The sequence below is a fragment of the Chrysoperla carnea genome, chromosome 1, assembly GCF_905475395.1.
Source record: "Chrysoperla carnea chromosome 1, inChrCarn1.1, whole genome shotgun sequence".
NCBI lineage: Eukaryota > Metazoa > Arthropoda > Insecta > Neuroptera > Chrysopidae > Chrysoperla > Chrysoperla carnea.
In genome coordinates this window covers 51537559-51596828 of record NC_058337.1, presented here as the reverse complement: position 1 = coordinate 51596828, position 59270 = coordinate 51537559, and the positions used below count along the sequence as shown (strand labels likewise).

General features: G+C 26.8%; 4 protein-coding genes across 10 annotated transcripts; 2 read left to right on the top strand and 2 right to left on the bottom strand.

Annotated features, from left to right (window-relative positions):
* Window positions 1-522: 522 nt before the first annotated feature.
* LOC123305747 (frataxin homolog, mitochondrial) lies at window positions 523-1193 on the top strand. The gene is made up of 2 exons (XM_044887553.1): window positions 523-876; window positions 937-1193. The coding sequence occupies exons 1-2, from the start codon at window positions 523-525 to the stop codon at window positions 1171-1173; spliced, it is 591 nt and encodes a 196-aa protein (XP_044743488.1). The 3' UTR covers window positions 1174-1193.
* Window positions 1194-2546: 1353 nt separating this feature from the next.
* LOC123305737 (mitochondrial fission process protein 1-like) lies at window positions 2547-3701 on the top strand. Its single transcript, XM_044887540.1, has 2 exons — window positions 2547-2816; window positions 3357-3701. The coding sequence occupies exons 1-2, from the start codon at window positions 2583-2585 to the stop codon at window positions 3699-3701; spliced, it is 579 nt and encodes a 192-aa protein (XP_044743475.1). The 5' UTR covers window positions 2547-2582.
* A 307-nt stretch (window positions 3702-4008) lies between these two features.
* On the bottom strand, window positions 4009-17936 carry LOC123305726 (putative thiamine transporter SLC35F3). The gene is made up of 12 exons (XM_044887530.1): window positions 17681-17936; window positions 15454-15587; window positions 15262-15381; window positions 15157-15198; window positions 13983-14199; window positions 13735-13913; window positions 13538-13666; window positions 10908-11097; window positions 10738-10827; window positions 10526-10655; window positions 9135-9164; window positions 4009-4914 (listed from the first exon to the last, which is right to left on the bottom strand). Exons 1-12 carry the CDS (start codon window positions 17934-17936, stop codon window positions 4797-4799), a joined length of 1635 nt encoding a protein of 544 aa, XP_044743465.1. The 3' UTR covers window positions 4009-4796.
* Window positions 17937-24657: 6721 nt separating this feature from the next.
* Window positions 24658-56771, bottom strand: LOC123305751 (diacylglycerol kinase theta). Of its 7 annotated transcripts, none has more exons than XM_044887560.1 (11): window positions 56523-56771; window positions 45936-46118; window positions 45639-45859; window positions 43475-43646; window positions 39949-40179; window positions 39527-39751; window positions 36797-37984; window positions 35349-35657; window positions 31429-31877; window positions 31243-31350; window positions 24658-24883 (listed from the first exon to the last, which is right to left on the bottom strand). In XM_044887560.1, the coding sequence occupies exons 1-11, from the start codon at window positions 56662-56664 to the stop codon at window positions 24671-24673; spliced, it is 3441 nt and encodes a 1146-aa protein (XP_044743495.1). In that variant the 5' UTR covers window positions 56665-56771; the 3' UTR covers window positions 24658-24670. The 7 variants fall into 7 exon arrangements, with proteins under 7 accessions (XP_044743495.1, XP_044743500.1, XP_044743496.1 ...); XM_044887565.1 differs by lacking the exon at window positions 39949-40179 and having other exon boundaries at window positions 35487-35657; window positions 39527-39624; window positions 39721-39751; XM_044887561.1 differs by having other exon boundaries at window positions 43490-43646.
* Between the last annotated feature and the right edge of the window lie 2499 nt (window positions 56772-59270).

The following is a 59270-nucleotide window of genomic DNA, read 5'->3' as shown; positions in this document are numbered from 1 at the left end:
CACGAATAAATAATAAATGTTAATATATTTAAAATTGCTTTTTATTTGGGCGTCAATAAAAAACCATTGATATCTAAAATTAACCTAAGTTGGTAAGTTGGACGGATAAGTCATCCCTAAAACTAGATCTTAAAGAAATTTATACAATTTAGATTACACCGAATCAGTTGTAATCGACATCATGTGGCATGCGATATCGTTTCCTGAAAAGCAATGTACGCGGGTCAAATTGGCTTAGTTCATTGATTTCCGGGAAAGGATTTTTGGGTGAAGATTGGAAATAGGATTACTTGATAGCATTCAGTAATTAGTGCTATGTACTCGCCATGAAGCTTATAAGGTACTCGCTATAACTATCATACTCTGACTAAATCCTTGAATTATTTTGAATGCAGCCAATAATAGAGAAATCACAGACTTGTATAATAAAATGATTATAGCTCTATTATAAGTGCATATATTATTAAAAGGTTGGTAACATAACCTTAATAAAATTTGTTTATGTCAAAAAGTTAAGTTAGTATGTGGGTAAATAAATTATATAAACACTTACCTCTTACAATATTATATAAAAATGATTATTACCTTTTTAAAAATAAATTAAATTTGAATATAATTAACACAAATAGAACTATTAAATATTTAACGAGTAATAGTAGAACAACAACAATTACATATTCAAATAATAATAATAATAGAAGCCAAATATTAATTAACAACAATAGAAATGAGTCAACATTAACAAATATTAATAATGAAATATCAGCAACATTATTTGAGCAAGTATGTAGTGAAACATTGGATTCATTAAATGATTTCTTTGAAGATTTAGTCGATTCAACACCTCATTTAAAAACAGCCGATATTATGTATTCGGTAAAGTATTGTATTTGTTAATAACAAATAAATAAACTAATGAAAATTTTATTTACTTAGGATGGCGTATTAACAGTAAATTTAGGTGAATTATATGGTACATATGTAATAAATAGACAAACGCCAAATAAACAAATATGGTTAAGTTCGCCAATATCTGGACCAAAACGTTATGACTTAGTTCAAAATACGAATGGCAATTGTTGGATATATAAACATGATGGTGTAACATTACATGAACTATTAAAAAATGAACTAACTCAAATATGTAAAAAAGATGTTAAACTACATTTATAGTTATTATTTCTAATTTAGTATTGTTGGATCTAATTTTATAATTGTTGTGTATATCATTTTAATAAATTTACTTAAAACTTATTAGCTCTATTTTGATTTATAGTTTTTAAACAAAATTTAGTTGTAATTTGCAAAGATATATTTCTGACTTAAATTACAGTTCAGTATAAAATATGAAGTTACTTACCTGAACAATAATAAAGAATTAAGAAAGTCACTATTAAGACGTTTAAAACAATTACCTACAAATTAGAGCTAATTGGTACAAATTAATTTCCAATATGTTAAACCATGGCCAGTCGGGTATCTATATCAAATTAAGGAATCAAGTGTTTAGTACGGATTTATTGTTTGACAAGATTTTTCTTAGCCTAAATTGTACCGTTAAAAGTGTATGATATTGAAAAAGATTTTATAATTTGCTTTTCACTTGAATGGCATTATGGCAATACAATATTATGGTAAGAATTACAGGATTTTTTGAAACAGAAATTTGCAATTTTGGTGGAAGCGATGGGAAACATGCAGTAAAGTGGAAACATTGTATTGGTGAGTTTATATAAGTTTTTTTGTCTTAAACTAAAAAAAAAAAAAAATAATTTAAAAACAATGCAAAATATACGAGGATGGCAAATTTACTTTTTTGCATGATTATTATTATCTTTTATTACCTACATTTTCTAAATCTGAGGAGAAAAATTCTTTTTTTGGAGCTCATATCTCGAATAATATTCACGTGAAGCTAATAAGCGGTATGAATCTTTTTTTTTCTTTAAAAAATTTATTAGAATAATTTATGTACGTATGAATTGCGTATTCGTAACTGTTGGCATTTATGCGTATTCGTAAGTGTTGTCCTCACGGTTGGCGTTTAGGGGGTACCATGATCTTATAAAAATGCGAAGATGGCTTATTGAAAAACATCACTTTTCGAGTCAAATTTCAAGAGGACACGTATATACGATATATTTAGTTAATTTCAAGGTAATTTCAAAAAAATATTTATTGGTTTATAAAAGTTTATTCATTTGGTTTTGAGGCAACTATAAAATTTTGTTGTATGTGATAATGGTCTCTAGGGACGATCTCCGTTAATATTACCATCCATCCTAATGGTTTTGGTTGTTATAGATAATAAATAAACAAATGATGTACAAAAAAAATAAAATAGGTTGTCTGCAGTCTGTAGTGTAATGTTTAAAATCAAATCATTTGGAATAATGTAGATATAATATGTTAATGAATCAAATTAATATATATTAAATTAAAATATAATATAAAATAATTATATGATATAACGGTGTATATTATGTTCAAAAATAACTATATTTACTATTATTAAAATTCAAAAATTTGGAAGTGGGTGCATATTGATAAATTTTTTGTGTAACATATAAATTTAAATTACAATGGGTAAAAAAGAAGAGTCAAAAGAAGATGAAAACAAAGATAAAGATAAGAAAGATGACAAAGATAAAAAAGAACCAAATGATATATTTCGTTATCCGTTAGTGCGGTTTCTTGGTGGATATCTACCAGAAGTTACTAATGATTTAGCATCAATATCACCGTTAGTATATGGACAATCATGCTGGTTATATAAAATACGCCCAACTTACATACTATTTGATACATTAAATAAGGTAATGGAATAAAAATAATGTTTGATCCAAGAAAAACTACTATAACCGAAAATTTTAATATAAAAGTTGTATGTAATTTGCCTCCGTTTTTCACCCCTTAGGAGTTGAATTTTGGAAAATCCATTCTTATCAGATGCAGACGTCATACAAAGAACACACCCTCCAAGTTTTAGGCCTATTCGATCAACGATTTAGGCTGTGCGTTGATCCGTCAGTCAGTCATTCATTACAAAGCATTTTATATGTATAGATAAAAAAATCAAAACTAGCGTATATATTAAAATTATTAATAAAAAAAAATTGTGTTTATGCTAGCGTACAATTTTTATTTGATATATTTTCCTTCAATATTGAGGCAGATATGATCAAAAAATAAATTATCTGGCCGCTATTTTCCAAGGTATTAGACGCACTGTAGCAATTTTAAGGGACTTTTATTATGCTCAATAGGATGGTGAGCACATAACTCATACCAAAATCTTCGGTTTTGTTAATTTTTTGGGTCAATCATATTTAAAATTTATTTTTCTTGCATTAAAGGGTGTAAAAGCATATCAAGATGATAAAGGTAATGGAATTGGCCCGGGTCTATTAGCAGCTGGTGATCGTTATTTATGGCATATCTTTGCATCGATTCTACTACCATCAATATCGTTAAACTATTTACGACGTGGTTTATCTAGATTATTAGGTACGATAAATTTAACAAAAGACATGAAGACATCATTAATAACTATCGCTGTACTTGGTGCAATACCGTTAATTATACAACCATTAGATGAAGTTGCTGATCATATACTTGAAAACTCATATCGAAAAATTTATATGGGTAAAGATAATAAAGAAGAATCAAAGAAAGAAGAAAAGCAAGATAATGCAGCTTAATTATTTTAGTAAACTATTTTAAGTAGTGTACTGTATTATCTATCATTAATTATTATCATTAACCATTAAATTAATTGATTTGTTGATTAATTGATTACATGTACATACTTATATTGTGAATTATTATTATTATATATCATGAACATAAAACATATGAACATGAAACATTATTAAACATTAACAACATTTAACATAATTATTTAAACATTAACATATTATATATCAAATTTTTATTTATTTAAATTTATATTTTATTTACTAATTAATTCAAATAAAGTTAATTTTATTTAATTCAATTATGGTTGAGTTTTTCAATGGAAGCTTAAGCCTTGGCTTGGCTTATCTTTTAGCTGACACTGCACTTTGCCTTTCAATTGATTTTGAACGGTGGCTTAAAAGGCTAGGTTAATCTAAGTCATTTTAATAATTTTTTATTAAAAAAAATGTCGTGAAGTTTTGTGCGGAAAAAACAAATAGCCACCATTTATACTGTTCTTTGGAGTATTTTTTGATTGGTGCTATAACCCTACGATGAGGGGGGGATCTATTAAAAATCATCCTTTTTTGACAAAAGTTTTGTTAAGAGGTAAAAATGTGGTGGGTAGAAATGTAGTGATTGAGAAAATCGCCGTCAGCTTTTTAAATGAACATTTTTAATATGTTTGCTATTTCATTTCTATGGTATTAATATTATAAAAATACCTCGTGTCACAGAGGAAAAGATTAATAATTGAAGTTTGACCATTTCGATTACACAAATAACATTCGGTTCATGGATCAATGTTATCCTAATCGAGTCGGTTAATTGTTTTCCTAATCAATAATATGATAACTAAAGCCGCAAAAAATCACACTTAATCTAACAATGGCTAAGAAGTTAATCCTCAATTAGACACCTATTTATGCTAGCGCATTTCTTGAGCATCAATTGAAAAATTGATTTTTGAGCTTAGGCTTCGGCTTAACTTAACTCGAGCTTGAGCTTCAATTGAAAAACTCAACCTAAATGTACGAAATGATTTGTTCAATATTATTGCTATTACAGGTGTTTGAATTACTACAAATATTATTTGTTGCATTATTGATTGAATGTTGTCATCTTACACGACCTGATGGTGATCGTAAATGTGATCGTATATAACCAGTTCGATAATCGATAACATCTCTACGTCCTTGTGCACCTTGCATACCTGCACGATGGCGTCTACTCCATCTACAATTATTAATAATAAATAATTAAATTATTTATTTATTAATTTAATTTCATAACATTTATTAGGATTATTGTTTGTATCATGCATTCAATGTTCCAACAAGCAATACTTTAACATGCATTCTGTGTATGTTGTATTTGTATGTAAAGCGACTGACTGACATTGACAAGTGACGAAATTTTGCATACCAAATAGGTCTTAAGGTAGAATGAAAATATTGTTATTCAATACAGTTTAAAATGATCATTGACTAAGAAAAGCACGACAAACAATAACGCAATGAACTACTTAAATAATGTCACTATTTGTAATATGTATATACAGGGTGTTCCAAAATTGATAGCAGAAAATTATACCTGTAAATTAAGCATATCAACACAAATGGAAAAGCTTTTTACCAAATTTCTATCCGATGCGTACTTTTTAATAACTGACCAAAACAATCATGTATCAATAAAATTGTCCAATACAGAGTCACTTAGATGTAGAAGGTATCATCGTATGCATTACTATACATACTGGGTTGACATTACAGTATATTTATATTAGTACATACTCAGCATGTACAGGTGCAGATGTGTATCACATAACGTCTTACATAACTTTGATAGAGCAGCCTGCTATATTGTGCTATGCTAAGACATTATATGATATTCATTTGCATGCCTCCTACATCTTAATGCCCCTGTAATAGGACAATTTTATTAATATTTGATTAATTGTTTCGGGTCAGTTATATCAGAAAGTACCCATCGGATCGAAATTTGGTAAAAAGTTTTTCCATTAGTTTTGATAAGCTTAATTTATTGGTATAATTTTCTACTATAAATTATAAAACACCCTGTATATCATTGAGATGTGAGAAATGATGTCTGGCCGTTGCTGTTGCTTAAGAATACGATATATAATTCGTGTTTAAGTTAAGACAGAAAGAATTTGTCCTCTTTTCACTTAATGCATGCGCTAACGTTATAATAGCCAATGCAATCAATGTTGGTGATATAACGTGTTATGGAGGGTAATGATAACTAAATTTATATATTTGAGTTGTTTTTCGGAGCTACATACTATCAACACACATAGCTAAAATTATCAGGGAATTAATATAAAGAAAATAAAATTGCATCTCGATAAGTTTAGTAGTTTTTACGTGATGTGTATAAAGAAAAGACTATAATTTATTTAATAACGATACGGGAGTGTTGATTACTTTAAAGATTGTGTAAGTTATAAATATTGAATGTAGAAAAATAATTTCAGTATGGATTGAGTTCATTATCAGAAATTCGCCCGTTTGCTCGTTAACACGATAATCCAAAAATAAAAAGATATAGCGAGCTGAAATTTTCTTTTCCCACAATATTAATAACTTTTAAACCGTTCAGTATATGCAGGGTAATTAAATACACATTAGTTGTAATTCTTCTTGTTAGTAAACACTATTCTAAGTAACTAATTAGTTTGCTATAGTTTGCTATACACGATCACACGGCACACAAAACAATATCAATTAATAATTTTATTATGTCACTTATTATGTACAAATTGCATTGAATACTTTTTATAACATCTACTTCAAACTTAAGTGTATTGCAATTTTGCAAGAGGTGAATCTGGTGGTACTCACCATCTACTGTTGTTATTCTAGACTTTTGTCTAAAAAATTACTTTTTACCAGAACTATGTACAAAGAAAATGTCGCTGAATGAAATATTTTTTAAGAAAAGACTAAGATAACATTGTAAGACAGGTATTTGATGCAATCAACAAGAAAGAGAATGGCTATGCTCTAAATGCACATGGAGAAGGATAAGAACCTCTATATGGAAGGAAGTTTTAAAATCGAATCACTTGAAAGCTGTAACTATGTATCTACTAAATACTTAATAGTTCAAACAAATGAAAAATCCGACTTTGGTGGAATTTTATAATTATCATATTTCGTTTTAAACCAGAAAGTAAAAACATTTTGTTCTAATATTTTTGAGAAATCTCACTACATTTCTAATGCCTTCTATAAGTAAAATCATTGCTATTTGTCTAGAATATTTTTGATTCGAAGCTGTCGAATCGAAGTCACTGAATAGAGACGTTGTAAGGAGTTAAACGAAAATTCGCACAGAAAGTGAAATCAACGATTAAATCGTCCCACGCGAAATCAAACTATTGACAGCTAATCTATCTGGCTTCTGTTTCGTCGACGCAAGCGCAGTAATATCAGATAGCGGCCCAATAAATCTGGTACAGACATCGTTAAAACTAGGTATTTGTCGCTAAAAACTGGTACCCTGTAGATGATTTAGTATGTACCATCTTTTTTTTCAACTACCAGCTATAGGGACATTGGGATTCTGAAAAATGGTATATATTAGATTTTAACGCTAAGATGTCAGCGCCGTTTAATGTGCTGTGCTATATTTGCTCCCGAGTCTTTTATAATTACGATAATGTTTTGTTTTTGATTTACATTTTGAACTTTTAAATTTGTCTACTTCTTGACTTTTAATTTCATAGTTATATTCACTTTTAAATAGACACACACACAACTGATATTCCTATATTAATACATACTATAAAATTTGCACCTAATTAACGCCCTCGTGGGTAAACAGTGATGTTTACAAAAAAATGTTTCAAACAAAAGTTTTTTATAGATATTTTTATAAGGAACATTTTTTACATTTAAACTTTTGTTCTATCTCTAACGGTTTACAAGATGGGTCCTACGGACCCAAGACCCAATTGACCTATGATGCTCATTTACGAACTTGACCTCACTTTTTACGTCCTGAGTACGCTGTAAAATTTCAGCTCGATATATTTTTTCGTTTTTGAGTTATCGTGTCCACAGACGGACGGACGGACAACCGGAAATGGATTAATTAGGTGATTCTATGAACACCTATACCAAAATTTTTTTCGTAGCATCAATATTTTTAAGCGTTACAAACTTGGGACCAAACTTAATATACTATGTATATTTCATATATACATGGTATAAGAATTATTTTAATGTTTTATATAATTCTTTCACAAAATTTGTGTTAATAAAAATTGTTGCAATAACCTTCTTTATATGCTTATGACATATGCGTATAGTTTCAAGATTGTAAACAAACATTTCCGTTAGATTTATGTATCTATGGGCGTTCTAACAATAGTTCTTTTTTCAATCGCTAGATAGATTCTTCTTAGCATTAAAATTCAATAGCAACAAATTGGTACGTCTGACATCACTGCGCAAGCGCAAAATGCCGGTTGACGCTACATGCCACCTCAATGGAATAGTATCTACATTTTAATTACATATAAATTTTTTCGATTTAAGAACTTTGATTTGGCATACAATATGGTGCGAACAGGAACATCGCGGTCTTAAAAAGAAAGAAAGTGTCATACAGAACACTAGTACAAAAAATATAAAAGTGTAATAATAGAAAAAATTATGAATACTAAAAGACAAATAGATATATAGATAGACAGATCATAGATGTTATAAAAAGAACTAGATCATTAATTACATAGATAGATAAATAAGTATGAAAGTAACTCACCATAATTAGTTTTTTCATGCATAAACATGAACATGAATTGATTGAGTAAATATACATTACATTACAAATACGAGTACAAGTACAAGTACAACATAACATGTAAATAAATAAATAAATAAATACATACAAATAATAAAATAAAATACATACAAATATATTATAATACAAAACGAATAATTAATTAATTAATTAATATATAGTTAATTAAAATTAATTGTTGTTACAAGATGTTGATTCTGATGTAGTTTTTAATAATAATGGTTCATATTGATTTAAATCATTCACATTGTATTGATGATTATTTGTATTCTGATGATGATGATGATGATGATGATGATGTTGATGATGTGATGATTTCAATTTATTATCATTATTTGTATCATATTTTGTATTATAAACATTTGTTCTATAATAATAATAACAGAGGTTATAATAAGTAAGTACAGGTGGTAGTTACATACATTATTAGGTACATATTCAATTGGTTATTTAAGAGCGGTACGATTTACGAATCATCATATCATATCATATTATCATATCACATATCACATATTAGTATCAAAAGTACCACAATCACATCACATCACATTTAATAAAACAAAAAAAAGAAATTCATAAAATAAATATACAACAAATTTATTAAGTATTTATAAATTGATTCTTACCTTGCGCTGTGACTCAACATTATTATATTTCTAAAACAATAATAATACAATCATGAGTTGTTTAAATACTTTCTATAGTCTAGTGCCCATTTCAAATAAAAACGTGTTAATTAGAAATAAAGTGAATTCAAATAATGGGCCAAAATTTTTTTATTTTCGAGCGATGTTCAGAAAAATTTATCAAATTTCCAAATAATTATAAATAATAGTCTAGTATAGTTAGGTTTTGAGACAAATGAATTTTTAACAGGTAGCGACTTGATGGAATTGTTAGTTTGGTTGGTATCGTTTTTTGCGATTTAAAACGTTCAGCAGAAAACTAGATAAAAAAAAATTGAAAAACTTTTATACGGGACTTTTTAACGGGACAGCGAAAAACTGTTTTTTTTTCTCGTGCGACAAAAATTCAATTTTCATGAAACATTGTGAAAGTGTATCTTTTTTATTACAGAATAAGCATGGATTTTTTATGTAACCGAAATATAATTTTTTATTAGAGATTTTTCAAATTTTCCATTTAATTCTGAAAAAATTTAATTAAATTTAACAAGCTAATTATTTACACTTTTAATTCATTTTATAATTTAAAATTAGAAAAGTCTCGAAGGAAAATTATAAGATACACAAAAATAATTAAAAAAACCGCTATGTTATAATTTGTTAATATATTTTTATTAAATTCGTAGTGTGCGTAATCATGGTAGGGACAATAAAATCGATGCCAGCGCTTGCAGTGGAAAATTTTGGCGTTAAAGGGGGCTGTTATGACTAATTTGCAATTCTTTACATGTAAATTTTATAGTAAATATCAAATTAAAATTTTTGAAAAATAACAATTAATCTTGTTACATTAAAAATTGTGAAAATAAGAGACCATAACTTATTTCAAGTTAGACAATAATATTAGATTTTCAATGTAAGCCATAAATGCAATCTATATAATTATATTAATAAAGTAGTTTGTCGTTACCTTGGAAACGCTTTCAATAAAACTCATGCACGGTGCGAATGGTTACAAGAAGCGAAATAATTTTGGAATTTTTTTTTGTTTAACGAATTTCTTAAAAATTGTTTTGCTAACAATTTATTTAAGCTTATTAATTGTTTTAAATAATTTAAAAACGAAAATAATTAAGATTATTCAATTCTTTATCTTTAAAAGTATAGAATTGTTGTATTTTTTATTTTAAATTTAACGTTTTTTCAAGAGGCCAAGCAGAATCGATTGAATTTATGCCTATATTTTAATTTGCTTTATCACTAATTAACACGTTTTAAGATGGGAACTAGTCTACAACTGTACTACAGAGTATAGAAGAGATCAATAAATAGGAACTGATTCAAATACTACTAACTAAATTAATATAAATAATATATAAATAATTAATTACCGTAATAAACGTGTTATATAGTCTGGCCAATTATCTGGAAACATAACTAAAAAGAAACCAACTGCTATTAATATTATACCAGATAATTTCATACCAGCAAAATGTGCACCATATAATACAACATCTAAAGCTATAATTAATAAATATAATATAATATAATTAATATAATTACAATTAATTTAATGAATATTATTAATAATTAATATACATACCAGCTGATAACGGTACAGCAGTAATTAAACCAAGTGTTATAAATAAATCATATGTTAATGCAACACTAAAATTACCTAATAAATTCGCAACTGAAAATAAATCAAATTAATTAATTAATTAATGATAAGTATAATTAATGTAATAGTATGTTTATATATTGATTACTTACCTAATGATAAAATACTTGCTAATAGTAAAATGGCCCATGGTAATTGATTCCAATATATAATCTCAATTCCAGTAAAATATAATGTAAGACATAGAGGCCATAGTAATAATAAATTTAATAAACCAATGATTGAAAAAAATAAAGCTACTTGTTCATATGTAGCATCACCAATCACTTTTTTAAATAAAACCTGTTGGTAGGTAGTAAATTTTAATTAATAATTTTATAATTTATTATTATAAATAGAATTAATAATAATATGTATTTATTGACGACAGAAAAAGAATTATATCAGAAATATTTCTACTGCAAAATTTTTCTACTTAAATAGAACTTTTAAACACTTCTACTTCACGTTAAAATATTTCTATTTCAATCCATTTCTACTTTCTAAGAATTTTACTTTAATTACAATATACTCCTTAATAATATTACTTAACAAAAAAATTTGCTTAATTAATATATTTTTCTACTTCAAAATAATTTTATCCTCAAAGATTTATTCTTTTAAATATTTTTGTTTAAATAATATCACTGTCGGAAAAAAAATCGAAAATGTTAACATATTTTGGACAGAAACAGATATTAATTTTTCTTCATTATATAAGGCTTCTCTTAATTTTTCCAGTCCAGTTTCAAAGATTAAAAATTATAGGACACCGGGCATAATTTTCTTAAATAATAGAATTTAATATTCGTATCTGGTCAAAATTTTTAAGAGCCTTCGATTTTTTTATGACATATTAGTAGTAATATTTTTTAAAATATGTAGGTATTAATCTATAAAAGAAAATATATATATACAAGTATAAATCTTTGAGAGTAGATTTATTACAGAAGAAGGCAATATGAAACCCAAATTTTGTATTATTTAGGAATATAATTTAAGAATAATTATTAAATAGTAAAAATATATTGGAATAGAAATATGCGAACGTAAAACTATTAAAAGTAGTTTTATTTAAGTAGGAAAAACTGTACATGTAGTAAAATGAAAATGAAAATAAATTATAGAATCCTTTTTATGCCTATTTATATAGTCTAAAAAATATCTTGGAATTAGCAACTGGATTAATATTAAAGAATTTTTGATTTATTTATTTAATTTAATTTATTTATTAATTCATATTATCTTTATTATTGTTATATTTTACTTTCTTTAATTTTTGATATTGTTTTTAATTTATAAATAATAAACTAAATTTTAGTATATTAAATAATAAATAAATAATTAATTTATGTGGATTATTTTATTTTTATAAATAGCGGTATTTTTGATTTGAATAATTATACCTCGAATAGTGAACAAAAATAGAACAAAAATCATTTTATTATTTACTTATTTTACTTTTTTAAATTTGTTGGTTACTTTTGTTTCTAACTACAATTAACTAATAATATTTCATATAAAAAATAATGAATAATTATAAATTTATTTTAATGTTTATTACTATTTTCTTATTGGTATGTTATTTATATTTTATTATCACGTAGGTGTATATAGTATTCTCGAAGTCTCGATAATCGGATGTTTCGATTACTGTATTTATTCCGATTACGGAGATTGTATGAAAAAATTCAAATAATTATATATTAAATAAATCATTGCAAAAACGTGATTGGATTGTATATATTTAAGGGAGACTGTATTCTCAACGTTAAACACCTGATTTTATAATCATAACAATGAATCATATTAAATGTTTACATAAATAAACAATATCAATTTTGAGTGATTGGAAGAAAGTGTAGGATAACTTTTTTGATTATCGAAACTCTAAGTACTGTATTGTTGTTTTAGTTTCCAATTTTTTATTTTGCAGTTTTATTTAATTTTTTTTTATTTTAATTTTATTTATAATATATTTTTTCAAAATTGTTTTATCATTATAATATTAATATATATTTTTGTATTTTTTAAAATTTAATTAATTTTGTATCTTATTTTTTATTTGTGTTTCTTATATTATGATTATAATTTAATTTTTAAATTTTAGTTAAATTGGTTAAATTTTATTTTTAAAATTTTGTAATTTAGTAATCTTATTAATACAATTTAATTTTTATTAATATTTATATTTTATTCAATTATTATTTATATTATATTTTTCAATTTTACATATTTTTTATTGTATTGACACATGTTTTAATTTTTTAATTAACTTTTTTAAAGGCAAAAACTTGATTACTTATTAAATGACAAAGTCTTTTAACTTTAAATAGGGTTAGTTAAGCAATAATTAAAGAAAAGTTAGAAAAAATTTCCTAGCTTTTGACAATGCTGTAATCGTAAAATCAGCGGAAGGTATACCGCACATAGGCCATACAAATAAGACGAAGTTATTTATAAGCCTTTAATAATTACTATGATCGTCTTTTCTTGGTCACAATGTAAGAACCTGTCTTAAACTAGTTAATTAAAAATCATTTCTCACGAAAACCAAGCACAAAATGACTTCATATTTTGTCCAGGCTTTCCTCATATGATAATTGACTATAAGTTTTGGAAAGTTTGGAAAGAAAATCACAGGGTATATGCCCTATACCTCCATATGACCTCATATACAGCACTGTCTTTGAATTGTTTTTGAACCACCCTAATTTTTATATAATTATGTAAATAAATATACTTTATATACTGCTGAACCCGCAGCAGCACCAGCAGCTAAAACAACTCCACTTAATGTAGGACTACCAGTGATACCATCCATGTATGCTAATAATGCAATACCAGTATCAATTAATATAACAGCAACAATCTATAAAATTTATAATAATTAATTATAGTGTTATAATTTCAATTAAATACTAATTATTAATGGCTTACTCGAACTCCAACAAATTGTTCATGTAATATAACCCACGATAATAAATAAACATCTGCCACATTTGTAGCAAATAGTGCCATAACATCCGTTGCATATAAAATTCGTAAAGATAATATGTACATGTAATTAGTACCGAACCATAATATACAAAATAATATACAACGTATTATAAAACTACCTATAAATAAATCAATTAATTAATTAATTAATATTATTAATTTATTTTTAATTATTATATCAATGTTACCAAACGTAAAGCCACGTTCTCGAAAGTTACGTATACTATCAGTAAATAAATTATGATTATTGTTATTGTTATTTGTTGATTGGTTGTTAATTGCAGTTGATTTCTTTTGACAATGTGTTGTAGCAATTAAATGATATAAATAATATAATGGAAAAAATAATATTGTCCAATTTGTACAAAACCATGTTGTAAATAATGGTGCATTATAAGTAAATATCTAAAATAAAATAAAATATTTATTTATTTAAGTGTGAATACTCAGAAAAATGATCAACTTGAATCAAGTAATATGTACAAGTCAAGTAAAAGATTAGAATAAAGAGAACATTTTTTGTGAGTTTAATAAAATGTTTCTGTTGATTTTGATATTTTTGAATAAGAATACACAAGAAAATGCCTATCCAATTTCAATTAATAAATTTTTTACCTTCACATTTATATTAATTTTATTTTTATCTTATTCTGGTATTTATTTTAATTTTAAAGGTGACGTACTCAAGTAAATGGACAAAAATCCGTTCAAGTAACATTCACTTTAAGAAGAGAAACTTGCTCAGCTGTAAAAATGAACAATGTCAGTTTTCCACAGGTAAACAAAGTGAAATACCTGAATTCACTTAGAAAGAAGACTAACTTGGCGCAAACACATCTGGTCTAACAGAAAACAATTAAGTATATAATCCTCAAAAATTTACTGGCTGTTAATAAAAGTTATCATTTAAGAATAAAGTGCTAGTGTATATAGAAATTTTAAAAACTGTGTGGACTTATGGGATCCAACTATGGGGAACTGCTAGCAACAGTAATATCGAAATTCTTCAACGGTTTCAATCAAAAACGTTACGAGCAATTAGTGAATCTCCCTGCTGTACGCAATGACGATATTCACCGTAGTCTCGAAGTGCCCACAGTACGTGAAGAAATTGCACGGTTTAGTGAAACTTACTTGACTCGCTGAAAAGGCACTCAAACGTTGAAGTAATCAGTCTCTTAGACAAGTAAATAGACTAAATAGTTAAAGTGTACTAAATTTAATTTTGATTTACGTAAATAGTTTTAATTATAGAAAACAAAAATTCTAAATATTATGTACGAATATTTAAAATTATATTTTGTGCAACAATGCTACATGTTATTTATGTTATTCAATTAATTAGATTTAATTAATACTTACATATGTTTGATGTATTATTGATGTTGAAATTGATTTATCATTTATTATCGATATATTATTATTGTTATACGTATTAAATGTATTTGTTGTAATATTAAAATCATTATTAATTGTTGTTGTTGTTGTAATTGTTGGTTTTGTTGGTAAATATAAATATTTAATACAATGTGTAGCACCAACCCATGATGCTGTTACACATATTGTTACACATACACCAAAATATATCTAAATTAAATTAAATATTATTAATTTTAAAATTAATTAATTAATATTAATTGTAATTTGTTATTTACTTACTTTACGTGCTGATTTTGAACAACATGAATTTGTACAACTTTTTATTTTATTATTAACTGTATTGCTTGCACCATTTGCATTAATTTGTTGTGAATCGTTATGTTGTTCATGTTGATTTAATTGACTGCTAAGTACTGTAATATTAATTTATTAACAATATACAGTTTTGTACAATATTAACAATAACAATTCCACAATTTTTACAATATTGGTAATAATAGTTTGATAATACCATGTCGTATTCATTTTTAAAGCAAAATATAGAAAGTGATAAAATCTACAATTTTCATTTTTGTGTGCTCTATCAAAGATATGTGTAAAAAAAGCTTCCATTGAATTTAGTTTAGTGATATTATTTAGCTGAATAATTTATATAAATGCATAAAAGCTACTTATTTTCAAATTATAAATATTATTGCTTTGAAAGTTCTAAACATACAAAATGTTTTAAATATTTTTTTTAAATAATGAAAAAATTATGAACGTCAGATGCTCACAATTAAATATTTAATTTTAAATGCCCTAAGACTGCAAAATTCGTCCTTCTGCCTATTACGCTACCAAAATCTGGTATTTGATCGAGTACAGCGTTGCCAGATCGAGTCAGCATTGTCAAGTTAACCGTAGGTCCATCTATGTTTTATAACCTGAACTATATCTAATTATGATTTATAAATTATTATATGTTTTAGTTTTATTATAAAATGAAATTATAAATCTACTTTAAGATAACGTTATCATGGTATGATTTATGAATTATTTCTAAGAAATTATGTTAAGATGGTAAAACACATGTGGTATCACAATGGGCTCTATAGCCTAAGTGTGCCCTTCTTGGATAGCCCATATACAAGGTGTTCTGTTATTGACTACAGAAATCCAGCTTACCAAAATAAGCCAATCAAGAGTAACAAAAAAACTCTTTTCCAAATTTGGATCTGCGGCCTAATTTAGGAGATACGGGTATGACAAAAATTGATATATTTGTTCATTCACTGACTATCGATAACCAGTAGCCAATGATAATCAATAGACTTTAGTAGATTTAATAATATTGAACTATGGAAGGGAATTTAAAAAAGTATAAAATGATTCAATTGGATTTGGTCAAATTATCCCACTTTTTATATTTTTATTATATTATGAGTAAATATTATATTATTGTACGTAAGCAAACAAACCACGCCCATTCATATACCAGGAGTATATGAATGGCCGTTTTTTCTCAATAAAAATATAAAAAGTGGGATAATTTGATCAAATTCAATTAAATCATTTTATACTTAAAAAAAAAATTGTTTATGGATTTAATCCATTCCATAGTTCAAAATTATTAAATGAAATCTACTAAAGTCTACTGATTATCACTGGCTACTGGTTATCGAATGATAATCAGTGAATGAACAAATTAATCAATTTTTGCTATACAAATTACACCAAATTCGGATAACGAAGCACCAATAATAAAATTACAGAATTGGAAAATCTGCCATAAGGTTGAAATATGTTAAATGAATTGCATTATTTTTTAATAAAATAATATGTATTCGAAGTTGTGTTTTATGATTTTTGCCTAGAAAATTTCCTTCATAGCGATATAATTTTATTTTAAATTTGATGTTTTTTCTTCGTTTATTTTTGAGGCTAATCTATTTTTTAAATTAGCATTTTTTAAAGTTTTTATTGTTTAAATTGTCCTATTCGAAAAATAGAACTTTATTTATTAATTTTTCAAGTTTTTACAATTTGAGATGATTGTATCATGAATTATCGAACCTTGCTTATCGTAATCCAACCAGCTGGCTCTGTTAAAATTAAGTGAAAATTTTCACGATTCGAGTTATGAAGCTATGTCATGAATGATCCGTTAATTTTTTAGTAAAAATGGACTCCTATTTAAATAGTCTGGAAAGGCATAATAAGAATTCAGTGTCATTATAAACATTCAATAAAGAGCATTCAGTCGGGTAGAGAGTGGCTTATGGTTTAAGTCTCGCTAAGATATGCCTCTATAGATACAAGTTTTAAAAAAAGGAGAGATATTAGCACTACATAAAAATATTGTATCTCTATAATAACTAGATGTTTAATATATTTCGGTACTATTTCTGGGCCTTTAAGCAGTTACCATTTTACTTCAAATATCTATGTCTAGTACTATCTACATATGTTATTATAATAATTTGAGTACAATAAGAAACATGTAAAACATTTAAATTTTACAAACCAGAATCCGTATGATGTATTTGATGTTGATGCTGATTAATTCTTGTTGCAAATGATTGACTACTATTATCAATAATATTATGATTTATATTTGTAATATCATCGTCATCATCTCCAACAGTTATAACAACACTTGGTGTACGATGTACTTGTTGTGGTCTACTTGCAGTGATTTGTTGCTGTTGTTGTTGTTGTTCATTATTATTATTTGTTGTTGGATTAAATATTGTTGGTATATCAATAATATCACGTGTCATTTTATATATTACCTAATCTAAAATAAAACAAATTAATTATTAAATATAATAATTATACATTATATAGTTACTTACATTAATTACTGTTATGTATTATTATTATTATTATTATTATTATTTCATGTATTTTATATAAATGTATGTATACACATACAATACATTTATATTAAAATGTTTTATTAATATATTTAACATGTTTATTTATTATTAATAATATTTACTATTGCATTAAAGAATCACTAAGTCATTGGTTATTTCACTGTTGGTTCACTGTGAACACGTCTAGAACATGTTAGTACATGTACAGTGTACAGTGTACTATACTGTACTATTGTACTGTTGTAGTACTATCATGTAAAACCAATGACGATCAGTTAACATGATAGTACAGTCAAAGATGTTACAAAAATCGACTAATAATGGAAAATGAAATAAAAAGTCCGGCTGCGTTTAATAAAATCTGAAAAGAGAGAGGCAAGTCTAATAGTTTACATAGCGACATTAACAGTCGAGGCCCATTATTGGGAAGATTTGAGCCCATCTAGATTTTCATAGGCTCCGACTGTCACTATATAAACTACCAGGACTTGTTTCTCTCTTTTCAGATTTTATTTAACGCAGTCGGGTTTTTTAGTTTTTTAATTATTTATTTTATTTTAGACTTTTTTAGAGTCCCAGCACTAAAAAAAAACCTCTTATTATATTAATACTTTTAAACCAATTTAATATTCCTAATTTATATATATTTTGGTAATCCCCTTTTAGTTTCCTTTATTTTGATATTATACTCGATAGGTTTTGTTAATTTTTTTAGTTAACGTAATACTATTTCGCTCCAAAAATCCGCCATTTTGTTTTGTTTTTTTCAAAAACCTATCTAAGAACACTTGGGTTTTTGAGATAAATATAATGATACCTTGATACCTGTTGAAACCCATTTATACATAAAAGATCGGGTAATAAACCAGTCACTTTTTGCTAAAACCTAGTGGAATGTGTTTCTTTGTTCTCAAATATCATTCTTAAATCATAGCTTAGTTGTGAAAATATTTCTATTTGTTAATAAACAATAAATTATTAATTAAATGAAACGCTCCATGTAAAAGCTCACTTTTTCGATTATTTAACAAATTGTTAGCCATGACCATGAGAGAAACAAACTTATATGTATAACATATACGTAATACAAGTTAGCTATTTATTAATTTTTTTAAGTCAATTTTAACATGGACCGTTTCATTTAATTAACAAATTATTGTTTATTAACAAATATAAACATTTGCACAATTAACTCATGATTTATGAATGATATGGATGACACCTATGAAACACATTCCTCTGGATCATAGGGGAAAAAGTGAGCAGTTTATTTCATTTTCCTTAATCTGTTACATCTTTGACCGTACTATTATATATAACGTCAATAATGGGTTTACATTGTTGTACATGTAGAATTCTACTATACCTACCTTTATCGTTTAAGGCATATTTAATGATTTATTTATGCTATTTAATTTTATTTTATAACTAGCTTTCTCCCCAGAGATTTAGGATACCTGTTTAAAAAAAATAGCCTTAATAACTAATCCTTAGAAAATAATGAATGTTCCGGCGAAAATGAACTGCCCCGCGAACGTTCCCAAATAACAAAACACAAATTTAACTTTTTGTAACTCCCATCGAATTCGAAAAAAGTAGAAAAATATGAAAACAGCATAAAATATGTCCAAAGAAATACTGAATCTTATCGTGAAAGTGCCATTGATATCGGATTAATCGCTCTTTCAAAATTAGCGAAAACTTTCGAAAATTTCGTGAAAATTATTTAAACGTATTGTATTGTTCATGAGCTATCTCAATTTGAATTGAGAATGTACAAAATATCATATTAATCGCGCGTAAAATTAAAAAAAAAAAAATTTTAGAACATCTATTTTACGTTTCCATCAATAATATTTCTGCGATTCAAATAATTGTTCGTTTGCTTCTCAAGTGCCCAAAGATTCACAATTTTACATTTTTTATCAAAAACACTCACATTTTTAGAGGTTTGACCTACTTTTCTGCATGGTTCCAAGGACGCAACACTTATTCTCCTTTTATCATTTGTCCCTGCGCTCATATAAAAAAGTAGGTCAAATCTCTAAAAATGGTGGAATGTTGACCAAAAATTCAAAAAAATGAAAAAATATAAAATTTCAACCGTCTTAAGAGCAGCAAATTATTACTTGAATAAAATATTTGAATAAACCTTAAAATAGATATATCTTTAAAAATTACTTTTACGTGATTTGGTGTCTTCCGTTCATCTCATTTATCAGGAAAAAATCTGCTTTAGAACGGAAATTATATTTTTGTACGAAAACAATTCGAGCTTTAATATGTTATTTACAATTTGCCTGAGTCTTCTTGTTTGGGCTTTGAGAATAAATCGCAATTTATAACACAATGCTCGAAATAAAATTATATTTTAACAAAAACTCGACAAATATTATTAAAAAATATATTCGATTGTCAAGCAACCATCTCCAGTACCTTTTTCCCTATAATGCGTTACAAAATAAAAAAAACTTACAAATAATAAACGTATAACCCAAAAAAAATTTTAAATAAAATAAATAAATTAAAAAAAGTAAAACAAATTTGAATTTAACGAAAAAATAAATTGCCAAAATCAAAACTACGCAATGATGAGACAAACACTACACAAGGAAATATATAGGGGCAGAGAAGTGTACGATTTTAATCAATCAATTTTCAAATTCATTTTTACGGTCTTAAAATACTTACAAAAGCATTTAAGAAAATTGCATAAATTGATTTTTTGTAATAAATTGTATTTTTAATTAAAAAAGTTGATTAAGTAAGTTATAAAGAATAGGGAAAATTCATGAATTTTTTTTATAATTTTAATTCATTGTTTACACCGTTATAACAAACTAAAAAATATAAATACTGCTTAAAAATGCTGTATTTAAGTGTAAAAAAATATGTTTAAAATACATTATAATTTTTTAAACGTAGTTTTTTGGCGCTCTCTGTTGATGACGTATAAGTACGTGATCTGTCAATGTATAATTTACACTTTAAAAAAATGAATTTACAACACAAAATTTACACTAGTTATTATTATGTTTTATAATAAAAAGCCATAGAATAGTATAATTTAATGAAATACCATATAAAATGTAAGTAATTAATATCATACAGTATGTCAACAAATTTGACAAGCCCGTACTATGATGTCACGTCCGTATAAAAATTTGAATTTCCGTTTTAGAAATTTTTAAATGCTCTCACTGAATTTTTACTTTTATTAATTAATTTTAAGTAATTAAAAAGATATTAATTACTAAAATAATGGTTTAGTTGAAATGTCCAGTCATTAAAGTTACGGAAGAAAAATATTTGAACCAAATTTAAATTTCATGAGCATTCCCTATTAGGATCTACCAACTTGCGTGTTTACCTGGAAAAAATAATACCTATCAATTTGACAGTAGGTGGTTCAAATCCTGTGGAATGTGATGATTGTTTTTTGTGCAAGCGTACTTCAGCTACAACTTCTATTTCATTGTTTTTTATTTGTTTTATACCATCAAAAACGGGGTTTCAACTTTATTTCGAGAATTGTAGTATTTGGTCGAAAAAAATTTTTTTTTTTAATTTTATACTTACCCTGAATTGTTAAAAAACTAATTAATATGAAATAAATAATTATGATCATATCATCATATATATTTTTATTTTACTTTGATTTTACAGAGCTTATCAATAAATAAATTAATTAAAATAAATAAATAAAAAACATAAATTTGAATATTATTTAATTTATTATTTATATTTTTATGTGTAATTGTATTTTTTGTTGTTGTTGTTATGTAAATAATATAATCATCATCAATCTATAATTATAATTTTATTTTTTTTTTTTTATAATGTATGCATAATTACAATACAGCGTGTTGACAATTAATTTTATTTTATTTATTATATACTTAATTTTTATAATTTATAATATATATTTATAATTTTAATTAAATTTAATTATATTCATTTTTAAATATTCATATAATTAAATTTAATTGTTTTTATTCTTCAATAAATAAATAAATAAATAAATATTTAATACACATGTTAAATATTTATTTAATTCTTAATAAATATTTCTTTATATATTCGATAAGTTATTGTATACTACAAGCTTTATTATAAAATAATTATAATATATAATTCATACAAAAATAATATAATAAATTATATATTATAAATTTAATTAAATGATTTTATATCCGGATTTATAATTATATTAACTTGATCGTATACAACTGAGCCCGAACCAATCAAATATATTAAAATATTTACCGTATTCAATTAATTAATTCAAATCAATTTAATCATAATTTGATTTGAATCGAAATGAATTGTTGTTCAATATTCCGGATTATTATTGAAACAATTCAATTTTATTAAATTCAATCAATATCATTTATTATATTTTATTTATTTATTTATATAAAATTTACTATTATTTTTAAATATATAATAATAAATTGTATATTATTATAAATATGTTTATATTAATAAATATATTGATTGTTGTGTATAGATTATATTATATTATGTATTTATTTATTTAATAATAAAAAATTAAATTTAAATAAATATAATATAATATAATCTACAATGATTTTATCTATTTTTTTGTAATTTGTTTGTAATTTTGGATGTTCGTATTTTGTTCTCATTTATTTTTTTTGTATTTTAATTTTGTTGTTTGTATGTAATAAATATGAATATAAATAATGTTATGTATTGTAATATAATAATATATAAGTTTTAAAATATAATTAATATAATACAATTATATGAATATTATTTTAATTAAAACTGTATATATTATTATATTATATTGTTGCTGTTATTTAGTTTAAATATTGATTGTGTGTCATGTTATGTTTTGTTTTGTAATTGTTTATTTATAATAATTCATCTACAATTATTATTAACTTTTGTTTTTATGTATTTCAAATATTTATTAGAAAGTTGTTGTTTTTAATAAATATGTATTTAAAAAACATAGATTCAATCCTCGTATGTAACGTAAAGAGATACTCATGTCATATCTTCAAAATTTATTATTTTTTTTACTTATCCATACATTCCATACAATTTTAAATATTAATATAAACTAATATTTATTTTTATCGTTATCAATTGTGTGTCTATCTATCGATTTATTTAATTATATTTAAATATTTATTAACATATATAGGTAATATTATTTATTATAAAATATATGTTAATAAATATATAAATAATCTATTAAAATCCCATTTAACGACATAACGAGAGATTTGAATCTGAATGAATGACAAAGTCTAGTTTTTTTTATTGTTATATAACATATAACACATAATATAACATGTCATTATAAAGTATTGTTTTTATCACCTTTAATTAATATTCATTCATACTTGTATACAACTAAATATAATTTATATTCAGTTATATTTATAATATAATACAATACAATATAATAAATAATGTTGTTGTTGTTGTTTATTTTAATGTTTCATGTTGTTATTTGTTGTTTCGTCATGTTTAAAAAACATTGTATCATATTTAATATTCATATATGACATGTAATTATATCATAAATTGTTTTTATTAATAAAATACTGATCAATGAGTACGTGTAATTAAGTATTTTCTATTCATTCATCATGTATAATGTATATAATAATTAATTAATTTATATTACTAATATATATTTTGTTTCTATATTATAAATATTATAATATATATTTATTATTTTTAAAATCATCATCAAATGATAACATTTATATAATTTCATTATTAATTTATAATAATATAATATAAATAAATATATTTAATAATATTTATATTATTTAATTAAATTTTTATTTTTGTTTTTTTTTGGTAAAATACCATACAATTTAAATGTAACGTAATATTTTATATATTATATTACAATTTATATTTATATTTATTATAATCAATTAATTAATTAATTTAATATAACATTACATGTATATATATATATATATTAATTAATTAATTATAATTAATATATATTATTATGTATATAATATACCTAACGTATATAAATAAAATAATTATATCTATATATAATATTATAATAAATTATACATTTGATTTATTTATTATTTATATAAAATTCATGCCCTATCTCACATTAATAGTAATTATAATAATAATAATAATAGTTCTTTGTTTTAATTTAATTTAATTTAATTTGTATATCATTATTATATAAATATAAATCTAATTTAATTATATTATTATGTATTTAATGAGATCAATAATCATCATTAATGAATAGGTAATTAAATAAATAAATAAATAAAATAAAAATAAAAACAATATTTAAAAAAAATGCATTAATTACATTTTACAGATATACATTGTTGTTTTTGTGCAGATTTAAATAATTTAATTAAATAAAAAAATAATAAAATTAAATAATAATTGGCACATAATTAATATAATTATTGAAATAGATAAATAGTATTTGTTTTTTTAATAAATATTTATTATTAATCAAAAATCACATTCATTAATCATATTAAGATAGTTTTAATTTTTGTTTAATTTAATTAAATTTTAAATAATAATAATAATGTTTTTTGTTTTTGTTTTTGTTTTGTTATTTATTAATTAGATAATATTTTAATTATATAATTTTTTATTTAAAACACTGTATCATTATTATGATTATTTGATGGTGATATATCACCAATCCCACCTGTCGAACCCACTGTACCACTAGCACTAGCACCATCTGCACCACCACCACCAGATGAAGGTGTATGAACTGTAAATTGACCACCTGGTGATACCAACATCATTGGTTCTGTATTACGTCGTTTCATTTTTCCTTTCATTTTTTTTAACATAGTCGCCTGTTATTTGTTCGGTTCGGTTTGTTATTGTTATTGTTTATTTTGTTTGTTATTGTTATATCGAATAGTAAAAAAAGTACAACAGTAGGTAATAAAGAAGACGACAATGTCAATCAAACCAGCACACAATGATTGAATTTTTTTATTGATTGATACCACAAACATTTGAATAGATGATCAGGTGAGCAGGAGAGCAGGTACAACAATTATAGGGCAACAATAAAAAACAATTTGTATAAAAATAATTGCATTAATAATAATAATTAATAATAATAAATAAATAATTAAAAGGCACACACATTAATTAGCTATATGTATTTCTCATCTTACATATTATATTAAATTTTTTATATTTTAATTAGTAATCATTGATTTTTTTTTAAATTTCAATTTAATTATTATTGATAAGATTTAAAAAATAAATAAATAAATAAATAAATACACATGCCTTTTTAATAAATAAATAAAATAAAAATAAAAGATACAAACATGCATACACATTAGGTAGGTAGGTAGGTAGGTAGGTAGGTAGTAGGTATTATGTGGTACCTATTTAATAAAATCTAATTAAAGATTTGATTAAAAACAGATGTAAATGTTATAGATATAGAATTTAGTAAATTATAAAATCAATAAACAAATAACAATAACAAACAATAACAATAACAAATAACAAACAATAACAATAAAGGTTGAAGGATGTAAACAACAAAGTTTGAAGTATGATAGGAGTTGATTGATAGCGAAGTGAGTATTTTGTTTAAAATAACTTTGGAAAACATTTATGAAAACGATGATGTTTTTTGGTTTTGGTTTTGGTATTGGATAAACGATATGAGGTCGTGGTAGTAGTCGTGGTATTAGTCGCAATAGTAGCAGTAATTGTATTAATACTAGTCTGTATTGAATTGGCATTCGTACGACAGGAGGTAGACAAAGTATATCACTCGTCTGCATTCGTCTTACTACCTCCACCATCCCCATTACTGGGATGTATATTTGGTTCAGTTAAACGACGTTTGATTTTATTTTTCTTCAGCATTGTGGCCTGTGTCATGTAAAAACATAATAATAACTTAATATTGACGGTTTTATAGTTCATTGAAATTATTTTTATATTTCACTATGTGTGTCTGAATTTAATTTAACTAATTAAAGTGATTTAATTGTAATTGTAAGTAGTACTTACTAATTATAAATATTTATTATTGTTATTAGCCCACTCTGTAGAATAAATACTCATCAATACACACTTTTAATGTTGACAAATTATCTGAGAAAAACGACTTAAAGACCAATAAGTTAATAACATTAATAACAGATCAGACCCCATTTTTCGCTTCTGCCTCGGAAATAGGGTAAATGCAAAAAATACAGCTAACGTATCGAAAGATACGTCTTTCCTGAGACCGGAATTTGGAAATAAAAATTGGAAGTGGAAATTTTACTCGTTTTAGAAGTTTCTGTTAGTCAAAGATCAGGAAGTGGATGCCATGAAATCCACAAAAAATATTTACATATAGCCTGCAAATGGTCAAATAAGTTTGATCGCCTTAAAATTTGAAAACAATGTTCCGAGGCAGAAGTAAAAATGAGGACCTTGTACTTCTATTGTACTCCTCTCCTTTCTGATACATTTTTCTATAAAGACTTCTTAGAATTTTAATACTTTCCATTCATGCGGAATCTTACGCTGTGCTTTCCGAACGATAAATAGCTAATTTTTTTTCAATTGCCCTACGTCAAATTTAGTTTTCGCACATAAAATTAAAAATTTATTTTTGAACATTGAGTGCCAATTGTAAGCAGACAAAAGAACTAGCACACTTCATTCTGATTTCATTTATTAAAAATATTTATGGCAAAAACTATACCAGAAAGAGATTTAAGACTGGGGGTGGTTTTAGTAAGTTTAAAAATGATCCGAAATTACTTTCTAGGCCCCGTTACAAAATGTACAGTGACTTATTCGTAGTTTAAAAAATTTGCAAAAGTTATAAACAATTAAAAATGAGAAAAAGGTATATAGTTTTTCGCCAATATTTCATAAACTCTTAATATTTAAAGAGAAGTCTATCTCCATTATTTATAATTTTAATTTAAAGCTGAAAATTGGTCTTTTTGCGTCATTCAGATTGTTGTAATAGCGTCAAAAACGAGTATCTCACCCTAAATACTTTGTTTATAAAAATAACTTTTAAACTCTTTCGACGTGATCTTATTCAGTATAGGAAGGGCCCCACGAAGCCCAAAAATTTTACGCCAATTCTTTCAACATTTTTTTTTACAATGAAGAAAATTTTGTTAATTAACAATTGTCTAACTTGTAGAAAATTAACTTAAATATAAATTTAACGGTAATAAATTTGTTAATGTGTTCGGAATAAGCCAAAAATTTTTCAAATTTTTAAATTAATATTTAATACCTAAAAAAAATATTTAATAATACCCGTTTTTTTACGCTATTTCAACAATCTAAAAATGACGCAAAAAGATCAATTTTCACCGTTAAACTAAAATGATAAATAATAGAGAGAAATTCCGAGAATAGGCGTTTTAAATTGGAAATTTCATTCTTTTTAAGAATCTTTTCCTAAATTTCATAAATAGTTCATGAAATATTGGAGAAAAACTATATACCTTTTTTTAATTTTCAATTGTTTATAACTTTTGCAATTTTTTATTTACTGAAAAACGTTTCCGGCACATTTTTCTAGACATTATTCCAAAGAGAATTATCTCTACCTTTCACCATTTTCAACTTGTCGACTAGACTATATTGGGGTATAAACAAATCGATGTAATAATGATTAATAAAACGTACGAATTATTTTATCCCTTTTATGACTGCTCTAAGGGTGGAAGCAATACTCGAGTCACCCCAACCCCCGATGTTTATGTCGACATTTTATATAGTAAGTTTTTCTTCATTAATTATTAGCAGGGTTTCCAAATTCTTATTTATAATGTTACTTAGATAATTTATCAACTTTAACAGTCTCTATTAACGATTTTTTTCATTTTGAACTCAAACAAATTGAGCTATACAGACTGAACTAAATCTATTTTTATTAATAAACAGAAAAATAATGGCTGTAGTGTTTTAGTATAATAGAAAACTACTAATATTTAAACAATGATTTTAATAAATCATTTATTTTAAATAAATAAATAAAATAAAAATAAATAAAAACTATTTTATATTAAATCTAAAATAGATAGTAATGAGTAAGTTAGTGAGTGGGTGAGTCATCATCATTAACTAAATTTGAATAAAATAAAGTGCTACTAACTATATTTGTGTATAAGGTAATAAATTAATTAATTAAATTATTTAATTAGAATAGTGGATTTAGGATTTTCAATTAAATTCAATTGAATTGAATAAATAAAATAAAATAATATATATTTACAAATAATAATAAAAATCAAACAGTATATATTTTATTTAAATTTGTATCAACTATCTATCGTGTACCTATTAATTATTTCAAGCAAATTCAACAATAATTCACTAAACTAATTCAATATAAATTAGTAATTGGATTAAATAACTGTGATACGTAGGTGTTATTAAGTGAGCTATTTATTTATTTATTTATTTTTTGTTAACTTAAACAAGAAGGAATTATAAAGAATAATTTATCAATTATTACTAATACAGTTTACATTTTTTTATATTGATTCAAAAATTTTTTTCTCTAAATAAATAAAACCGCTATGTTATTAAAAATAGGTATTAAAAACTTTAATAGAAATTAAAATATTCAAATTCTTCTGAAATTGCTACATTGACGTTAGAATTATATAGACTGAGTGTCAAACGATTTTAAGCGTACATCTGAGATAATCTTAGGTCCAACTATTGTAGAATCGTAAGAAAAAATGTAAAGTGATACGTGATAAGTATTTTTTTTTAAGTCATAAAGCGAAAAAGTTCAGTGAAATCACGATGTTTTATGTAAAATATTTTGTGATATAAAAATTTACTTGGAAATCCGAAAGATAAAATCAACATGGAACAACAATCGGGAATATATTGCATTGGATGTCAAAATTGTTCGAAGAAATATGTAGACCAAAGTAGAAGACAAATCATAACAAGATTCAAAGAACATATGGTCCATTTAAAATATGGAAGAATTGAAAAATCATGTGTAGCTGCTCAGGTTATCGAAAACGACCACAAAATTGACAAATCAAACCTTAAGCTCCTGAAATCAGTACCCAATCTTTGCGAATTAGACGCTTATGAAAGCATCTTCATTCAAAAAATTATTTATTTACAGTTTTTTAATTTAGGTTTGATTTGTAATTTATTATTTTAAACGTCAAAAAATACTCGAATAGGCTTGCGCACAAGTATCACGCTCATTGGCCAAGCACTGGTCAACTGATAGAAGTTGATTGTCTAGCGCCACTGATACTACAATTTGACAGATACTGTGAACAGTATAAATTGTAGACACACGAAAGTATCATTGTGCAGTCCGCCACCAAATTAGCAAAGAGTAACATTCATAATAAGAGTAATCACTAGCTAAACCTTACTGATGATGACTACTTGGTAGTCGAAAATACGTATTTTAAAAATACAAAAAACTGATCTAGGAAATTGGGAAAAAAATCGAAATTTATTCAATGTATGTGTTTTTGATAAGTGTCCCTATATTCAATGTAGGTATATTATTTTTTGGATAAACGTCCCTATATTCTTTTGATAAATGTATTTTTTATATAAATATCCCTAGCTGACCTAAGCAATTACCTCAGATGTTGGCACGTTTCTCACTATACGGAAAGATAGGCGATGCTTAGTCTATATAAAACTATAACGTCAATGAATTGCTACCTGCCATTTTGTGGCGTAAGTCAAGTTGTTTGTAGTAAATAAAAAGCTGGCAAAAAACTTCAAGTTTTTCATTACAACCGCACGGAAAATCGGGAAAAACACCCCTCAAATTACGTTTTATAGTTCTATACATGCTAGAAAGATGGGATTTTCACTAATCGACACGAAATAAAGTCAAATTAATAGAATACTTCGGGAAATTTCACTCCCTACATCACAACCCTCCGAAAATGGATAAAGCACTCCCAAAGCTAGTTTTTTCTTCTCTACAAGCTAGAAAGACGCGGTTTTTTTTCATGTAATGATTTTTTTCTGTGACGCGGAGCAAAGTGAGTTTTAAAATTAAATTTGACAATTATTTATTGACAAAAACAATAGTAAACAAAAATGTCCAACGATCAACAGTCGATATTTTTGCGCTAATCCCGAAATCGGATAATCAAATTAAAATGTATTTTATGTGAACGGTCAGTATTTTTATGAATTTATTTTAAAAGGTATTCTTCCCCATGTTCCCCCATAATAATAGAGTTTAACCTCCGTTTCTCAGGCCACATCTATAATTAATAATTTTTATTTATTTGTTAAACTACATCCAATTATACAATTGATTTTATGATGTGGGTGGAGTCGGTTATTTCATTCTTATCCAAGCGACGACAGTGTGATCAATTAACCGCTCCATAAACTTTTTTTGTTCACACTGCCGCTGCCTGGATTCGAACCCTCGAAAACAAAAATGATGAAATATTACATAAATGAACATGTGTGAACGAAACCTGTTCAGATCATCTCTGGTTTCAAGACCATTAGCGCAGACCTATGCTTTCAAATATCCCCGAAGAAAAACGTTTCCAGTCGTCAAATCATAATATCTAGGCGACTAATTAACGTCTACTCTACGAGAAATTATTCGATTACCAAACAGTTCAGGTATTAAATAATTTGTCAGTTTTGTTAACCGAACACATAACATCTCATTATCCAAATACATAACATTCTAGTGTTCAAAACACCAAAAAGGCGGCACATTCAAAATAACATCCATTGTGTCAATAGCGTATTTAAAATTTAGTGGAAACATTTACAAATTTTGCGAACCCGTTACTTAACAAGTGAAATTTACAAAATTTAAAAAACATTCGACAAATTTTTCGGGTACGGAACCCTAATCTTGCACTTCAAACACATCTGAGAACACTCTCCTTAACTTTTTCACTTGGTAAAAAAAAGGGAATTGAAGTGCGAAGCCCCGAGGAGGTGATTGCAGCTAATAAAAATATTAAATGAATCGCATAATCGGGGAAAAACGATAGATTCCGATTGCTTCTTAAATTATCGTACCTATTTATAAAATTTAGTTTTAATAGTATTTTTTATTCACAACGATAATTTTTAATTTTAATTTGAATCATATTTCATTTGAAAACAAACTAGTATAAATAAATATCTCACTTCTATAACAATAATAAAACAAAAATAAATAAATAAATAAAAGAACGTTTACCTTTAAAGCAGATTTAAGTACAACTACATCACCAGGACTTTGAACCCATGGTTCACCATCCACTTGAACAGGAATATCAGAATGTAGATGTATTTTAATGTGACCACCCTATGAAATAAATAAATAAAAATTTTAAAATCAATAAATTTATTTCACATAATACCAATCTGTTAAACATTAACTTACTTGAGCAATACGCAAAGCAGATCTAAAACCAGATTGTATTTGTCCTAAATGTACAACACCAGTCACACCCACAACTTCCAACATACCATCCCAATGATTTGGTTTACTAAAGTGATCTTCTTTTTCTGGTCCCCAAGGATTCGCACCAGACCCCCAACTTAATATATTTAATATAATGATACCTTCCACTTGTGGTAATTCCACTAATTTGCCATCAACTTCTAAACGTATTTCTTTATGTAAGTCTTTGCACATTTTTCTACCAACCATTTTTCGTAAGCCCATTTTAACATAAACACTTTTATTATGTAATCGACTATTAAATTTATTTGGATTCTCTTCTCGAGCATTATGGAAATCCAAACATAGATCTGCATCAATTCCAATTCCAAAATAATTATTCATAACAAATATTTGTGAATTATCTTCACTTGTTGAACCAGTTGTCACTAAAATAATAATAACCAATTAATTAAATTATTTATTTATTAAATTATTTAAAATGCATTTTAATTACTATTATCATTATTATTAATATTATTATTTTTAGCTTTATTGAATTTAAATATTAAATAAAAGACATATCGAATGTCAATCGAATCATTATGCATACCCTAAACTTTCTAACTGTAAAAATAAATAATAGTTAAAAAAACTAAAAAACACCACGCTTTTGTAACTAGCTGAATTAAAACGTAGAGAATATAATTTCTAAATAAAAACAAAAGAGTGATTAAGAAAAAAATCATTTTATCGTAAAAAAGCGTGGAGTGCTAGATTTCAATTATTGTAAATATTTTATTGACAGATATTGGCAAAAGTAAAGTCATTATAAAATATCTTAAAATGCACCCCACGCTTTAAGATAAAATGATTTTTTCTTTATCTCTATTTTTTTCAACATAGAAATTATTTTCTACTTCTTAGTACAGTTAGTTACAAAAGAGTGTTCTTTTTTAGTTCTGACTATTATTTATTTTTAGTTTTTTTAAATCGATTAATCATTAAATCGTGACTTTTAATTTTTCAACCTATTTTTGTTTTAGTGCGAAATATACAAAGTCCAGTTGATCCTGCCATCAGTCATATGCTTGTCTCATAGAATAAGTCACATATGCTTCATTCCACGCCTTAGTACGAGGCACAAAACACTACCGTGTTTTCAGATATGGAAAAACAAGTGTTAATCCTGAAATGTACAGTTTTGGTTACATTATACAAAGGTATAATGTGTTTAATCTAGCAAAAGTTTGCAAATCTTCATATTAAAAATACCATATTTTAAAATATTGCATGTAGTTTCTTGAAAATTTGTCGAATCTATTTATTTTGGGAAATTGTATTAGTAAGGATCAGGACGCCTTACACATCAATTGTTAGAATCCTCCCAAAAAAAAATTTATAGCCTATCCCGATAACTCTCTTACGTAAATTCGTTCTTGAAGCCCTTTATTCTATCGATAAAATATGTAAATCTTAAACAAAACTGATAAGTGGCGCCAGAGTGTTTTAGGCGGAGACATACTATTCAGCAAAAGTCTATGTATATCTAATTTTCGGCCTTTTTTCAAATTCTTTTTATATAAATTACCCGTATGCGACTTAGCAAGTACTTTCAGTTTTATATTGACTAATAACAATTATTCTAATAATTTATGTGAGTGGCGTTCTGATAAGATTATTGACCAACTTCTATGCCTTATTTGCTATAATCGAGCAAATAAGGCATTTGACCCAGGAAAAAAACTACGCCAATAGATTTTTATGGGAGTTGGTGAAAAAATCATATTTATACTTCCGGACACCACATTATCTTTCTTTAACATTTAAAAAACTATTGAATTTTATATTTTGGATGACTATAAGCATTTTTTGATTCTTGGCATTTTTTACCTAACCATGCCGTTTCGAGATATAAGCACATCTAAAAAAATGGGGATTGTCGCCGAAAACTCGTTACGGACGAGGGACTGAATTATTTAAAAAAATAATACCTTAAAATTTTGACCTGTTCAAATGTTATCGAATGCTTTTAGTGATACCTCGTGATAAATTATAAACTAGGGATTTGTGATACATTATTAAACAGGAAAATTGAAGTTTCATATTAAAAGGTTGCAAAACAATCAAAACAGTTATGGCCGAAAAAGCCACAATTAGTATTATATTGCGTTTATAGCAAAAACTATGTTTTTGTTAGCTAAGGCTGTTGGGCTGATATATTTTCATAATTGCAAGGTGTCCTTGAAAACCTGGAAATGCTTTTGATTTTTTATTTTGTCCTGTAAAATCTTGAAAATGAATATTTTTGTACTTAAAAGTGATCTAATTGTATTTTGAAGCATCGGAAAGAAATGTCTTTTATCCAGTCATGTGTGTATCTGTTAATAGTTTGCATTTTGTAGAAGCCATGTATATCATTAAAAAAGTGTCCTTAAAAAACAATATTTTCAGTCCTGGAAATTCTTGTAATGTCCTTAAATCTTACTTTCCAAATTCGCTAGAACCCTGTTATGGCTTGCATATTGAGTCTATTGGCAGTCGATAGTATATTTAATTATATATTATATTCATAATAATAAAAAATAATAATAATTAATAAAAATAATACAATTAATTTTTAATTTATTTAATTATATAATTATTTAATTAAAGTTAGTTTTTAGTTATATGATTGTTGATCATTAATTTTGTATTAGTTGAATTTATTAATTAGTTCATTCATTTAACAAATGAATTTATTAGTTGTTTGTTTGTTAATGTTATGTCTTAGAATAACTATTAGTTACAATCAAACACAAGCAATGTACTCGTACTTGTACTTAAAACTTTCTCAATCATTCTAAGACACTCTGTATAATGTGTAATGTGTTGAGAGATTATTGAAATGATTAATGTGTAAATGTAAATTTTTATCCCGGCTAGAAATTTTGGTTTGATATAGCTGAGATCCATAAGCAAATTTAACCTGAATATGTGAACTTTTCTATCTTTTCTATGTTTATCAGATAGTTGTACTTGTTTACAAAAGTACTTTATCTAGTACTGAGAAGACATTCATAAAATATGCCAATAGTTCCTGACGTCATATAATCATATATCATAAGTATACCGATGTGTGGTACACCACCGTCAAAGCACTTATTTTGAACAAACTTGACACCTTAGGCAAATAATTGTAATAGCATCCTTTGAATGCAAACTTTTGCACAAAAAGAGAAATACGCAATTTAAATTGGAGAATACAAACTTGATTTCATCTTTCCTTCCGTGATTACCAAACACGTTTATAACAAACCCTCCTAACTTAGAAAGAAAATAAATTTTTTTTATAAAATAGTTCCATAATGTTGGTAATAAATAATCCTTGCTATAAAGATGAGAAAATTTAACCCGAAAGTAGTAATTATTATTGACATATTTATTCTAGTACGATTCAATAATGGGCTCGACTTAATTCGCAGATCTGAGATGACTTATTTTCGATAGAACTAGATTCATTTGCCTACGAACTAACGGAGGCGGGGATACCTCTATAATATCAATTATTTCTAATGTTTCATGTAGTCTCTGAAAAGTGTAGCCTAAATAAATATAAAAGATGTCGCTAGAATAAAGTTATAAAGCACGCAAAACATATAAATTTGATTTTTGTACGAGGAGTACTCAAAAATTTTATTTTGTCGGCAGCAGTATAAGAAGCGTTGTCGTTAAAACTTAAGCCTTATTTTGGATGTTGCAAATGGTTTCTCAGTTATGTCTCAAAAAAATTTCCGCTGAGATTAATAAATCAAATAAAACAAAATAGAATTAAAAGATTGTATTAAGTATATGTTGGATGATATTTTGGGATTGACCTGCTAATTTTCTAATATTTTCATTGGTCACTTTGATTTTGTAGAGTTTTTGCCTCTTCTTACCAGTGGTGTTAATCACTTGTTTCGTCAACATATTACTACCAGGAACACTACCACCACCACTACCAGTATTAGCACCACCACCACTACTACTTGTGTTATAATTAGTATTAGCACCACCACCGCCCCCACCACCAGTACTAGTATTATCAATTGTGCTTGTATCAATAGTTTTATCTTCTGGATGAAAGACAACTGTCCAACGATCTAAACGTATTTCTTCAGCATCAATGACATCACGCAATAAATTTAATGGGTCTTCCCCACCAGTATAACCAGGACCCCATCTTAGAACACGAGCTAAATCATTTCCTGTAAATAGTTACATTAAGTAGTTAATAATCATGTAGTAGTAAAATTAGTTTGGTTTTTGAAAGTCAACTTCAAAATCATCTTGTACTTTCCCCAAAAATCGATTTAAAGATGTAATTAATAATCATCTATGCATAATAAAACATAGGATGTACGTTCATTTTTCGAAAATAACTAAATCTATCAAGATAAGATTTGTTTGTTGCTTTAACAAGCAAGTGAAAGTACGACATACTGTTTAGGTCAAAATTAGAAAGCACACAACCTCTATGTCGGTAATTTTGCTATAACGATTGGGATTTACGTTTCAAGCTACAAATTTCTACAGATGCAAATTGTTTCATCATCCTCTATACACACCCTATATGTTAGATCATCCTGAGGATTGCGAGGATCCAGAGAATTCAGAGGTTTCCAAATTGTGAACCGACAGTGTCCTTCTCAACTGTATCTAATAACTATAACTAACACTTCAGTTAAATGGCCTAGTTTTACTTAAGCACAACTTAGTCTGTCACATGCGCGCCACGAAATATAGTTATTGAGGTGAATTCTTCGTAGTCACACCTTTATTCGAAAATTCCAAAGAAAGGAACATCTTGTAATATCTAATAGCATGGGAATGGTCAAAAACGGTCTCGTCAATAAGCCTAACTGTGTTATTCAACACAAGTCAATTCCTCGAAGAATTCTTAAACAAACCTCAATTTAAAGCAGGATTGTTCCTATCCGAAAGCTCCAAAAAATGGTTTAGATATAAAATGATACTTTTTTATCAACTTTCTAATTTAAAGTGTTATTCTATCTCTTACCGTTTAGGATCTAAATTGGCTATTAAAGAAACCCGAAGAACTAGGTAAAATCTAAATTTGATGACAAAACATGATGTCTTCCACCAAAATCTACAATTTTTTTAAAGTCATTTTTTAGTAGGTATCTCTACCCTGTGTAACAAAAAAATTTGTACAATGAATGAAAAAACAATGGGTATAATTATTATGAGTAAATACGCCACACAATATATTTAACAGATAGATTTTACAAAAATTTTACAGTATATTTTTAAAAATAGTGTAAAACCCAATTCCTGGCGAAAGTACAAATGAATGGATAATTAGTAGTCTGATTGTTCTACTTACCAGTACCCAATGGTACAATAGCACACGCTGGTGAAGAGCATTCAGAATCTTGTCCAACATTATCCAGACATTGTAAGACCCAACCAATAGTACCATCACCACCACATACTAATATTTTATAGTTTTTAATATGTCTAAATACATAAAGACCTGGTAATGGTCCACCATTGTCTAAATCAAACACTTGATATGGATTTAATAGTTTTCTAAACGACGATATCAATTCTAACCCTTGACAACCACCACTTTTAACATTTACAAACACTAATAATGGTTGTACATTATTTGGTACCATACTTGGTTCAATATTCGGTAACAACATCACTAATAAATGTTTATCTTCATATTTTGATTCACGTAATGTGTACAATGCACGTACAGCTTTATTTGAATCCTCATAAATGATCACCATTGATCCATATTCATAATAAATCGGTCCAATTTGTGTGAATTTATTCTCTTTACCTAAGAACTCTAACAACATCATTTCATAGTTACGTTCACTTAAACCAGGTGGTAGATTACCAACAAACAATGCTAAATTTGGACCATGTGGATCTTGTTTTAATTGTAAATAGAATCTCATTAATTCCATTTGTCGTATAGAATCTTTACCTAATTGTTTCATTATCTCCCATGGTCGTTCGTTATACGATAGCACACGTTCACTGACACCACGATCTAGTAATATCTCACTTAAACGATATTGATCGGAAGACGAACCGTCCGATGATAAACCAAACTCAATTAATGATTGTTTGATTAGATCAGTGATTGTTGTATCACTCGTTACCTTTATACAACAATACGATTGTGACTGTTGCGTGGTATTCACCTGTAATTTACCAGGATACACACGTACTTCACCACATTCATTATCTTTGTCTTTAAAACGTAAGAACACTGCTGGTCGTTTATTTTCTTTTTTTATTAATGATAATATGGGTTGTGGATCTTGTAATGGTATTTCATTATTTATATTTATATCATTACCACCACTACCATTACCCCCACCACTACCACCACCGTACACATCTGTTAAATAAAATGCTGATGGATCTTTAGTTATATGAAATGCACGTAATGCTAATGTCAACACATGTTCTAATGGTGCTGTTCGGCATACATTTATTGTGCGGAATATTCTTCTACGATATGAATTATTACCATCATATACTTTTACTATTTCTAAAAATAAATAAATTTAATTCATTATTTATTATTTAATTTTTACAATTTAAAATTTATTATTTCCGTGCGTTGCTTGCGGACACGGGCACAGAAGCATAACGAAAAGCATAAACACAAAGAAATAAAATATCCATTGTGAGCTTTGAAGCCTTTCGCTCTTGCTATAGTTTTTATTGGTAACTACGATTTTATATTTAATAAGATTTTGTTAGTCTATGATTACCACATTGTAATTTAAGGTATTTAATCATTTAATTCGGAGAAGGGGAAAATAACCGAGGCTTCTAGAGGATGGATACTTTTATACAACCCTTCAGGGTGGGATCTACAATATCATTAAATTTGAAATCTCCGTAGGTCGTTTTTTCTTTAACCAATAAGTTCGCAAAATAATGTTGAAATTATTATAACTTCGAAATCGTCAGAATTAAATTCTGAACTTAGTGAAGATTTGATACTCAAAATGTGTTGTCACCGTACGCATTGTGCATATTTAATAGCGGTAGAAAGCGCTGTCTAAAATTGTGCAGTTGCTTAAAACCCTATGTCACTATTCTTCACAATTTCGAAAAACGCTATGGATTTTTTATCGAAAAATTGACTTAATTTAAAAACTATTTATGTAAACTTAATTTAAAAACAAATTCCTAGTTCTCAAGTCAGTGTTTTTTATTCTATTCATAGGTCTTTTATTTTTAACTCTGCAATTTAAAAAAATAAGCAATTTATTTCTTTGCTAAACTATTCAGAAGAGAAATTATCAATCAACAGAAACAAAAATATTATCAATGTAAGTACGCTAGTTCAACTTTTTTATATTTTTTCACTTTTTTTAAACTAACTAAAAAAGAACATTAATTTTTTCATGCTGAAAAATAAAATGATTTTTTTGTTGCACTTACAATTTTTGTTGTTGTTAAAGCCACCCTAACTAGAAATGATTAAATCAAAAATTGTCTATATGTTTGAAAATATTTTTAAAAGTCAGATTTTTAAAGTTTATAAAACTTCCCAGCAATAGTTTACTACGTAAAATTATTTAAAACAAGTGAAATTTACAAATAGATTACGAAAACTACTGAATGGATTTTAATGAAACTTTATAATAATATAGCTCACTTACGGAAATCAATTAACATATCCCTATTAGATTCCGTTTTCCATGATTTGGGGCAAAGATTGTCTTCGAAAGTACTCGACCAATTTCAGTTGGAAGTTTTACTACCCGAACCAAATGTTGGTGTCAAGGGCTTGAATATCGATTTCCAGGCAGTGAAAAAAGTGGCTCAGATGAACCGACAAATCATTAATGATAGTGAATCAACTGTTATAAATGAATACCGACTCTGGATGGCCAAATGGAAAATTGAAAGTGGAAAAAATTCCGTCAGACCAGAGTCGGTAGCTCATCTCATCGAAGCACGAGACCAAGATTTTAACCCTAATATAAATTTTATTCATTTATACAACATTTTTTTTTTTAAATCATCACTATACAAGCAACGCACAGAGAAAATTCATTAAAAATAATTTACTTACCTTCGTCTCTCTCTTCTTGTTGTTTATCTTTTTGTTTATCACTACGTGATACATGTTGTGATAATATAACATCTTCATTATCACGATAACGTGTTTCATTACTTACATTACCACTTGTAGTTGTACTACCACCCCCACCTCCACTATTACCAATACCACCACCACTACCTGGACCAGCACCTCCTCCACCACTACCAGTTGTAAACTCTTCAGATATGCTTCTTGCTACAGTTAAAATAAACATAAAATGTTTAATAAAACTGGTTATAAATGAATTAATTATATGAATTAAAAAATTAATAAAATTAAAACAAGAATGGTATTGTAATAGGTAGGTAGGTATATTAGATTAGTTAACAAATAAATAATTGTTTATGTGAGCTGTAAACAAAACTGTAGGTCTAAAAGATGATGATAGGTACCTCTATAATATGGAGGTGAGTATGGAGCTTGATATTTATAACGACAGCTTCGTGGTAATACAAATGATAAATATTCAATGATTATAGATGATATTGATTTATTATTATTATTATTTTGTGTATTATGATCAATATTATCATTATCATTTTCATTTACTTGTTGATCATCCATCATAATGTTGATCATCATTATGTTGTATGATGGTGTCATGGTCATCGTCATGTCGTTGACTGCAAAATCATTTTTGTACACATGTACACATCTTCAAATTGAATGCAAATAATAAAACAAAAACAAACAATAAAATATAAAATAAATAAAATAAAATAAAATAAAATCATTTCAAAAATAAAAATATAAATAAAACATGCATTAATAAAAATCAAATAAAGTAAATAAATAAATATAAAAGAATAATTATAACCGATCCTGAAACTTTCATTATTTGCGTATGCATCTAGGATATTTAAGTGTTGCCCATAAATCACGTCACGATTAAAATCCTCATATATTTTCAATCCACTTGTCACGATTTGTAAGTTTTTTTTTAAATCCTGATACTTAATTGTAATTTCGTCACGAAACTAAACCGCCTTTATAAATTTATTTTTAATATAAGCAAACATTTTTATTCAATATAAATTAATAAATCAAAAATTTTTAGATGTTTTTTTACTTCTAAAATTCAAATAATATAAAAAGTAACTCAAAAATAAAAAGTTTGTTACCTCATTTTATATATTCAAGTTTTATCTAATCAACAAGTTCAAATTGGGATAAGACGCCCAAGTAGCTCAGTTGGTTAAGAAATAACCAATTCCGTCCGCGGTATGCTTAGGGTAGCGGGTTCGATTCCCGCCGTAACAAGAAAATTAATTTAATTAATAGTTGTGATAGGCTGGTGTAATGCATGGAATATGCATGAAGGACGTGCACTCAGCCTCTGAAATTAAGGAGCTGATAATTGAAATTATCAGCGGAAAGGCGGTAAAACACATATATGGTATCACAATGGGCTCTATAACCTAAGTATGTCCTTCGTGGACAGCCAATATAACCTAACCTAACCTATATAAATAAGGGTCGTATAAATACGTATGATAGCTCGTTGGATTCGGAATTCTGGCTAGAAAAATGTGCTGGAAGCGTTTTTAAGCACATAAAAAATTGCAAAACTTATAAAAAATTAACGATAAAAAAGGAATTTCGTTGATTATTGTTATTATGAACTATTGATATTTATGAATAATTTTAATTTAACGCTGAAAATTGGCGTTTTTGTGTCATTTTTAGAATTTAGAATGTAATAGCGTCAAAAACACATCTGAACACTTAATTTTTCAACAAGTTAGACAATTGTTAATTTACAAAACTTTCACAAATTTTCGTATTCATTGTAAACTAAAAAAAAATGTTTAAATAATTTACATAATTTGGTGGAACCCTTCTTATAATGGCTAATAACTCATTTTGTAGTTAGCCAATCAAAAAATAACTTTAACAAAATTTGCTGAGTTTGATGGGGGACATCATATTCTGGCATCAGATTGGATCTAATTTTTCGGGTTTCTGTTATAGCCAATTTAGATCCTAAACAGTAAGAGATAGAGTAAAAATTTAAATTAGAAAGTTCATTCTCATAGAAAAACTAACATTTTTCATTCAAATCATTTTATCGAAAATCGGTAGCTTTCGGAGGAAATGCGACTTAAAAATATGTCATTTTTGCATTTAATCGAAACAAAATACGTCTAAAGGATATCGATAATTTTAGGTCAAAGCCATATACACAGGCGAATGTCCTCTATTGCCCTTGACAACTTTTGGCTAAAGCATTTTTCCGCAGTTAGCATCAACTTTCTAATTTAAAGTATTATTCTATCTCTTACCGTTTAGGATCTTAATTGACTATTAAAGAAACCCGAAGAGCTAGTTCAAATCTGATTTCAGAATTTTTTTAAAAATATTTTCAGTGTTAAATTAAAATGGAATCGGTCTTTTCAAAAACCTCTTAAGTCATATTTTTTCCAACATGTTTTTTAACTGAAAATGGTTCCTTAAAGGTAGGTAAAGGTTCATTAAAGGTATTCTGAGTATATAAACCACGTAAGACAATACTGACTTTATAATTTATATATACTAAGAATACCTTTATGGAACCTTCACCTACCTTTAAGGGACCATTTTCAGTTAAAAAAGGATGTTGGAAAAAAATATGACTTCAGAGGTTTTTGAAATAACCGATTCAATTATAAATAATGAAGATAGACTTCCGAGAGTGGGGGTTTCTTATTGGAAATTTCCTTCTCTTTAAGACTCTTTTTTAAAATTTCTTAAAAATCAATAATATTGTCGAAAAACGAAATACTTTGTTTTTCAATTTGAATTGTTTATAACTTTAGCAATTTTTTTCCTTTTTGTATTGAGCTATCACACGTATTTTTACGACCCTCATTTCTATATTTCACCAATTTGAACTTGCTGACTAGACTATATATCAAAACATTTGTTTTGGTATCGATGTAGAGAGAGATTTTGCAACGTTTGTTTTACAAACTTTTTTATGGATTGAATATTTGATATTCATTAAAATCTCTGGTATTGTATAATTAAAACATTATTATTTAAAAAAATTGTACAAAATTAAAAACAAAGCACTATCTTGTTAAATTAATAATAAAGCACTATCACGTTAATGTTGTATCTACTCTACAGTTGCTGATATATACTTTATATCAGTGAATTATCCAAATCAGCCTTCTAATCAATGAAATGTAATGTTCATTCGAGACTTCACCACCTTTTTCGATTGTTCCGCGAAAGACCATTATCTTCCCACCCACACTATTTGTGTACGTATTTTATGGACAACTCTCACTCGTAGGCCTGAAGCTCATATGAAATCTTATAGGTAACCTTTCATGAAACCTTTGTTTTGAGCATCCTCAACAAAGTTCAAAGGATTTTAGCGAAATCCAATCTAGGTACCTACTTGTAACATAAAATATATTTAAAATAAAATAAATAAGTAATTAATTAATTATTATTTATTATACATAAATTGATTAATTAAATTAATCAGAATTGATATAATTTAATAAATTTTACAATACCATTCTTAATTAACCATTCTTTATATTATATTAATTAATTCATTAATTTTGTTTTGATTACATACATCATGCACATCTAATTATAGTAATTAATTTAATTTAATTTAATTATCTATTTAAGTGTCTATATTTATGCGTTACTACCTATCACTAATTAATAAAAATAAATAAATAGAAAGATTTAGGATCGATTCAAATAATAATCATATTAATTAATTATTTATTATAAAATGTGAGTTTTTTTCGTGAGTCCCTATGTCTGTCTATATCATGCTAATTAATTAATTAAAGTATGCACCTTCAAATGAATTAATTAATTAATTAAATAATAAATCTATATGAATTATATTTATTTATTATTACTATAAAATAATACTAAATTAAATAAAAATGATCAAAACACAACACTTACGGCATGAATACTCACGCGACATTGTGTCTTTTCTTCGTACTTGTACACCAATGATAGCTTCCATTGGTACTTCGGTGCGTGGAATGCTAACAGCATGAGGTGGTAAATATATTGGTTCTAAATTACCAAATGTACATTCTGGTGGTATATTACATCGACATATAGCATGTGACTTGAAACATTAAAATATTTTTAATTAATCATCATATCGATAGCATTTAAATGTTTAAATTTAATAATTAGCAGGAATGTGCACAAGAAAAAAATTAAATTAATCAACTCTCTGAAATTAGTGAATATAATTATAAAATTAATAATATTTATTAATGGGATATATTTTCATCCCTGTATATTATAAATGTGAAAGTAAGGATGTTTGTTTGTTACGCTTTCACGCAAAAACTAATGAATGAATTTGAATGAAACTTAACAGTAGTATAGCTCATACATCAAAATAACACATGAGCTATAATTTATAACGATATATTTTTAAAAAAATTAAATTTAATCTGACATTTAAAAATAGTAAATGAAAAAAATTCATGGCCATCTTATCAGATATACTCAATGAATTATGACTATTTTTAACCCCGAACTAAAAAAAGGGGTGTTATAAGTTTGACCGCTATGTGTGTAGGTATGTCTGTCTGTCTGTGGCATCGTAGGGCCTAAACGGATGAACCGTTTTTGATTTTTTTTTCCTTTGAAAGGTAATTTCATGGAGAGTATTCTTAGCTAAGTTTCAAGAGCGGGGGTTTTTAAAATTTTTAAATTTGTCGGGGGTTTCTTTAAATTTTGTAAATTTTACGTATGGAAAAATATTTAAAACTGAACACATATTTTACCTGTGTAAAATAATCCCTATCATTATTTCGAGTGTTGTGGCAGAGGGATAAGTGAGAGCAAGGGAGGTGAAGGCTATATCGCGGTAGTTTTTAGCAATCTTTACTTTTGTAACGGACACATCCTTCCCATTAATTATTCAAGTAATTAATAGTACAAGGAAAGCTGTGCCGTTGCATTTACCATAACAACATAATTTCTATTAATATTTATTCGATTAATAAATTCTCACTTTGAAGTTTGATTTATTATTTCGCGCAACTTCACCTTTCAGAAGAAGGTTTAAAACAAGACTTCATACTTTTAAGCCCAGCGAAGCGGGCGGGTATCAAGCTAGTGGGATATAATTCGTAAGCGCACAGAATGATAAAGAATGACAAAAAGATTCTATGTACAAGATATTGTATCTTATAACGAATAAATTTTATTATTTTTATTATCTGTTTATTATTATATCTAGGCGCAAGGGAGTGCATCGGGGCTAAATCCAGCCGAGAGTACCTACTAGTGTGATATATTGCACGAAATACTTTGTGGGGTTTTTACCCCCTTCATAGCTGTGTTTTACTTCATGATAAAAGGATGAAATTTTATAGATATACTGCCTGAATATGTCCTAGGTATGTTGTTCAAAATAATTTTTAATTATTAAAAAATCTAGCGAGTTCAAGATGAATTACGTTTAGAAAAAATTAATGAGATCGCCGTCACCTCCAAAAAAAAAAAGTTAAATAAAGATCAAATTTTTATAAGCCCAAAAATAGGCTTATAAAAACAAGTGAGTGCGATCAACAAAATATTTCATCAGAATGAAAGAATAAGAATTGAAAAAAAGGCACCTGTGGTCTTTCAAGAAAGTTTGAAAGTTGACTAAATTGATCTAAAAATTTCTAAAATTCTTTCATTGGTCGACATGTTTGATAAGGAAAAGAACTTGGATATAATTTTTTGATCTCATTTCTTTTATAGCCCTATTTTTTAGGAGGAACTTGGACTTTATTTCACATTTAAATTTTTAAAAAAAATTTAAATAACTCTACAATTATCCAGAAAGTATAACATAAATATACATCATTATTCAGAGAAATCATTATTTAATTTTTACAAGACAATAATATTATTAATTCTGCACCAAAGTTTCGTAAATTTTTATTACATAACTCATATGAATTTAACATTTTTTTTGAAGGTATCTAATGAAATTTTAATAAATTACAAAACATTGTTACAGAATAAATAATATACTTACCATTTTCTAATCCAAATTTCTGCTAACCATTGATATATTTAAATTAATAATTAATAATTAAAAACTACTTACTGTAATCCCACACCATTCGCAACGAAATCCAGTAAGACATTCAGATGCCCAACATGTTTTCTTACAAACAGCACACTTTGAGTTTGTTGGTAAATTTCCCTCTCGCCAATGATGTTCATGTCGAACCCAGGACAATTCTTTTCCTGGTAAATATGTTGCATTTTCTTTACAATCGGCCACTGCAAAATCTTGACATTCAACATGTACAAAATAATCACAAACTATAAAATAAAAATGAATACATGATTAAGTAGTACATTATATAATATTTTATTTTATTTAAAAATGAACACATACTTTCACAATGTATTGATAAACTATCATCCAAACGTTTTCGGCATACATTACAGAATTTCTTTTTATGATGAATTTGTTCAGACCAACAATGAGCTACAGGATTCTTAATAAGACTTGCTGCAATACTTGAACATGGTGATACCACTGTTTTTAAACAACGATCATGTACTACGAAATTACATACTGTAAAATAATAAAATTTAATTATTTTCATATTTCATTATTATTTATTTTTATTATACACTCGGTAAAAAAAAAACGTCATAATACAACATTTGCAAGCAAATAACTTTGTAGTTTACGGATTTTTTTGAGCTTTACAAAACCTCATAATAAAGGAACGTTGAAAAAAAGAAGCTCAATGTTTTTATGACTCACGTTACGCAAATTTTTGTAAAAATCGTATGATTACCGCTTTACAAAAAGCAATATTTTCGATAAATAAAATTGTATTCATAAGATCGTCCTTTTAAATTTTTTTTTTTTAAATGGACTTAACATTCCAATTTACTTTAGGGAATAAAGCATTTGACCTAGGAATCGACTCGTCGTCATTTTTATGGGAGCCGGTGGAAATTGTTTGCCTGAGTGTACTCAAAAAAATCATATTCATGCAAACTTGTGCCTTTTCGATTTACGCCCTTGTGGGTTTCCCAACATTTTTTGTTCCCTGACATGTTTTACCTAACCTCATCTTTGAGATATAAGTATTTAAAAAATAAAATGCGGATTTTCGCCGATAACTCGTTATTATTTAATTTTTTCAAACGCTTATATTCGCCCATAACAAATTTTCGACAAAACCCGTTTTTTCTTTCAAACTCTTATACAGTAAAATCTCGATAACTTAAACCTCGGTAACATAAAAACCTCTGTTACTTCAAAAAATACTGTTCCCTTCCCATCAGAGCCCAAAACCTCTATAACTTAAAATACGCAACCTCTATAACTTAAATAAATAATCTCTGTATAGGCCCTCAGTAACTACATAGAAACATGTACATACCTCTATATTAACTAGGGTACATAGAAACATGTACATACCTCTATATTAACCTTTACCTAACATAGACCCTTGATAACTTAAAACCTAAAATATTTTGTGTTTCCCTTGGACTTTAACTTATCGAGATTCTACTGTATATCGAAAAAGGTGAGATTAGGTAAATGATGTCCAGAGTCAAAAAAAGTTAAGAATGTCCAAAATAAAAAATCATATAGTTTTCTCATCAAATTTTTGATCCGAACCAAAAAAAAAACTTTACTTTCTTCAATAACGAATTTTCGAAAAAAATTTGTATTTTATTTTTTTTTTTTAACACTTATATATTGAAAACGGTAAGGTTAGGTTAGAGTGGCTGTCCTGGGTTGGGACATACTTAGACCATAGGGTCCGTTGTGATACCGAAAAAGGGTTGGCCCATCCCCCACCACTACTCCATAAACCATTTGGAGCTGTTTAAGAACAGCAGGAGAGCTTTGACATCGACGGACTCCAGGTCGTCAAAGAGACGCTGGCTCATGTAAGTCTATCTCGTCATGACAAGAGCTGGGCAGTGACAGAGAAGATGAGACATTGTCTCCTCCTCCTCACCGCTAACGGTGAGGTTTAGTAAAAATTGTGATGAGCCAAAAAGTATTTAGAATTTTATTTTTTTATTTTATAAATGCTTATATCTCGAAAACGGTGAGGTTACATAAAACATGTCAGGGATCAAAAAATGCTGGGTATTGTCCACAATATAAAATATAATATATAGTATTTTTAAATGTAAGTACGGTACTTCTGTCCCACTTTATGGGTGTAAACGAAAAAGCACAAGTTCGTATGAATATGATTTTGTAGACTCAAGCAAACATTTTCCATCGGCTCCATCCAACAAAAATCAACTGACGAGGTGTCGATTCTTTGGTTAGACTATTTTTTCGGTTTTATTTCCTCGATTAATTTCTTAAACGCATTTCCGGTTGGAAGGGCATTAGGCCAGCAAAATCTTTAAGACCATGTTTTTGCATATAAAATGAGTCCCAGTAGAGCCTAAAAGGATCCAGTAAAACAAAATTATATGCCTTAAAACATTATATTTTTTTACACAAAATGTGGCAAATTTTATTAAATTGTAAAGCTAATTGGAACAAATTATAAATTAGAATTTTTTTAAGAAAACGTTTCGATCTTTGTATATGTTTGACGTGGTGAAGATAAAGAAATTTGTAAAATAATGAATAGGAATATAATAAAAATACTACAGATAAAAACACATCATAGTCATAATGCAGTTATTAAATAGTGTAATACGTTAGTAATACAATGGGTATCATTAAATGCGTCCCACATGGCAGGGTCCGATCTAACTATTTTGCCGCTCCGGGAAAAATAATGCTTGCCGCCCTTTACATTAAAACTGTATAATTCATGAGTATCTATCTGTAATATTCACATATGTTAGTCTGGGACTTCTGAATAAGTATACAAAAATTTATAAGAGTATGTATATATGTGCGCATGTTTGTAAGCCCTTACTGAAAAAGAAGAGGCGTCCACTAAATACTGCAGGTTTGTGACACCCGGTTGCTATTTTAAGAATTTAACTAAAATCACATTGTAGGAATGTAGGGTAAAAGGGTATTCCTCACAAAATATTTTAGTACTTTTATACAAACTACTGGAAATATTGCCAGTTCAGAAAAGTAAAATCAGTAAAAAATTCGGAAGAGTTTTTTCATGTTCTCAATTTAAAATTTATGCATATTGAAATAGTTGGTTGGTTCTTTCCTATTTAGGTATTTCTTCTTTTTTTCGGCTTGGCTGTCTTATAATTTTCTTAGGAGACAACCTTAAGAAATTATAAGACACAACACCATTTTAAAATATGTTGGTCTGTCTAAGGATTTAAAACTGTAAAAGTAGCATTTTTTTAAAATAATAATTTGGATTGCTAACCATGGTAATATAAGTAAGGTTTTTCTCTCCGAGAGTTAAAGTTGAGAATTCCGTGAAATCGGCCGGGCGCTCCTAATTTTGCCACCCTGTGCAGTTACCCTGCTGACCCTCCCTTAGCACGGGCTCTACTTGTAACAGACACATCTTTCCGTTAGCTATTAATTATTCAAGTAATTAATAGTACAAGGAAGGCTGTGCCGTTGCATTTACCATAACAACATAATTTGTATAAAAATTATTCGATTAATAAATTTTAATTTTGAAGTTTGATTTATTATTTGCGCGTCAATTCATCTTTCAGAAGAAGGTTCTAGAGAAGACTTTATATTTTGGTTCCGATACCGGGAATCAAACCCGAGCCTCCTGGGTGAAAGCCAGGTATCCTAACCACTAGTCCATAAAAAGCAAAAGTTGCAGTTGCCGTTGCCCTGCTGACGCTCCCTTAGCACGGGCTCTACTACATGGTACTTATTTCTTTCAATTTCCTTGTGTATACAAAATATTTTCAATCAACACAAAATTCCGTGTGAATATTCTAAATTGTACGTGGGGGCAAATTCTTTAAACGATTGCAGTAGCATGAAAATAGTTTAACAGATCTAAAAATGACTAAAATACATTTCAATTTGAATAAGCGTAGAACGTATATTAAGAAGGAAATGGAATGTCAGTGAAATGATCAATGTTTTTCCAAATAATAATACCTATGGAAAATTTCAAAATTGATATTAATAACTTGAATAATATTTCAATTAATATTTTGAAGAATTATATAAAACTCATGGTAATACTATAATGGATTTGCTTTAATCGTAGCATAATAAATAGCTTTAAGATGTACTGAAAAGACTGGCAAAATCGGCGCATAGAAATAGGTCCGTTAGACAGGAATCGCAAAATTAAACTTTTCATTTTAAGAAACTGGAAGTTTTGATTATTAATAAAGTTGTAAAAAATCAATTGAATAATAAATAATAGGACTTTTTATTTTAAAATCACGATTCGCTTTTATTTCGGACTAAAAAATTTATAATCAATATGTCAAAATGAATAACAAATTTCTATATTAGTCCAATTTATTGCTGTCAGTTCAAAAAAATAAACTTTGCACTTGCGCTTATGACACGATGAAAAGTTCTACATGCTCATTTTTTCTATAAAAACTATAAAATTCAATATTTGTAATTTTCAGAAATAATTACGAATATTGAATTTTAAAAATTTGTACAATTTAAAAAAAATCTTTGCAAGGGCCAGACGTTGATTTGTTTAGTCTCTAAGCTACACAACTTTGACTCAATAAAATAATTCATATTGCATTGTTTGTTGAATTTATTTTCATTATCCAGAAAGTTGATGGTGTGGACCATAAGAATCGCACTAACACGAACAGCTTAATTTTATGTAATTTTAGCTTAATGATTTGTTCTTTTTAAATTTACTAAATAAGATGGGCTGTGATTACTAAATAAGATCACAGATTGTTAGGCAATAATTTGGTTACATCTAAATTTAAAATAACTTTACAATAAAATATTTAAGCACGATTTTTATACTCTGTATATTTGAAATATATATCAAAGTATACTAATTTTAGTTCCAAGTTTGTAACGAAATATTGATGATACGAATAAAATTTGTGTATAGTTATTTATAAAATCGCCTAATTAGTTCATTTGCGTTTATCCGTCCGTCTGTCAGCAAGATAACTCAAAAACAAGACGTAAAAAGTCAGTTTGAGTTCGTAAATGAGCAACATAGATCAATTAGGTCTTATTATCTAGGTCTTTCCATCTTGTAAATCGTAAAAGATAGAACAAAAATTTAAATGTAAAAAATGGTCCGTATGTAAAAATAAACAACTTTTGTTTTTTTGTAAATATCATTGTTTTCCCGTGAGGGTGCAAATTAAGCCAAAACTTTGGTGTCCATTTTCCCTAAAACTATAAAAGATAGAGATAAGTGGTGGCCGAAAGACCAACACAATTTTTAAAACTTTTCTTATTTATTAAAAATAATGCAAACACTGATGATCAATACTGTCTATAGGTACAATGTATTTCAACAATTAACTCATTCAATTGTTTATTTTCTATTCGTCATAGTACAATATACCTAAATTCTTATATGATACACCTAATTTTATATAATTGTAGATCTGATGAAGATAAAATAAAAATCGAAACATTTTCTTAGTAATAATCGAAATATAATAAATATAATATTAATTATTAAAATAATTCAAACAGTTGATTGATAGTCATTAATATGTAGATAGATAGGTACCTGTTAAAAACCACTTAAATATTATTTATTACTTACAAGTAGATACAGATACTTAGTAGTTACTTAAGTCAAGTGTTTATTACTTAGGTACTTACTGCAAGTAATAAATAATAACGTAAGTGCTAAATGCTTAAGTTATATCAATAAATCATTTATTCATTTTAATGCATGTAGGAAGGAAGAAACGATACACTCTAGTTTATCTTGGAATTATTCATTTTTTAGTGTGTATTCAAAACATGCCAAACGTCTCATTTTATAGAAAATGATTCGCAATAAATACAAAGAATCCGCTAATTGCCCAGCAGATGTACGTTGTTTCAATTTTATGAATCATTTTTATCACCTTGTTTGTGTAAATAATTTTTGTATCAAGGGTAGAGAGCGTGCACGGTTATTTTTGGGCATATAATCTCATTGTTATTACTAAGTATCAATCAAATTATTATTAAGTATAAATAATTAATTAAATAATAAGTATCAAATGCCTATTTATTTTTTTCAATGCACTTTTATCCACCAACTTGGTTATTATTAAGAATAAAGCAGTAAAAGTGTATAGTCTCCATGAGTTAAAGCTTCAAAAAATGTTCTCAATAACTAGAGTTGAATCATTTAATGCAAAGATACAGCAGCAATTAAAATTCGAATTGCCTTTCAAAGGCTATGATAAAAATGGATAAACTTAAATTCGTTTCAGTACTTTTTACTTGACTGAGTAACCCAAAGGAGTGTTCAATCAATCTATGTCTGTTCCTAGGTAGCACACTAGATTTCTATGATTCTGACGTCAATCGATTTGTCTCAACCTTGCAAGTACTACTGAAGATATGGCAGTAATGAAATATCGATATGACAATCACCAGACGCTATATATTGTGAAAAATAATGTATGCGTGTTTTTATGTGGCACACTAGAGACCAAACGTGTGGACCGATTTTGATTATTCTTACGTCAATCGATTTGTCTTATCCTGGCGAGTGCCACTGAAAATATGACAATAATAAAAAATCAATAAGACGACCACCAGATAGGCTGAAAATGAAAGTCGACAAACTATGGTGGTAAGTCGAGTATCGTTGAATAGTTATTTGAAAATCCTAACTAAAAAGGGAAAAAAAAAATTATTAAAAAAATCAAAAAACTCTACTGAGTTAAATATAAACTGAACCTTTAACACTCGGGACCCATAATTGGGAAGATTCAAGCCGGTGTAGATTTTAATGGGTCCTGACTGTTAAAGTCACTATGTAAACTGCTGGACTTGTTATTTTCTTTTCATATTATATTAAACTCAATCGGGTTTTTTGATTTTTTAAATAATTTTTTTTATTAATAAAAGAGCAGATTTAAAAACCGTGTTAAATCTTTAACTCGGTTTAATTCATTCTCGGTTATTATGAAGTGTTCCCAAGCAAAAATCTATGTTTTAATGTGTAAGAGACAGGAAAATTTAAAGACTAATTGTCAATATTTAAGTAATTACTTGTGTAACCATGCATGTAATACACACATATTGTGAATAATTCAGAAGTTAATACTAGGTTACGTTAAGTTGAAGCGACTATTCCGAGGTGCATTATAATATCTAAGTCAGACTGGCTTTATAAGGACCATTTTGCTGTCTAAAAGAGGGTGGCCCGTCTCTATTAACTAATTCACTATTCCTTTGACAATTTCGAGCTGTGCAAAAATACTAAATTTCAAAGAATGTTCATTAATAGATTGTGATGTCTCTTCTTCCAGTTTTTTCCAATATCCATGGTGCATTGGTTGTTCCAAATACAGAAAATGTTTGTCCACCGGCATCCTGTATTAGCTTCTTCTACGTGTAGAAAGCCAAAGGAGAGAGATAACATCTTTGAAACACCTTCGATTATGCTTTGACCATGTCTGCCTTGATTAATACAATCATATTGATATCTTTATTTCATATTGACTCTTCTTAAGATGGTTTTTAAAACCAACTTGTAATTCACAATAAATCTAATGCCTGATAACTGTATGTACTTTCTGGCCAGGTCGCTGCCCTTATAATTCTTTGCAATGCCTCTAGAACTGTTTTAACAAAAAACAATTTTATGTTGGCATTCGCTAACAAGTCATTTAGAGAAAATCGGCAATCATATGATCATAGACCCATCTTACATATTTCATCGCTGCTTGGCTAGTAGTGAAGATAGCAATGCCGCTGCACATTTGAAGAAAGTATTCAATCTTATCCATTCAAATACCTCGTTAACGGTAAACACTTTCGATTGATACACACCGCAACGTTTTGGCAGTGGAAATGCTAATTTTTCGTTTAGATTTTCAAAGTAAACGATGCAATCAACTTTTTTCTCTAGGTTAAGTTCGTCAGTATTTGCAAGATTAAGAGAGGAGAGAATGTAGTCTACATATGTCTTTAATGTACACCTCCTTAACACCTAAGCATTATCATTATGCACTTAGTCCAAATGGTAACGTTCTACCGCCGTAGATTCGATATAAAAAAAACACTACCAGGTGAATTCTTTGAAAACTTTGATATACTTTAATGTTTAATGAAAACTGAAAAGGTACATTCATTATTCCACATAAAGTCGATTTACAATCTTGCTTTTCCAAATATATTTATAACTAATATATTTAATTATAATTCAACAATTGTTTGAACTGCACTGTAGTATCAGCCGTCCACATAAACTAGCCGTAGGGAACTGAACTTCATTTTCACAGCACCCATAGCTACACATTTTCATCTGTCGTTTCCATGGAAACCACATTCTATTTCTGTTATTCGCACAGTTACCTTCGATGTCAGACTTAATTACATTCTTTCTAGAAACGACTTTCACAGCCACCCACTCGTTAAAATATTAAGACTAAGTACTTTCAGATTGAAAACCAAGCTTGTCGCACATTTCTCCATGTGGAGAAATTATTTGTGCAATATCATATCCAAATCTTTTGAAAAATTATCCTGTGATTAGTATGAATGCTAACTGTTTGATATAACGTAATTCTTAAAAAAAACCTTTTTAGAACTGGTCAACACATCAATAATTCACAGACAGTGTAGACCTATGTATTTATTTAAGTAATTAAGATTTTTGCCTTTTAGCCTTGTTCATTTGTAAGTTTACAATGTTGGTCAGTAATTTTTTTAATTTTTTATTATCTTAAAGGACATCATGTTATGTAAGTATCTTTGCCAAGTCAAAGCATACTAAAGAAATATAGAACAACATTATTTTATAGCCTATATTACTGCCGAGGTTTCCTTAATATTGTGAAATGGTTTTTGTAATAATATACTTCCGATCTTAGACAATTCGAATCTCATGATGAAATATAAAATTCGGGTTATCAAGTTTTTCGAACTATCGAATTCTAAAACGACCAACCTGGAATTTAAACATCTCAAGTTCAAGGTCGTGTGTAAATGACATTTTTTACATTTCACGTATTTACATTCCCATTATTGTTAACTCTTTAGCCTTTTAAAAATAGTTTATTTTAATTTTTCTGTTTCACTTAAATATCTGAGAAACTCGAGTTATGGAAGTTATGGCATCAAAATTTGGAAATAAATTTTATGCTTATACCTCAATCGTCAGTTTTTTAAGTTAATAGTATCGAAACTTCGGATTAAAACGTATTCTCAGTTTCTCAAAACAACGAAAATTCGTCTAATCGAAGTTTATAATTTAAAATAGTCAAATTAGAGAAATTAGTCACAAGGATTGTAGGGGGAAATGTGGGAATTTAAAAAAATCTAGTAATTAAAGAATTTAAATTTTGGATTCTCTAGAATCGACTGTACTTATCTAGAGAGAAATTAACGAATGCCAAAGGATAATAGAGTAAGAAATGTTACATTTTTTGAATTCAATGAAATTAAGAATTTGGATTGTTTTAAATACAAAAAAAAAAAAAACATTGTTGATTGGGAGGATCTGATCTGTATTTATATTATATCTATCTATCTATATCTACACTTGATAGATATTTGTTATATAATACATTAATAGTATAAGAAGAGAACATGAACTCAACATGGTAGCAAACAGTGAAACAGAGCAGGCAGGTAGGTATATGAACATTGATTCGGTGACATTCGATAATGTTCGTGGTTGTAGATGGATAGATAGTATATGTTTTATGTTCGTTAGTTCGTATTCGTATAAGATGTCGATTCGATTGTGTATTATACTTGTACTTGGTTGGTTAGACTGTACTCTGTACTGTTCATTCGTGTCACTATGAGCATGAATATATCCAACCAACTGACATGTTTTTTTAGGTTGATGGTATTTAAAAACATGTTTTTTGTTCAAGATTGTACAAACAATATGTAGTTACGTTACAATATCAAATGTATTATTTGGTTATGAATATTATATAAAATTATACATATATTATTTAATATAATAGCAAGATACTATTTAATCATAACCATACGAATATAAAACACGAACATACACGATTATTTACAATTTGTTCAAGCATACATATTATATGTACGTAACGTAATATTATGGATCTATATTAAATTTTTAATCTTAAAATATTATATAAAATGAATATAATATTAATAAATATAATTTATTAATTATAAATATTTAGATTTAAATATATATAATTATTATATAATTATAAAGAATGATTGAACACATGTTTTATAGATGAGAATATAAAAGCAACCATATACCTGTAGTACATACATATATAATACATATATATAGTTATACGTATGTATATATATAATGATGCGGTTATATATTGATCGTTTATTCAGTTATACATATATATACATATATAAAATTATATTATATATAATATATATATTAATATTATATTTATACAGTATTATGAATGTTTTTTTTAAATAATTATATGTATAAAATTAATTAATAATAATTATAGTACCTTCTGTAACACTTGATTATTACATCATCATTATTTTGGCCTGACTGAATTCAATTATAATTCTTGATTTAAATAAAATAATAAGATTTATTTTTTAAATATTATAATGCTTTAGCTAAAGACACACTGAATGTAACTAAGCAGGTACATAGACTCTCAACACACTTAACCATCTTCTGTGAGTTAAAAGGTCATCACCTAAGTTATTTATTAGTCTGGTCTGATCAATGAATAAATCGCTGATGAGCATGAATATGGGATTAAATTCATTGAAGTGAAAATTGAAATATTTTCTCAATTAAACTATATTATATTAATGTTTTGACTAAAATGAACTCAACCGTTTTTTCACCAAAATCGGAATAATAACGAGTGATAACCTGGGATCTCCCATCTATCTACATAAACAATTTGACAATATATTAAAAATATAAATACATACCTTCACATATAAATCCTTGTTGTATAAGACCCCATAACATGTCACTACAATGATGACAATATGTTGGTTTATGAAATGTTTTTTTACCAAATGTATGACCATGATAATGTTGTAGAGCACCAGGTGGCGGAGGTACGGCCATATTGTTGTATTGTGCCACCGCCACGGCTCCAAATACTTGTATGTATGGAGCCAGTCGTTACTGATTTTTATATTATTTATTATTTGATTTGTTATTTTATATTTTAAACTTGTATTTTATTTATTTATTAATATTATAATTTTATCTACTAATCTATTGATTAGTATGTTTCACCTCGCCTGTACACGTGTTGTTTGTACGTTATATTGTTGTTTTGATGTTGTTTTTGTTATACAATAATAATAATTATTATTACTATTGTTAATTAATACTTGTTGTTGTTGTAGTAGTTGTTGTTGTATATACTTATATATAATATATTGTTGTTGTTGTTGTTTAATAAATAATATAAATAATAAAACATAATAATTATTAATTAATAATAATAATAATTGAATTACTCCTTGTTGTTGTTGATCACTTGTTGTTGATGTTGTATTTGTTGTATTATTATTTATTTGTACTTGTTGTACACTTTTTTTATTTTGATGCTTAATTTGTTTTATTTTATAATAATAATAATAGAAAACCATCCATTTTATTATAGTTTTTTTATTAATGTTGTTGTTATAATAATTATTATTTATTATTATTATAAATAAATTATTATAATTATTATTGTTGTTATTGATGTTATTATTATTATTGTTGTTGTTGTTGTATTGTTTTAATATTATTTTATTATTTATAATATTATTATAATAATTATTATTATTATTTATTAATAAAAAACTCATATTTACAGCATTTATAATTATTTGTTTATTATTTTAAATATAATATTATTAATATAATTATAATAATATATTATATATTTCTTTTTAAATTTTATATTTGTTGTTATTAAAAACATTTAATTAAATTTATAATTAATAATACTTTGAATTTGAAGATAAATTAAAATTTTGTTTTATTCAACGTATGTTGTATATTATTGTAGGTATTTTTTATTAATTAATAATATTACTATTAATTAATTGATATAATTCGATAATATCAATGAGTCATCAAATTTTTTAAATAATTTTTAATAAACATATTATAAATTATAAGATTAAAAAAATTTTTTTTTACACAAATTTTTTTAAATATTTTAATTAATTATATATAATAATAATAATAATAATAATAATTAGATATTCATATATTTTGTTATTATTATTATTATAATTATAATAATTTTTATGTAATTTCAAATCCAAATGATGATATTAAATACATTGCGTGGCCGTTCTATTAATTTATAATAAATTAATAAAATTGTTCAATATGATAGTTATTTATATTTTAATTAATTTTTTTTATATAAAATTGATCAACAATTTAATATTTTTATAAAGCATACACAATTAAATTTTATAAAAAAATAAATTTAATTAATTATATTTTTTATCATATTTAATAGTAGATGTAGATGATGATGATGGTAGTAGGTAACTTGGACTTTTTATAAAATTGTTATTTAAATGAATTGTTAATTAATAAAAATATATTTGGTTTTTAATTAATTATTAAATTTTAAATAAATAAAAGTAGGTAGGTACAATTTATAAAATAATGAAGAAGGTAGGTAAGTGTTGTTGAATTTAGTATGTTATTTAGTATGTATTCGATTCCAATTCCATTCCGTATAAAATCACCACACCTCTCATCATATCACATTTAGAACATCAAATCACCAACCACTACTATCAATGAGCAGCCTCAGCAGCAGCAACATTACCATTCTCATTCTATTCTATACGATACGATTACATTACAAATCTATAATGTTATATGTATATATATATATATATATGTATATATGTACCGTACCTATGTACGTATGTATGTGTTTTTTGTATGTATATTGTATTGTAATTATTATTAATTTATTTATTTATCACACATTTATTATTTCATTTAATTCTTTTTAATATAAATGTTAATTTTATTTTGAGATAGTTTGTTCTTTTTAAATATGATTTTTATATAGTTTTTTAGTTTTATAATATCTGATCTGATCGAACGAATACACTCACTCTGAGGTATAGGCAAAAGGGTGGCCAACTGAGCTAGTAAGTAGCAAGCGCGACACCTGGTTATTACCACCAAACACGAATACGAATACGATCATGGATTCTGTTGTCGGTCGGTCGGTTGTTGTATTATTATTGACTGACTGTATGATGATGATGTTCTATATAATAACATACTAGATACAGATACCCAGTATTCAATTTATTGGTCCACCACTTCTTATGTACAGGAAGGCCTGGAAGTTCTGTACGATGCTCTACCTAGCAAATCGCAGCTTAAAATAAGCCGATTTAACTAAACTTATCTTAATGCAGCGTTGAACCGTTTTGGCGGTATATAGTCATAAAGTTACAATATTGAAACTGTTTTATTGTGCGAGTACGCAACTTTGCTATAATTTAATATTTTAACTCTGTTTTACAATCAAAAGTTCATTGGTGTCAAATGTGGGGGAGGGACGAAGATTCGTTACTAACCTTCCCAAACATCTATGCCAAAATCTATCAAATCTGTTTTTGTAGTGAATTGTTTGCTACAAAAAAGCTTGAGCTACCAACTGAACACAAAATTTAAATTTTTTATATTCA

Coding starts and splice junctions, on each gene's coding strand:
- LOC123305747 (XM_044887553.1), top strand. CDS start 523: ATGTGGGTAAATAAATTATATAAACACTTACCTCTTACAATATTATAT. Junction 877..936: donor CAGCCGATATTATGTATTCG/GTAAAGTATTGT, acceptor TTATTTACTTAG/GATGGCGTATTAACAGTAAA.
- LOC123305737 (XM_044887540.1), top strand. CDS start 2,583: ATGGGTAAAAAAGAAGAGTCAAAAGAAGATGAAAACAAAGATAAAGAT. Junction 2,817..3,356: donor TATTTGATACATTAAATAAG/GTAATGGAATAA, acceptor CTTGCATTAAAG/GGTGTAAAAGCATATCAAGA.
- LOC123305726 (XM_044887530.1), bottom strand. CDS start 17,936: ATGACACGTGATATTATTGATATACCAACAATATTTAATCCAACAACA. Junction 14,200..15,156: donor CAATAATACATCAAACATAT/GTAAGTATTAAT, acceptor ATTTTATTTTAG/ATATTTACTTATAATGCACC. Junction 10,656..10,737: donor TGCTGTACCGTTATCAGCTG/GTATGTATATTA, acceptor TATTAATTATAG/CTTTAGATGTTGTATTATAT.
- LOC123305751 (XM_044887560.1), bottom strand. CDS start 56,664: ATGGCCGTACCTCCGCCACCTGGTGCTCTACAACATTATCATGGTCAT. Junction 40,180..43,474: donor GTCGCGTGAGTATTCATGCC/GTAAGTGTTGTG, acceptor ATGATTTTGCAG/TCAACGACATGACGATGACC. Junction 35,658..36,796: donor TATTGTACCATTGGGTACTG/GTAAGTAGAACA, acceptor AACTATTTACAG/GAAATGATTTAGCTCGTGTT.